Raw genomic sequence first — 72,089 nt, 5'->3', positions numbered from 1 at the left:
GTCAAAATTTTATTTTTATAGAAACTGTTGTCAAAATTTTATTTCTATAGAAAATTTTGTAAAGCCTTTACTTTTATATAAAATTTTTCAAAGATTTTAGTTCTATAGAAAATTTCGTCAAAATTTTATTTCTATAAAAGATTTTGTTCAAGCTTTTATTTCCATAGAAAATTTTGTCAAAATTTCATTTCTATAGAATATTTCGTAAAAATTTTGCTTCTATCGAAAAAATTGTCAAGTTTTTTTTTATAAAAATTTTTAGAGGAAATTTTTGAAAATTTTATTTCTATTGGAAATTTTGTCAAAATTTTATTTCTATAGAAAATTTTGCCAAAATTGGATTTCTATAGAAAATTTTGCTAAAATTTTATTTTATAGAAAACTTTGCCAATATTTTATTTCTGTAGGAAAATTTGTCAAAATTGTATTTCTATAGAAAATTTTCACAAAATTTTGTTTTTATAGAAAATTTTGTCAAAATTTTATTTCTATAGAAAATTTTGCCAAAATTTTATTTGTATAGAAAATCTTGCCAAAATTTTATTTCTATAGAAAATTTATCCAAAATTTTATTTCTATAAAAAATTTTGCTAAAATTTTATTTTTATAGAAAACTTTGCCAAAATTTTATTTCTGTAGGAAAATTTGTCAAAATTGTATTTCTATAGAAAATTCTCACAAAATTTTATTTTTGTAGAAAATATTGTTTCTGTAGAATTTTTTTTTTAATATTTGTTCATTAGAAATTTTAGTCCAAATTTTATTTCTATAGAAAATTTTGTCAAAACTTCATTTCTCTATAAAATTTTGTCAAAATTCGTTTTTTTAGGAAATTCTGTCAAAATTTTATTTTTATAGAAAATGTTGTCAAAATTTTATTTTTATAGAAAATTTTGTCAAAATTTTATTTCTATAGAAAATGTTGTCAAAATTTTATTTTATTTTCTATAGAAATAAAGTTTTGTACTGTAAATAAAAATTGAAATTCACCTGTGGACAGGAACTCACAAAAAAATGTAAGACCGGAAGAGCCAAAAAGTTAATTCGCTTCCACGAAAGAGGTCAGTTTCTGAATTTTGCTTTATCCAATGTGACACTATTCCAAATTGAGCAGTTTGTTAACACGCGGAATGAGCGGGTTTAATTGCCAAACACTTTCGGTTGAGCTACAGAACTCATGCTCCGTCAATGGTAATGGTGTGGGCCTTCGTAACGGCCGATGGCCATTTTCCGTTCTTATTCATCTACCAAGGAGCAAAATAAATGTCAAATATTATCCCTATTGTAGCCCTGGGCAGCAAAAAACATTTAGGCCTCAGACCATGGCCATTCGAAACGGACGACCTTGGTTGTGGTTCAACCGGGGTCGTAGTTCACTCCAAGACGAATTTCATGAAGTTGTTGTTTCGGAAACCATTGATATTTTGCGCTACCGTCAATTGACCTATCGTGAAATTGAGACAACGTTAGGTGTTAGGGTGACCGGAAAACCTTCAATATTGCATGAACATTTGACCGTTAAAAAAAAGTTGTACGCGTTTGATCTCACAAAATTTTTCAATCGCTCAAAAAAGAATAGTGTCGATTGGTCGAATGAATTGCTCCAAAAATACGATCGGGCGTCTATTAAATCGTGACAGGTGATGAATCATGGATTTACGCGTATGAACCAATCCAATATAAGTTGCTCGCGCTCGAAGTCTTTTCGGAAAAACTGAACATGTCGCAATCGTACCACTACAATAATCAGTTATGAGTGATACACAACCATTTATTGGTCAGTTGTCGTCAAAGAAATCAGGAAAACCAATCAGCCGAAGACGGATCACTATTCACCAAGACAATCCCACACCCAGAGAAGGAATATGACCACCTCAAACATGTTTTACGAGAAAAATGTTATTTTTGGGTGGTGACCATGTAACATGGTTTTCGCAACCATATTATTTTCTCGAAAATCATATATCTGATTTCGGCAAGCAGGTTATATTTGACGAGAAAATAATACTTTAGTGACAAACATGTTACATGGTCACAATACAAAAATAACATTTTGCTCTTGAAACATGTTTGAGGTGATCATATTCCTTCTCTGCGTGCAGCTGTCACACATCGACTCAGACAACTGCAGTTTTGAGCACTCAAAATATCGATGAAGTCAAATCTGGGGATGGCTATTTATGGGAGCTATTACTAAAAGAGTTCTGATATGGCTCATTGCCAATACCATTCGACCTACATCAATAACAAGAAAGTTTGAAGTCGATAGCTTGTTTCGCTCGAAAGTTAGCGTGGTTTCATCAGACGGACGGACATCGCTAGATCGTGTCTGAATTTCACCACGTGTGGCGTCAGAGACCAATATTTCAATGTGTTGTAAACGGAATAACAATTTTGTGTTAAAAAGAATGAACCATCCTGTTGTGAAATATTCTGCCCGAGTGTCTAGCGATTGAAAAACCACACTAAAGGGTATATACACTTCGTCGCAGCCCTACCTAATGTTGACTTTGTTAGTTTTTTTTCTAGACTTAGTTTCATTCACTATACTGCAGTCATTTATTTGTTTGACTAGATTGACAATAACATTTTTTTTATTCTTCATTCTCACTAATTGCATATTAAATAATTTAAATTTGTTTAAACGTTATAATGTGTTTGTATTAATTTCTGATGACATTGTTTAATTTAAAATTAATCATAAAACGATTCTAAACAACAATGGGCTTTGTCTCTCACAATAGGGTGGATGAGTTTAGGAATTGCAAAAAATGTACTCAACACCATAGGGTGGTGATGTGGATATAAAAAGTTTGACATTGCGTTTGTAACACATCGATATTTCGATTTGCGACTATATAAAGTATATGTATTTTTTATCAACGAAAAGTTATGTATATGGAATAATGATGTTCATCTGTTGGTCTGTTATAATGACGTTACAGCTTTCAAAAAAAGGTGATATTTTGGTACAGATTCCATTTTATCTGCAAGCAGATCAAATTTGAAGATGAACTATATCAGCAAATGTTGTGATTTAGCGACAATTTTAATTTTTATATGAAAACCTTATTTTGGCCATATCTCTAAATACGGGTCCTAGACACGGTTGCCACAGATGGTAGAATTTTACCCAAAATGGTATATTTTTTACTGTTTGGTAGATTGGTAGAATTTTTTATGCTTTGGTACATTTTGTCAAATATTCCTCTACAACTAAGAGCTACTTCGTGAATTTATTTTAGAAATAAAACTTTTGAAAAAATTTTCTGTAGAAATAAAATTTTGGCAAAATTTTCTATAGAAATAAAATTTTGACAAAATTGTCTATAGAAATAAAACTTTGAGCAACTTTTCTATAGAAATAAAATTTTGGAAAAATTTTCTATGGAAATAAAACTTTTGACAAAATTTTCTGTAGAAATACAATTTTGGAAAATTTTCGATAGAAATAAAATTTTGACAAAATTTTCAATAGAAATAAAATTTTGAGCAACTTTTCTATAGAAACAAAATTTTGACAAAATTTTTATGGAAATAAACCTTTTGACAAAAATTTCTATAGAAATAAAATTTTGACAAAATTTTTTATGGAAATAAAACTTTTGACAAAATTTCCTACAGAAATAAAATTTTGACAAAATTTTCAATAGAAATAAAATTTTGAGCAACTTTTCTATAGAAATAAAATTTTGGAAAATTTTTCTATAGAAACAAAATATTGACAAAATTCTCTGTTTAGCAAAATTTTCTATAGAATAATACTTTTGACAAAATTTTCTATAGAAATAAAATTTTGACAAAATTTTCTATAGAATTAAAATTTTGACAAAATTTTCTATAGAAATAAAATTTTGAGCAACTTTTCTATAGAAACAAAATTTTGACAAAATTTTTTATGGAAATAAAACTTTTGACAAAAATTTCTATAGAAATAAAATTTTGACAAAATTTTTTATGGAAATAAAACTTTTGACAAAATTTCCTACAGAAATAAAATTTTGACAAAATTTTCAATAGAAATAAAATTTTGACAAAATCTTCTATAGAAATAAAATTTTGAGCAACTTTTCTATAGAAATAAAATTTTGGAAAATTTTTCTATAGAAACAAAATTTTGACAAAATTCTCTGTTTAGCAAAATTTTCTATAGAATAATACTTTTGACAAAATTTTCTGTAGAAATAAAATTTTGGCAAAATTTTCGATAGAAATAAAATTTTGACAAAATTTTCAATAGAAATAAAATTTTGAGCAACTTTTCTATAGACACAAAATTTTCTATGGAAATAAAACTTTTGACAAAAATTGCTATAAAAATAAAATTTTGACAAAATTTTTTATAGAAATAAAACTTTTGACAAAACTTCCTACAGAAATAAAATTTTGACAAAATTTTCAATAGAAATAAAATTTTGACAAAATCTTATATAGAAATAAAATTTTGAGCAACTTTTCTATGGAAATAAAATTTTGGAAAATTTTTCTATAGAAACAAAATTTTAACAAAATTTTCTATTTAGCAAAATTTTCTATAGAATTCAATTTTTGACAAAATTTTCTATAGAATTAAAATTTTTGAGAAACATTTTTGTAGAAATAAAATTTTGAAAAAATTTTCTAAATTTGAATCCTAGAGCCAGCCAACATTTCCAAGAAAATCTTGAAAAAATCCAATTTTTAACACGAAAAACATATTTTGACCTATCTCTTTGAGAGCCTAGAGCCACAAGTACTTCAATTCGCGACCACCCCCAAAAATTAAAATTTCGACGAAAATTCTCATGTGGAAAATTCTTATGTGGAAAACTTATTTTGGCTCTAAAATTTCCATGAAAATCCTCAAAAAATCTAAAATTTTATATGAAAAACTTATTTTGACCCTATGTCCTCAAATATGCGTCCTAAATTCAAAAGAACGTTAATTCCTGACCCCCTCCCCCAAATATAAATAAATATTATTCGTGTTAGGTATAAAGCTTTGCAATCCGTCTCAAACTTATTAAGGTTTTACCTAGCTGTCAGACTTAAATATAAGTATATTTTTGTCTATTCTTAAAAGTCCATCACTCTAATTTGAACATCCTGCTTCACTCACTCTCTGCGGTCAATAATCATATTTGAATAAAGTTTTATATTGTTTGATATAATTATTGTTACATATTTCCTTCTTCCATTATCTCTCTCACACTCTCACTCTTCTCTATATTCCCTACCTTCGCTCTCTTTCTGAAAAAAATTCCATTGGTTTTAAATAACATTTAATTATGTTATTGTAATTTTTCCCATGATTGATTGCAGTGCATTTTGTAATTTCTATAATAATGCGAAATTTTCGCTTTTGTATATAAATTCTGATGTCGTTTGTTATTATTTCAATTTTTATCGTAGGTAATTAGCTTGTCATTGATCATTGTAGGTGATAAATATTACATTAAATTAAATTGATTTTTTTTTTTTTTGTATTTTTTTTTTTTTTATTCAATGCATTTGAAAAGATTTGTTCGCTGTGTTGCTATAGAGAAATTAAACCAAAACAAAAAATTTCTTGTAAAGATGGATACTGTTGATAATAGTAAAAATGATATATAATTTGATAAATACTGATTCATAGAAACGGTTTTGAACTCTAAAGGTTATTAAAAATTATAACGTACACTCAAAAAAAAAATTACTTGGATCTAAAGATTTCCACCTCCCCTTAAGGATTTTGGTATTGATTCCGAGCTACAGATGCGGCTTCTTTAAAATAAAGAACCTATCTGGATTTAAATCTAGGATCAATAAAATTAATATTAGGATAGAGATCTGATTTATCGAATTTTTATCTTGTTTGCGATATATTATTAAAGCTATTCACAATGAAACAAATGCCAGTTTAAAAATAAAATTTTCATCAAATTTTCTATAGAAATAAAATTTCACAACTTTTAAGACATATCAGTGAAAAAATTGACAAAATTGTCCATAGAAATGTTGTAACTCCCAAGACATATCAGACGAGTAGACAAAATTGACTAAATTCTCTATAGAAACAAAATCTTCAGAAAATTTTCTATAGAAATGAAATGTTGACAAAATTTTCCAAAGAAATGAAATTTTGACAAAAACATAGAAATCAAATGTTGAAAAATTTTCTATTGCAATAACATTTTGACAACATTGTCTATAGAAATAAACTATTGAGAAACATTTCTATAGAAATAAAACTTTCACAAAATTTTCTATAGAAATAAAATTTTCAAAAAATTTCCTATAGAAATAAAATTTTGACAAAATTTTCTATAGAAATAAAATTTTGACAAAATTTCCTACAGAAATAAAAGTGTGAGAAAATTTTCTATAGAAATAAAAATTAATTGTATCACATAATATGTGGGTATATCTGCTTTTATATAAAGGGACCAATTATGAAATCTTATATCTGATTAGATCCCCCTCTTTTTACACGGGAAAATAAAATGTTGACAAAATTTTCTATAGAAATAAAATTTTGACAATATTTTCTATGGAAATAAAATTTTGACAAAATGTTCAACAGAAATAAAATTTTGACAAAATTTTCTATAAAAATAAAATTTTGACAAAATTGTCAATATAAATAAAACTCTTTGCAAATTTTTCTATAGCAATACAATTTTTTACAAAATTTTCTATAGAAATAAAATTTTGACAAAATTGTCTATAGAAATAAAATTTTAACAAAATTTTCTATAGAAATAAAAATTTAACAAAAAATTATATAGAAATAAAATATTGACGAAATTTTCTATAGAAATAAAAATTTTAATAATAGTTCCCATAGAAATAAAATTTTGAAAAAATTTCCTAGAGAAATAAAAGCTTGAGAAAATAAAAAAAAAAAAACAAAATTTTCTATGGAAATAAAATTTTGACAAAGTTTTCTATAGAAATAAAATTTTGACAAAATTTTCTATAGAAATAAAAATTTTAATAATAGTTTCCATAGAAATAAAATTTGACAAAAAATTATATAGAAATAAAATATTCACAAAATTTTCTATAGAAATAAAAATTTTAATAATAGTTTCCATAGAAATAAAATGTTGACCAAATTTCCTAGAAAAATAAAAGCTTGAGAAAATAAAAAAAAAATGACAACATTTTCTATGGAAATGAAATTTTGACACAATTGTCAACAGAAATAAAATTTTGATAAAATTTTCTATAGAAATAAAATTTTGACAAAATTTTCTACAGAAATAAAATTTTGACAAAATTTTCTATAGAAATAAAATTTTGACAAAATTTTCTATAGGAATAAAATTTTGACAAAATTGTCAATAGAAATTAAATTTTTTACACAATTTTCTATAGAAATAAAATTTTGAGAAAATTGTCTATAGAAATAAAATTTGTACAAAATGTTCTATAGAAATAAAAATTTGACAAAAAATTATATAGAAATAAAATATTGACAAAATTTTCTATAGAAACAAAAATTTTAATAATAGTTTCCATAGAAATAACATTTTGACAAAATTTCCTAGAGAAATAAAAGCTTGAGAAAATAAAAAAAAAAATTGACAAAATTTTCTATGGAAAAAAAATTTGACAAAATTGTCAACAGAAATAAAATTTTGACAAGATTTTCTATAGAAATAAAATTTTGACCAAATTTTCTACAGAAATAAAATTTTGACAAAATTTTCTATAGAAATAAAATTTTGACAAAATTGTCAATAGAAATAAAATTTTGACAAAATTGTCAATAGAAATAAAACTTTGGCAAAATTTCCTATAGGAATACAATTTTTTACAAAATTTTCTATAGAAATAAAATTTTGACAAAATTTTCTATAGAAATAAATTTTTGACAAAAAAATTATTTAGAAATAAAATATTGACAAAATTTGCTATAGAAATAAAAACTTTAATAATAGTTTCCATTTTAATAATAGTTTCCATAGAAAAAAATTTTGAAAAAATAAAAGTTTGAGAAAATAAAAAAACTACAACATTTTCTATGGAAATAAAAGTTTGGCAAAACTTTTTATAGAAATAAAATTTTGACAAAATTTTCTATAGAAATAAAATTTTGACAAAATTGTCTATAGAAATAAAATTTTGACAAAATTTTCTATAGAAATAAAATTTGACACAATTTTCTATAGAAATAAAGATTTTAACAGTTTCCATAGAAATAAAATTTTGACAAAATTTCCTAGAGAAATAAAAGTTTGAAAAAAAAAAATAAAAATCTATGGACATAAAATTTTGACAAAATTTTCTACAGAGATAAAATTTTGGACAAAATTTTCTATAGAAACAATATTTTGACAAAATTTTCTATAGAAATAAAATTTGACACACTTTTCTAAAAATTTTTATAATAGTTTCCATAGAAATAAAATTTTGAAAAAATTTCCTACAGAAATAAAAGCTTGAGGAAATAAAAAAAATACAAAATTTTCTATGGAAATAAAATTTTGACAAAATTTTCTATAGAAATAAAATTTTGACAAAATTTTCTATAGAAATACAATTTTTTACAAAATTTTCTGTAAAAATAAAAATTTTAATAATAGCTTCCATAGAAATAACAATTTGACAAAATTTCTTGGAGAAATAAAAACTTGAGTAAAGAAAAAAAAAATTAACAAAATTTTCTATGGAAATAAAATTTTGACAAAATTGTCAAAAGAAATAAAATTTTGACAAGATTTTCTATAGAAATAAAATTTTGACCAAATTTTCTACATAAATAAAATTTTCTATAGAAATAAAATTTTGACAAAATTGTCAATAGAAATAAGAGTTTTAATAATAGTTTCCATAGAAATAAAATTTTGACAAAATTTCCTAGAGAAATAAAAGTTTGAGAAAAAAATACAAAGTTTTCTATGGAAATAAAATTTTGACAAAATTTTCTACAGAGATAACATTTTTACAAAATTTTCTATAGAATTAAAATTTTCTATGCAAATAAACTTGTGACAAAATTTTCTATAGAAATAAAATTTTCACAAAATTTTCTATAGAAATAAAATTTGACACAATTCTCTATAGAAATAAAAATTTTAATAATAGTTTCCATAGAAATAAAATTTTGACAAAATTTCCTAGAGAAACAAAAGTTTGAGAAAAAAAATACAAAGTTTTCTATGGAAAAAAAATTTTGACAAAATTTTCTATAGAATTAAATTTTTCTATACAAATAAAATTGTGACAAAATTTTCTATAGAAATAAAATTTTCACAAAATTTTCTATAGAAATAAAATTTGACACAATTCTCTATAGAAATAAAAATTTTAATAATAGTTTCCATAGAAATAAAATTTTGACAAAATTTCCTAGAGAAATAAAAGTCTGAAAAAATAAAAAAACAAAATTGACAGAACTTTCTATGCAAATAAAATTTTTACAAAATTTTCTACAGAGGTAAAATTTTGCCAAAGTTTTCTATGTTGACAAAATTTTCTACAGGAATAAAATTTTCTATAGAAATAAATTTTTTTACAAAATTTTCTATAGAAATAAAATTTGACACTATTTTCTATAGAAATAAAATTGTAACACAATTTTCTATAGAAATAAAATTTTGACAAAATTGTCCATAGAAATAAAATTTTGACACAATTTTCTATAGAAATAAAATTTTAACACAATTTTCTATAGAAATAAAATTTTGACAAAAATTTCACAATAAAAAATGAATCTGTACAAATTTTGATTAAGGTAGCGCCTTTGTTGAAGGCTGTAGCGTGATTGCAACTAGCAGACAGACAAACGAACATAGGTTTATCGTCTTCGATTAACTCCCTGATACAAAGGGAATGAACTCATTACATCATGATCATGCTCATAAAAACTAATAACTTCTGAAGAACTTTCATTTTTGGTGGTTTTCTAAACGAATATGATAGTCAAAACGACGTTAAAACTAAGCTAAGTCATCTCTTCAATAACCCTAAAATATCTTCTCTCCAACTTTCACTACTTTTTTTCATTTCGCTTTTAGCACAAGGAAAATGACAACAAAGGGTGGTCTTAAGTATATCAAAGGCAATAACCAGCTCTGAGTGTGTCCATATTGCACTGCATCATCAGCAGCAATAGCAGCAGTAATAACAGCTCCTATCCCCCAATTTAAGTAAGTAAACATTTCCTTTTGATATGCTAAAAAACAAACCAAATACAAGCTTTTATTTCTACCTCTCTCCTTAAATAGGTACATTGAATGATTTTTTTTTTCTTTATTTTTTTAAGAAGTTATTGTCTACCTCCTACGTGAATCAACAACAGACTTGGTGGAATGATTGCGTTTTCTGGTTCTTGTTTCCCCCGTCTTGCAAGGAATAATAACCAATCTATTGCTGGGACAGCAATTGCTGAGCGAACAAGAAAAATATTTAAAATTGCAATGGAATCCTGAAATGCTGTAATCGCAAGTATGTATGGGGGCAAATGCTAAAGCAGCCGCAGTAACAACTTTCATACCAGTCGAATCAGCATCCTTGATATTCTTGGTAAGTGGCTTGGAATATTATGTCAGGGTTGCGAAGTACAGGTGGCCTTATCTAAATAGAAAGTGGACGGAAATTGAAGGTTTTTTTTGCTTTCTAAACGAGTAGGATTTTGCAAAATTTGTTTAATTATTTATTTAATCAAAAAAATTATTAAATAAATAAAAAAATTTTCCAAAATCATGCTCCTTTAGAAAGCAACAAACCACATTATATTTAATCCAAAAATTTGTAATATATTTCTTTAAGTCAAAAAATGTAATTCTAGATATAGCGGAGCTACATACGCATCATATTTTGCAAAATTTTATTGCTATAGAGAATTTTGTCAAAATCTTATTTCTATAGCAAATTTTATTTCTATAGAAAATTTTGTCAAAATTTTATTACTATAGTAATTTTTAATCAAAATTTTATTTCTATAGAAAATTTTGTCCAAATTTTATTTCAATAAAAAATTTTGTAAAAATTTTATTTCTATAGAATATTTTGTCAACATTTTATTTCTATTGAAATTTTTTTAAAATTTTATTTCTATACAAAAATTTTGTAAAAATTTTATTTCTATAGAAAATTTTGTCAACATTTTATTTCTATTGAAATTTTTTTAAAATTTTATTTCTATACAAAATTTTATCAACATTTTATTTCTATAGAAAAATTTTATCAAAATTTTATTTCTAAAGAAAATTTTGTGAATTTTTTTTTCTATAGAAAATTTTGTCAAAATTTTATTTCTATATAAAATTTTCTCAAAATTTTATTTCTATGGCAAATTTTATTTCTATAGAAAATTTTGTCAAAATTTTATTTCTATAGAAAATTTTGTCAAAATTTTATTTTTATAGAAAATTTTGTCAAAATTTTATTTCTATAGAAAATTTTGTCAAAATTTTATTTCTGTAGGATATTTTGTCAAAATTTTATTTCTATTGAAAATTTTAATCAAAATTTTATTTCTATTGAAAATTTTGTCAAAATTTTATTTCTATAGAAAATATTGTCAACATTTCATTTCTATTGAAATTTTTTTAAATTTTATTTCTATAGAAAAATTTTATCAAAATTTTATTTCTATAGAAAATGTTGTCAAAAGTGTAATTCTATACGAAATTTTGTCAAAATTTAATTTCTATGGAAAATTTTAATCAAAATTTTATTTCTATAGAAAGATTTTGTCAAATTTCTATTTCTTTAGAAAATTGTGTCAACATTTTATTTCTGTAGAAAAATTTGTCAACATTTCATTTATATAAAAAATTTTGTAAAAATTTTTTTCTATAGAAAATTTTGCCAAAATGTTATTTCTATAAAAAATGAATGAAATTTCTTTAATTAAAAGAAATTTGTTCCTATAGAAAATTTTGTCAAAATTTTATTTCTATGGAAAATTTTGTCAAAATTTTATTTCATTAGATAATTTTGTCAAAATTTTATTTCTATGGAATTTTGTCAACATTTCATTTATATAAAAAATTTTGTAAAAATTTTTTCTATAGAAAATTTTGCCAAAATGTTATTTCTATAAAAAATGAATGAAATTTCTTTAATTAAAAGAAATTTGTTCCTATAGAAAATTTTGTCAAAATTTTATTTCTATAGAAAATTTTGTCAAAATTTTATTTCATTAGATAATTTTGTCAAAAATTTATTTCTATGGAAAATTTTAATCAAAATTTTATTTCTATCGAAAATTTTGTCAAAATTTTATTTCTATAGAAAATATTGTCAACATTTCATTTCTATTGAATTTTTTTTAAATTTTATTTCTATAGAAAAATGTTATCAAAATTTTATTTCTATAGAAAATGTTGTCAAAAGTGTAATTCTATACGAAATTTTGTCAAAATTTAATTTCTATGGAAAATTTTAATCAAAATTTTATTTCTATACAAAAATTTTGTCAAATTTCTATTTCTTTAGAAAATTGTGTCAACATTTTATTTCTGTAGAAAATTTTGTCAACATTTCATTTATATAAAAAATTTTGTAAAAATTTTTTTCTATAGAAAATTTTGCCAAAATGTTATTTCTATAAAAAATGAATGAAATTTCTTTAATTAAAAGAAATTTGTTCCTATAGAAAATTTTGTCAAAATTTTATTTCTATAGAAAATTTTGTCAAAATTTTATTTCATTAGATAATTTTGTCAAAATTTTATTTCTATGGAATTTTGTCAAAATTTAATTTCTATGGAAAATTTTAATCAAAATTTTTTTTCTATAGAAAATTTTGCCAAAATGTTATTTCTATAAAAAATGAATGAAATTTCTTTAATTAAAAGAAATTTGTTCCTATAGAAAATTTTGTCAAAATTTTATTACATTAGATAATTTTGTCAAAATTTTATTTCTATGGAAAATTTTGTGAAATTTTTTTTTCTATAGAAAATTTTGTCAAAATTTTATTTCTATATAAAATTTTCTCAAAATTTTATTTCTATGGCAAATTTTATTTCTATAGAAAATTTTGTCAAAATTTTATTTCTATAGAAAATTTTGTCAAAATTTTATTTCTATAGAAAATTTTGTCAAAATTTTATTTCTATAGAAAATTTTGTCAAAATTTTATTTCTAATGAAAATTTTAATCAAAATTTTATTTCTATAGAAAATTTTGTCAAAAATTTATTTCTATAGAAAATATTGTCAACATTTCATTTCTATTGAATTTTTTTTAAATTTTATTTCTATAGAAAAATTTTATCAAAATTTTATTTCTATAGAAAATGTTGTCAAAAGTGTAATTCTATACGAAATTTTGTCAAAATTTAATTTCTATGGAAAATTTTAATCAAAATTTTATTTCTATAGAAAAATTTTGTCAAATTTCTATTTCTTTAGAAAATTGTGTCAACATTTTATTTCTGTAGAAAATTTTGTCAACATTTCATTTATATAAAAAATTTTGTAAAAATTTTTTTCTATAGAAAATTTTGCCAAAATGTTATTTCTATAAAAAATGAATGAAATTTCTTTAATTAAAAGAAATTTGTTCCTATAGAAAATTTTGTCAAAATTTTATTTCTATAGAAAATTTTGTCAAAATTTTATTTCATTAGATAATTTTGTCAAAATTTTATTTCTATGGAATTTTGTCAAAATTTAATTTCTATGGAAAATTTTAATCAAAATTTTTTTTCTATAGAAAATTTTGCCAAAATGTTATTTCTATAAAAAATGAATGAAATTTCTTTAATTAAAAGAAATTTATTCCTATAGAAAATTTTGTCAAAATTTTATTTCTATAGAAAATTTTGTCAAAATTTTATTACATTAGATAATTTTGTCAAAATTTTATTTCTATGGAAAATTTTAATCAAAATTTTATTTCTATCGAAAATTTTGTCAAAATTTTATTTCTATAAAAAAAATTTTATCAAAATTTTATTTCTATAGAAAATTTTGTGATTTTTTTTTTTCTATAGAAAATTTTGTCAAAATTTTATTTCTATATAAAATTTTCTCAAAATTTTATTTCTATGGCAAAGTCTTATTTCCATAGAAAATTTTGTCAACATTTTATTTGTATTGAAATTTGTATTGAAATTTGTAAAAATTTTATTTCTATAGAAAAATTTTATCAAAATTTTAGTTCTATAGAAAATGTTGTCAGATTTTTATTTCTTTAGAAAATTGTGTCAAAATTGTATTTCTATAGAAAACTTTGTAAAATTTTTTTTCTATAGAAAATTTTTTTCTATAGAAAATTTTGTCAAAATTTTTATCTATAGAAAATTTTATCAAAATGTTATTTCTATAGAAAATGAATGAAATTTCTTTAATTTAAAGAAATTTGGTCCTAATATTGTGAAACTTACGTGTTCTAAATTGCTTAAATTATATCTTTTCTTCAGACTAATCTCCAATTTTATCCTAATCTTCGAGGGCAATCTTTATTTTTCTCTTTAGTTTTAACTCCACAACACTGACATATTTGGATATCTTTGACATCATTTCCATACTAACTCGCTCACACACACATACAAATAAAATTCTACAGATGTTTTCAAATATGTGTTTGTTTGAACATTCGTAAACTTAAGTATGTCTAAATGTTTAGTGTATGAAAACAAACTCTGTGGCAATTTAAATAATATTGTATTACTATTTTATGCAAACAACACCACTTAAGCAAACGACAAAATTCAACGGAATGGAGTATCCAACCAGGGATATTAAACACCCCCAACGTCCCCTTTCATCTCAAAACAACTCGTTTCACCTACAGCATAACATGACATCCCACAAGTATCTCAGTTGGCATTTTTACATTCTGGTATGGGGTTTGTAGTCATCCTCCTCCTCAAAATTTAGTATTTGGAGTATCTTCCACACAAAGACATTGCCAACTAAGAAATGCTCTACGTAACATTTTTGTTTAAGCAAATACACGTAGCTAACAAAAGGAAACGGAAATGGAGTAAGAGTACATTGAGAACTTCGAGTAAATTGTTGGACAATGTTAGTGTATGAAAAGAGCGAACGAGTGTATCTCCTATGGCATCTATGTCACAGTACGCAGCTCTAGCGAAAGCATTTTTTGCAAAAAATGTCGAAGAAGCATTTTGGCTTTTACTTCATTCAAATAACTGGCGGCTGAAAATTTTACAAGCATTTCATGGCGTCTACATTCTATGAGGTAATCAAGAGAAATTTTAATAAGATTTTGTTGAAGGTTCTTCGAAGTAAAGTTTGATTGTAAATAAGAGGAAATTTCTTTTTTCAAAATTTAAAATTTCATTTTTTTTTAATATTATATTTCTATATAAAATTTGTTTAAAATTTTATTTCTATATAAATTTTTTTTTAATTTTATTTCTACAGGAAATTTTGTCAAAATTTTATTTCTACAGAAAAATTTGCGAAAATATAATTTCTATAGAAAATTTTATCAAAATTTTATTTCTATAGATAATTTTGTCAATATTATATTTCTGTAGATAATTTTGTCAAAAATTTATTGCTATAAAAAATTTTGTAAAAATTTTATTTTTAAAGAAAATTTTGTAAAAATTTTATTTTTAAAGAAAATTTTGTCAAAATTTTAGTTCTATAGAAAATTTTCTCAAAATTTTATTTCTATAAAAAATTTTGTCAAAATTTTAGTTCTATAGAAAATTTTGTCAACATTTTAGTTCTATAGTAAATTTTCTCAAAATTTTATTTCTATGAACAAATTTTCTGAAAATTTTAATGCTATAGAAAATTCTGCCAAAACTATATTTCTATAGAAACCTTTGTCAAAATTTAATTTCAATAAAAAAATTTATCAAAATTTTAGTTCTATAGAAAATTTTGTCAAAAGTTTATTTCAATAGAATATTTTATGAAAATTCTATTTCTATAGAAAATTTTGTCAAAACTTTATTTCTATTGAAAATTTTATTTCTATAGAAAATTTTGTCAAAATTTTATTCCTAAAGAAAATTTTGTCAAAATTTTATTCCTAAAGACAATTTTGTTAAAATTTTATTCCTATCGAAAATTTTTAAAAAATCTTATTCCTATAAAAACTTTTGTTAAAATTTTATTTGTATAGAAAATTTTGTCAAAATTTTATTTCTATAAAAAATTTTTTAAAAATTTTATTCCTATAAAAAATTTTGTTAAAATTTTAATGCTATAGAAATTTTAATTCTACAGAAAAATTTGTCAAACTTTTATTTTATAGAAACTTTTATCAAACTTTTATTTCTATAGAAAATTTTGTCAAAATTTAAGTTTTAAAGAAAATTTTGTCAAAATGTTAGTTCTATAGCAAAATTTTCTCAAAATTTTATTTCTATATAAAAAATTTGTCAACATTTTATTTATATAGAAAATTTTGTCAAAATGTTAGTTCTATAGAAAGTTTTCTCAAAATTTTATTTCTATGGACAATTTTCTGAAAATTTTAGTGCTATAGAAAATTCTGCCAAAACTATATTTCTATAGAAAACTTTGTCAAAATTTAATTTCAATAAAAAAATTTATCAAAATTTTAGTTCTATAGAAAATTTTGTCAAAAGTTTATTTCAATAGAATATTTTATGAAAATTCTATTTCTATAGAAAATTTTGTCAAAACTTTATTTCTATTGAAAATTTTATTTCTATAGAAAATTTTGTCAAAATTTTATTCCTAAAGAAAATTTTGTCAAAATTTTATTCCTAAAGACAATTTTGTTAAAATTTTATTCCTATAGAAAATTTTTAAAAAATCTTATTCCTATAAAAACTTTTGTTAAAATTTTATTTGTATAGAAAATTTTGTCAAAATTTTATTTCTATAAAAAATTTTTTAAAAATTTTATTCCTATAAAAAATTTTGTTAAAATTTTAATGCTATAGAAATTTTAATTCTACAGAAAAATTTGTCAAACTTTTATTTTATAGAAACTTTTATCAAACTTTTATTTCTATAGAAAATTTTGTCAAAATTTAAGTTTTAAAGAAAATTTTGTCAAAATGTTAGTTCTATAGCAAAATTTTCTCAAAATTTTATTTCTATATAAAAAATTTGTCAACATTTTATTTATATAGAAAATTTTGTCAAAATGTTAGTTCTATAGAAAGTTTTCTCAAAATTTTATTTCTATGGACAATTTTCTGAAAATTTTAGTGCTATAGAAAATTCTGCCAAAACTATATTTCTATAGAAAACTTTGTCTAAATGTAATTTCTATAGAAAATTTTATCAAACTTTTATTTCTATAGAAACATTTGTCAAACTTTTATTTCTGTAGATAATTTTGTCAAAATTTTATTTTTATAGAAAATTTTCTCACCATTTTGTTTCTATTGAAAATTTTCTCACAATTTTGTTTTCTATCGAAAATTTTCTCAAAATTTTATTTCTAAAGAAAATTTTTTCAAAATTCTATTTCTATAAAAAATTTTGTCAAAATTTTATTTTTATAGAAAATTTTGTCAAAATTTTAGTTCTATAGAAAATTTTCTCAAAACTTATTTCTATGGATAATTTTCTGAAAATTTTAATGCTATAGAAAATCCTGCCAAAACTATATTTCTATAGAAAATTTTGTCAAAATTTAATTTCTATAAACAAGTTTGTCAACATTTGATTTGTATAAAAAATGTTGTCAACATTTTATTATTATTTATTTATTACAAGATTTACAATCATAATAAATTATGAAAATAAATATAAAAACAAATTAGGTGCTAGCAACAAAGGTTTCGACCTCAAAATTTTATTTCTATAGGTAATTTTCTCAAAATTGTATTTCTATAGAAAACTTTGTCAAAATTTTATTTCTATAGAAAATTTTGTGAAAATTGTATTTCTATCGAAAATTTTATATCTATACAAAATTTTATCAAAACTTTACTTCTGTAGAAAATTTTGTCAAAAATTTATTTCTATAGGTAATTTTATGAAAATTTTATTTATATAGAAAATTTTGTCAAAATTTTATTCCTATAGAACATTTTGTCAAAATTTTATTTCTATAGAAAACTCTGTCAAAGGTTTTTTTCAATAGACAATTTTATGAAAATTGTATTTCTATAGAAAATTTTGTCAAAATTTTATTTCTATAGATCATTTTCTGAAAATTTTGTTTCTATAGAAAATTTTGTCAACATTTTGTTTCTATAGAAAATTTTGTCAAAATTTTATTCTTACAGAAAATATTGTCAAAATTTGAATTTTATAGAAAACTTTGTTAAAGTTTATTTCAATAGATTATTTTTTCAAAATTTTAATTTTACAGATAATTTTGTCAAAATTTAATTTCTATTGAAAATTTTTTCAATATTTTATTTCTATAGAAAATTTTGTCAAAACTTTATTTCTATAGAAAATTTTGTGAAAATTTTATTTCTATAGATAATTTTCTGAAAATTTTATTTCTATAGAAAATTTTGTCAAAATTTTATTCCTATAGAAAATTTCCTCAAAATGTTATTTCTATCGAAAATCCGGTAAAAGTTTTTTGTCTAAAGATTCTTTTTTCAAAATTTTAATTTTACAGAAAATTTTGTCAAAATTTAATTTCTATTGATTTTTTTTTCAACGTTTTAGTTCTATAGAACAATTTTGTCTGAATTTTAATTTTATTGAAAATTTGATCAAAATTTTATTTCTATAGAAAATTCTTTCAAAATGTTCTTTCTATGGAAAAATTTGTCAAAATTTTATTTCCATAGAAAATTTTATGAAAATTTTATTTCTATAGAAAATTTTGTCAAAATTTAATTTCTATAAAAAAGTTTGTCAACATGTGATTTGTATAGAAAATTTAGTCAAAATTTTACTTCTATAGCAAATTGTGTCAAAATTTTATTTCTTTAGACTTTTTTTTTTCAAAATTTTATTTTAATATAATTTTATTTTGTCAAAATTGTATTTCTATAGAAAATTTTCTCAAAATTTTATTTCTATGGACAATTTTCTCAAAATTTTAATGCTATAGAAAATTCTTCCAAACCTATATTTCTATAGAAAACTTTGTCAAAATTTAATTTCTATAAAAAATTTTGTCAACATTTGATTTGTATAGAAAATTTAGTCAAAATTTTCTTTCTATAGAAAATTGTGTCAAAATTTTATTTTTATAGAAAATTTTGTCAAAATTTTATTTCTATAGAAAATTTTGTCAAAAGTTTATTTCAATAGAAAATTTTATTAAAATTGTATTTCTATAGAAAATTTTGTCAAAACTTTATTTCTATAGAAAATTTTGTCAAAATTTTATTTCTATAGATAATTTTCTGAAAATTTTATTTCTATAGAAAATTTTGTCAAAATTTTATTCCTATAGAAAATTTTCTCAAAATATTATTTCTATCGAAAATCTGGTAAAAATTTTTTGTCTAAAGATTCTTTTTTCAAAATTTTAATTTTACAGAAAATTTTGTCAAAATTTAATTTCTATTGAATTTTTTTTTTAGTTCTATAGAACAATTTTGTCCGAATTTTAATTTTATTGAAAATTTGGTCACAATTTTAGTTCTATAGAAAATTCTTTCAAAATTTTCTTTCTATGGAAAAATTTGTCAAAATTTTATTTCCATAGAAAATTTTATGAAAATTGTATTTCTATCGAAAATTTGACCAAAATTGTATTTCTATTGAAAATTTTATTTCTATAGCAAATTTTCTGAAAATTTTATTTCTATAGCAAATTTTCTGAAAATTTTATTTCTATAGCAAATTTTCTGAAAATTTTAGTTCTATAGAAAATTTTGTCAAAATTTTATTCCTAAAGAAAATTTTGTCAAAAATTTATTCCTATAGAAAATTTTGTTAAAATTTTATTTGTATAGAAAATTTTGTTAAAGTTTTATTTGTACAGAAAATTTTGTTAAAATTATATTTCTATAGAAAATTTTTTAAAAATTTTATTTCTATAAAAAATTTTGTTAAAATTTTATTTGTATCAAAAATTTTGTCAAAATTTTATTTCTATAAAATTTTTTGTTAAAAATTTTATTCCTATAAAAAATTTTTTTAAAATTTTATTTCTATAGAAAATATTGTAAATTTTTTTTCTAAAGAATTTTTTTTCAAAATTTTATTTCTATGCAAAAAAAAAAATAAAGTTTGCTTCCATCCAATTTGTATAGAAAGCCCCATCTACATACGAAAGCATGTTTGGCCACATTCAGCTGTAACTGTATTCGATTTTGTTTTTGCCAAAACAACCACATTTACGCCAACAATAACGTGGCATACATTAATATTGGTTTACGAGTTGGCAGTTGTCATAAGTGGAATTTTAAATACTTATGGTTGGTTCACTGTCTTGACTTCTATTCCAATGGTTTTTTTTCTGACAAGGGTCTTACTCTAACCTTAGTCTGCATATCCATGGTATGGCTGAGGCGAATATAATTCAGTTGTAGGAGTAAGACTGAGAGAAATACTCATCGTTATCATAAAAAGTAACGGAAATTATGCATGTGTTTTCTTGGTTGTGGTAGTGGTTGGAGTAGCATATGTTTGTTGTTTACTTCCTCTTAAAAGTTAGACCCACAAGGATGTGCTAAAACAAAAATAAGGCAAAAAAAAAATGAAAATATTCAAAACCGTAACGAATTGTCTCCTTTCTGTCTGTCGATAGTATGTGCTTGGGCAAAATCAATGTCGTTAGCGATGAGTATATATAAGGGAAGAAATTTCACAAATAATACATATTAAAAAATTGGATTAAAAAAGAGTTAACTCAAAACACTAGCCACGCATTGAGATGCCTTAAGTCCTAATAAAGGTACTAAACAATTTTGGATCCTAAGATTTTGATTGTCCTTCAGGAATTTTGGTATTGATTCAAAGTCATGTTGGGTTTTTACACCTGGAACATTTTGTGTAGTAAGACTGGCACTAAAAAAAATACCAAAGTGTCGATCAACTCAAGACGACACCACTGTGCTTCGATCCCATACAACGAATGGACATAAATAGAAGGAGGCATCGTAGAAAAGTAAAAGTTTGAAGGGACTTGTTGATGGTCTAAGACAAGTGCGAAGCTTGGTTCCGATCGGACCACCCCTTCACTTTCCTCCCATACAAAAGAATCAAAAATATATGATTGGCTAGGTATATTGGCAGGAGGACTTCCGTCCTACGACAAGCCCATGTTAAATTCATCGCTTCTGTGTCAATTTTGCACCACTTCCGGATCCAAAAAGAACATTTTCATTACTTTTTTGGCGACGCTTTTTTTGCTGGGATGTGCGTCCGTCCGTCTGTTAACATCACGATAACTTCCGAACGAAACAAGCTATCGACTTCAAACTTGGCACAAGTAGTTGTTATTGATGTAGGTCGGATGGTATTACAAATGGGCCATATCGGTCCACTTTTACGTATAGCCTCCATATAAACGGACCACCATGGCTTGTGGAGCCTCTTAGAACAGCAAATTTCATCCGATCCGGTTGAAATTTAGTACGTGGTATTCGTATATGATCCTTAACAATCATGCAAAAATTGGTTCTTATCGATCCATAATTATATATAGCCGATGCCCAGATTTGATCTCCGGAGCCTCTTGGAGGAGCAAAATTTATCCGATCCGGTTGAAATTTAGTACGTGGTGTTAGTATATGGTCTTAATAACCATGCAAATATTGAACCTTATCGGTCCATAATTATATAGAGCCCCCATACAAACCAATCCCCAGATTTGACCTCCGGAGCATTTAGGAGGAGCACAATTCATTCGATTCGGTTGAAATTTAGTTATGGTCTCTAACACCGATGGCAAAATTGGTGCATATCTGTTTATAGTTATATATATCCCCAATCACACAAAAATTGGTCTACATCGCCAAGAATAATCTACCAAGATTTTATTTTTATAGAAAATTTTATTTGTATAGAAAATTTTGTCAAAATTTTATTTCTATGGAAAATTTTGTCAAAATTTTATTTTTATAGAAATTTTGTCAAAATTTTATTTTTATAGAAAATTTTGTCAAAATTTTATTTCTATAGAAAATTTTGTCAAAATTTTATTTCTATAGAAAATTTTGTCAAAACTTTATTCCCATAGAAAATGTTGTCAAAATTTTAATTCTATAGAAATTTTTTTCAAAACTTTATTTCTATAGATAATTTCGTCAAAATTTTATCTCTATAGAAAATTTCGTCAAAATTTTATTTATATAGAAAATTTTGTCAAAATTTTATTTCCATAGAAGAATTTGGCAAAATTTTGTTTATATAGAAAATTTTGTTAAAATTTTATTTCTATAGAAAATTTTGTCAAAACTTTATTTCTATAAAAAATTTCGTCACAATTTTATTTCTATAGAACATTTTCTCAAAATTTTATTTTTTTTAGAAAATTTTGTCAAAATTTTACTTCTATAGAAAATTTTTGTCAAAATTTTATTTCTACAGAAAATTTTGTCAAAATTTTATTCCTATAGAAAATTTTGTCAAAATTTTATTTTTATAGAAAACTTTGTCAAAATTTTATTTCTATAGAAAATTTTGTCAAAACTTTATTTCTATAGAAAATTTTGTAAACATTTTATTTCTATAGAAAATTTTGTCAAAATTTTATTTCTATAGAAAATTTCGTCAAAATTCTATTTATATAGAACATTTTGTCAAAATTTTAATTCTATAGAAAATTTTGTCAAAATTTTATTTCTATAGGAAATTTTGTCAAAATTTTATATCTATAGAAAATTTTGTCAAAATTTTATTTCTATACAAAATTTTGTCAAATCTTTACTTCTATAGAAAATTTTGTCAAAATTTTATTTCTATCGAAAATTTTGTCAAATTTTTTTTTCTATAGAAAATTTTGTCAATTTTTTTTTCTATAGAAAATTTTGTCAAAATTTTATTTTTATAGAAAATTTTGTCAAAATATTATTTCTATAGGAAATTTTGTCAAAATTTTAATTCTGTCAAAATTAAAATTCTGTCAAAATTTTAATTCTATAGAAAATTTTGTCAAAATTTTATTTCTATAGAAAATTTTGTCAAAATTTTATTTCTATAGAAAATTTTGTAAAAATTTTAATTCTATAGAAAATTTTGTAAAAATTTTATTTCTATATAAAATTTTGACAAAACTTTATTTTTATACAAAATTTTGTCAAAACTTTATTTCTATAGAAAATTTTGCCAAATTGAATTATATACGTATTTAATCGACCTTTTTGTTTAATATATACCCCGTATGGACTGAATTATAATTTAGAAGACGGTGTTAAGAAGTTTTAAGATAACTTCCCATCGGCAAGTGTTAACGCAACCCAAGTAATTCGATTGTGGATGACAGTCTTTAGTAGAAGTTTCTATGCAATCCATGTCGGTCCCCAATCACACAAAAATTGGTCCATATCGCAAAAAATAATCTACCAGAATTTTGTTTCTGTAGAAAATTTTGTCAAAATTTTATTTTTATAGAAAACTTTGTCAAAATTTTATTTCTATAGAAAATTTTGTCAAAATTTTATTTCTATAGAAAATTTCGTCAAAATTTTATTTCTATAGAAAATTTTGTCAAAATGTTAATTCTATAGAAAATTTTGTCAAAATTTTAATTCTATAGAAAATTTTGTCAAAATTTTATTTCTATAGAAAATTTCGTCAAAATTTTATTTCTATAGAAAATTTTGTAAAAATTTTATTTCTATAGAAAATTTTGTTAAAACTTTATTTCTAGAGAAAACTTCATCAAAATTTTATTTCTATAGAAAATTTTGTCAAAATTTTTTTTCTATAGAAAATTTTGTAAATTTTTTTTCTATAGAAAATTTTGTAAATTTTTTTTTCTATAGAAAATTTTGTCAAAATTTTATTTCTATAGAAAATGTTGTCAAAATTTTATTTCTATGGGAAATTTCGTCAAAATTTAAATTCTGTCAAAATTAAAATTCTGTCAAAATTTTAATTCTATAGAAAATTTTGTCAAAATTTTATTTCTGTAGAAAATTTTGTCAAAATTTTATTTCTATAGAAAATTTTGTCAAAATTTTATTTCTATAGAAAATTTTGTCAAAATTTTAATTCTATAGAAAATTTTGTAAAAATTTTATTTCTATATAAAATTTTGACAAAACTTTATTGCTATACAAAATTTTGACAAAACTTTATTTCTATACAAAATTTTGTCAAAACTTTATTTCTATAGATAATTTCGTCAAAATTTTATTTCTATAGAAAATTTCGTCAAAATTTTATTTATATAGAAAATTTTGTCAAAATTTTATTTCCATAGAAGATTTTGTCAAAATTTTGTTTATATAGAATTTTTTTGTATAGAAAATTTTGTCAAAACTTTATTACTATAGAAAATTTTGTCAAAACTTTATTTCTATAGAAAATTTTGTCAAAGTTTTATTTCTATAGAAAATTTTGTCAAAATTTTATTTCTATAGAAAATTTTGTCAAAATTTTATTTCTATAGAAAATTTTGTCAAAATTTTATTTCTATAGAAAATTTTGTCAAAATTTTATTTCTAGAGAAAATTTTGTCAAAACTTTATTTCTATAGAAAATTTCGTCAAAAATTTATTTTAATACAAAATTTTGTCAAAATTGTATTTCTAGAGAAAATTTTGTCAAAATTTTATTTCTATAGAAAGTTTTGTCCAAATTTTATTTCTATAGAAAATTTTGTCCAAATTTAATTTCTATAAAAAATTTTGTCCAAATTTTATTTCTATAGGTTGACAATTCGAACAAATCTAAACTGTTCTTAAAATCGGATATTTCCAAAAATTTTTTGTTGTGAACAATAAAATTTACAAAAAATAATTCATTTTTTTTGGAAACCCTGAATTTATTATTCCAACAAAAAAATCGACCAAAAATCAAATAAAAGACTAATAAGTTAAAAAATATATATATGTAAATATAGTGTTTTACAGTGATGCATTACATATCAGCCACCATGTATATATTTGTCTGTACGGGTGTTTGTATGTAGACTTCAAATAAAATAATACAAAAAAAAATGAAATTCTACCCATTAAGTGAATTGTCATGCATTCGCTTCCCCCCCCAACATTGGCTTTTTATACCCACCACCATAGAATGGTGACGGGGGTATAATAAGTTTGTCATTCCGTTTGTAACGCATCGAAATATCGATTTCCGACTATATAAAGTATATATATTCTTGATCAGGGAGAAATTCTAAGACGATATAACGATGTCCGTCTGTCCGTCTGTCTGTCTGTCTGTCTGTCTGTCTGTCTGTCTGTTGTAATCACGCTACAGACTTCAATAATGAAGCAATCGTGCTGAAATTTTGCACAAGCTCGTCTTTTGTCTGCAGGCAGGTCAAGTTCGAAGATGGGCTATATCGGTCCAGGTTTTGATATAGTCCCCATATAAACCGACCTCCCGATTTAGGGTCTTGGGCTTATAGAAATCGTAGTTTTTATCCAATTTGCCTGAAATTTGAAATCTGGAGTTATTTTATGACCATAAAGAGATGTGCCAAAAATGGTGAGTATCGGTCCACGTTTTGGTATAGCCCCCATATAGACCGATCTCCCGATTTTACTTCTTGGGCTTATAGAAACCGCAGTTTTTATTCAATTTACCTGAAATTTGAAATCTAGAGGTATTGTAGGACCACAAATACGTGTGCCAAAAATTGTGAGTATCGGTCCATATTTTGGTATAGCCCCCATATAGACCGATCTCCCGATTTTACTTCTTGGGCTTATAGAAAACGCAGTTTTTATTCAATTTATCTGAAATTGGAAATCTAGAGGTATTGTAGGACCACAAATATGTGTGCCAAAAATTGTGAGTATCGGTCCATATTTTGGTATAGCCCCCATATAGACCGATCTCCCGATTTTACTTCTTGGGCTTATAGAAACCGCAGTTTTTATTCAATTTACCTGAAATTGGAAATCTAGAGGTATTGTAGGACCACAAATACGTGTGCCAAAAATTGTGAGTATCGGTCCATATTTTGGGATAGCCCCCATATAGACCAATCTCCCGATTTGGGGTCTTGGGAAACCGTAGTTTTTATCCAATTTGTCTGAAATTGGAAATCTAGAGGTATTTTAGGACCATTAAGAGTTGTGCCGAAAATGGTGAGTATCGATCCATATTTTGGTATAGCCCCCATATAGACCGATTTCCCAATTTTACTTCTTGGGCTTCTAGAATCCGAAGTTTTTATCCTATTTGCCTGAAATTGGAAATCTAGAGGTATTTTCGGGTCACAAAGAGGTGTGCCGAAAATGGTGCGTATCGGTCCATATTTTAGTATAGCCCCCATAAGAACGATCTCCCGATTTAACTCCTTGGGTTTCTAGAAACCGTAGTTTTTATCTGATATGCCTGAAATTGTAAATATTCTGGTATTTTAGGCTCACAAAAACGTGTATCGGATTAAGTTTTTATCGGTCCATTTGGTAATGCCTCCATATAGACCGACTTCACTTCTTGAGGGTGTAGAAGGCGCACTGATCATGAAAATTGCTTGAAACTCAATGTAAAATTTCCAGATTTTATTTTTCGGGTGAAAATCAACAGATTTAAAATTTCAAATCAACACGTTATTTTATAATTTTCTTGCACACTCACAAGAGATGTTAATGATTCCTCTAAACCTCAAACAAAAATGGTTCTTATAAATCCAGAATCTGATATAGTCCTCATAGGTGAAATCTTTAAATTTATCTTCGGGTTGTGTCCTCAAGTCCTCAAGCCCTCCTGAAATTTCAAAGGAAACCCTAATATTTGGTTCATGGTGGTGGGTATTTAAGATTCGGCCCGGCCGAACTTACTGCTGTATATACTTGTTCTTTATTTGTCTTCCTTCTCGTTCCCATATAGTTTCCTACAATGGATTTTAAATATCTTAGGTAAACTTAAGTTTATTACATTACAAATTCATCACCATCAATTATGAAACTTTCAAATGGAATAATAAAATCAATTCTATAGTTTTATGCAATCTCCCCTGTTTTTTGCATGAATTTCATTGAATATTCCATTTTTTTAAGTGTTCTTATGAATTGCATTGCAGAATACATTAAAGTCACTTAAAAGTAATTTCCACAAGAGCTGTTTATCCCCCACTCAAGGCACAAATTCAAATTAATTAGTTTCTCCTTAATTTACTTATCATTAATTTACTACTTTTCAACATCTTTGTTTTTTTGTTCTCTCAGATTGAAGAGAAATGATGATATACAAGAAGGAAAACTAACTACTAAAAACGTCATTCCCCTCTCACCACTTGGGAAAGGGACATAAGATTTGTTTGAGTCCTCTCCTCTTTTTCACAATCTCTTTTAAAGTTTTTCCCCCAAACTTATTCGCCCATATCGTGTTTCGGCCACACCCTATAATCCATAATGATTTTGCTACCTGATGCATTACCTAGTCCTTGCACAATTTAGTATTCCAGCGAGAGAGGAGAAGTTTTGCTTTTTATATTTTCGTTAGCTAATATTAATTTTCATAATCTCTTTAAATATTCATTGACATTCAAATAAGCTACAAAGGAAGACATAAGAAACCCCCCTCAGAACAATGCGTTTGCTGCAACAAGAAAAGCGTAAAGATCTGGGGGAGTAAAAATACATTAATTGCTGGGAATGGCATCAAAAAAAAAAAGAATCCTGAAAAATAAAAACAAATAAAACAGAAATCTTCCTTTAGCTATAAGGGCACTTGTTAATAGTAATAAAAAGGGGAATGGGGGAGAACCAATTTGTTTGTCTCCTTTTGTCATCATTGTCGACCTTAATCAAAATCCTTTTTGGCATAAACTTATCTCTTGTTGAATGCAATGTTTTTTACTCTCTCTCTCTTTCTGTCTTTCTCTGCTCTCTGTGTGCTACTTTGATTCTTTACTCATAGCTACTTGATTATGGCCCAAGTACCTTAAAGTGCAAAGCATTGTTTGCCCTTAAGATGATAATATCATGGCATTGATAATTTTTTCCATCATGTAAAAAAACCAAAAAGAGAAAAAGAAAGAAAACTCATTGGCTAACCTTCTTAACTGCATTGGAGTAAGTAACAGCTCTTGCACAAGCCATTCAAAGTAATTAGCTTTACAATGTTGGACGGAAATCCATAAGAATATTTGCATACATTTGCCCTTACACACACACACACACTCAAACACACGCAATATATTCAGTCCCTGCAAACATTTTCTATCGAAAGTGTATCGAAGTAGATTCACCCTGGAAGATAAAACTTTCATAGGCGATATCATTTTCTTATCGAGTAAGTGTCCCCGTTCGGGAACAAATGTCCCACTACGCGATAGTGTTCTCGGGGAATCAAACCAGTGACCAAAAGAAGTCAAAAAAGCGATAGTTATTTTTTAAAAAATAAAAATGATGATCGGCCGCACCGAGCTTTGAACTCGGAACCTCTCGTTTTCAAGTCAGAGGCTCTCCCTCTGTGCCACCCACGCTCGTTGGTTGATAGTGGCTTTTTACACACATGTACTCTCAGAGAGGTGCTATTGAAAAATTAGCTATGTCGATGTATGGAGTCTATATTTAGATTTTTGATCGCTGTTAGAGTCGAATTTGTTTCGAAACGTAAACACCCCACGCGATAGCTGTTTTTATTGTTGCTGTGCTTGCGATTTTACTACCAGAAAACTTCCTAGCGATCCGAAATAGTGACATCTTAGCGAAAGAAGATAAAACTATCACCCAAATGTTGGCAGGGGTGCCTGGAAGAGATGGCAAACCTTTATTGGGTATGGCAAAACTTATATCTGTAGAGCTTCAACAAAGGGAACCAATGATTCAGAGAGAAGAGAGAGGGAGTGATAAGTGAGAGAGTACAGAAATACTTAAGAGAGGTAAGAATAAGAGAAGCTTCATTATGATCAGGTTCCCTTGAAATTCGATTTTATTTTGAAGTTGGCTGATATGTGCCTTTAATGCAATTTCTAATTACAAGGTGGATGACACGAAGTGTTCTCAATTTAAAATACCACATTTTTAGAGAATATATTTTCAACAGTTAAAATAATTAATATCATAGACAATAGATCCTATATAGATGGTTCAACGGTGTAAAACGCTGTTCGTCAATTCCGAAGATTAAAAATAAACGAAGAGGTTGCTTTCGTTTTTCTTATTACAGTTTTTTCAATTTAATAAATAAATAAAAATATTTAAAGGTTCATATTTATGCAAAAAATTGTGACCTAAACCGCGAAAATAGGATATTTAATTTTGAACAGCTTTGTCCTATATGAAAAGCACAAAAGCAAATGCCGAATAATTAATATCTGAAACTAACTTTTTCCGAAAAAATCAAAACGAAATATCAAAAAATAAAACTTTGGAACTGACAAATGTTTTCGCGGAGAGAAATAAATCATCTAAAAAAGTAAACAATGCGGAATTAGAAATTTACTATAAACCACTCAGTTTTTTTATATTTTTTTATTATTCTTGTATATTTTAATTTTTGATTTCGTTCATTCCACTATTGAGTGTTAAAAAAAGAGTTAAAATTTCTAACTTAACTTCAGTGCATCGAAGAGGTGGCATACGTTCAAAATTTATATCTGTAGTATTTTCACAAAGAGAACAAGAGAAGAGAGAGATAGCGAGCGGGAGAGAATGGAGAGAATCACGAGAACTGAGATAAAGAAAAGCAGCATTTTGGTGAGATTTTTTTTTTTTAAATTTGGTTATATTGTAAATTTGATTGATTGAAAATTTTTTAAATTTGCTTTAATACACGGTAACTGACATAAAATGTTACCAATTCAATAGACCACATTTTTAGTGAAAATATTTTTAGTAGTTCAAATCACCCAAATGTGTGGAAGTTGTTTACATTTTAGAATTCCATTGGAATCTAAACTTTATCACTATATGGAACAGGGTATTATAAGTTAGTGCATATGTTAGGAGCTACAGTGGTGTAATGAATAACATACAAAGGGCCATGAGAGATCATACCATATCAGTTTTGCTGATGACATTCTGAATGCTCCAAAGTTTTCCTAAGTGGTTTCATTTAGTCAAAATTTTAATACTATAGAACATTTTTTTTATAAATTGTATCTCTATAGAAAATATTGTCAAAAGTTTTCTATAGAAATTTTGTCCAAATTTTTTTCCTATAGAAAATTTGGTCAAAATTTTATTTCTATAGAAAATTTAGTCAAAATTTTATTTCTACAGACAATTTTATCAACATTTTAATCCTATGGAAAATTCAGTCAAAATTCTATTTCTATAGAAAATTTTGTAAAAATTTTATTTGTATAGAACATTTTGTCAAAATTTTGTTCCTATAGAAATTTTTGTCAAAATTTTATTTCTATAGAAAATTTAGTCAAAATTTTATTCCTATAGAAATATTGTCAAATTTTTATTTCTATAGAAAATTTTTTCAGTAATTTTATTTCCATAAAAAATTTTGTCAAAAATTTCATTTCTATTAAAAATTTTAACAAATTTTTTTATAAATAATTTTGTCAAAATTTCAATTCTATCGACAATCTTGTCAAAATTTAATTTCTGTAGAAAATCTGGTACCAATGTTCTTTCTATAGCAAATGTTGTCAAAATTTTATTTCCATAGAAAAAGTTGTCAACAGTTTATTTCTATAGAAAATTTTGTCAAAATTTTATTTCTGTAGAAAATTGTGTCAAAATTTTATTTCTATTGAAAATTTTGTCAAAATTTTATTTCTATAGAAAATTTTGTCAAAATTTTATTTCCATAGAAAATTTTGTCAAAATTTTATTTCTATAGAAAATTTTGTCAAAATTTTATTTCTATAGAAAATTTTTTCAAAATTTTATTTCTATAGAAAATTTCGTCAACATTTTATTTCTATAGGAAATGTTGTCAAAATTGTATCTCAATGAAAATTTTCTCAAAATTTTATTTATATAAAAAAGTTTGTCCAAATTTTATTTCTATAGAAAAATTGGTAAAAATTTTCTTTATATAGACAATTTTTACAAAATTTTATTTCTATAGAAAACTATGTCAAGAAAATGTTGTCAACATTTAATTTCTTTAGAAAATCTTGTCAAAATTTTACTTCTATAGAAAATTTTGTTACAATTTTATTTCCATAGAAAATTTTGTCAAAATTTTATCTCTATGGAAAATTTTCTCAAAATTTTATTTCTATAGAAAAAATTGTCCAATTTTTATTTCTATAGAGAAATTGGTAAAATTTTTCTTTCTATAGAAAATTGTGTCAAGAAAATGTTGTCAACACTCAATTTCTATAGAAAATCTTGTCAAAATTAAATTTCTATAGAAAATTTTGTCAACATTTTATTTCAATACAAAATTTTGTCAAAATTTTATTTATATAGAAAACATTGTCAAAATTATATTTCTATAGCAAATTTTGTCCAACTTTTGTTCCTATAGAAAATTTTGTCAAAATTGTATTTCAATAGAAAATTTAGTCAACATTTTATTTCTATAGAAAATTTGGTCAACATTTTATTCCTATCAAAATATTGTCAAATTTTTATTTCTATAAACAATTTTGTCAAAATTTTATTTCTATAGAAAATTTTGTCAACATTTTATTTCTACAGAAAAATTTGTCAAAATTTTATTTCTATAGAAAATTTTGTCAACATTTTATTTTTATAGAAAATTTTGTCAAGATTTTATTTCTATAGTAAATTTTGTCAACATTTGATTTTTTTAGAAAATTTTGTCAAAATTTTATTTCTTTAGAAAATGTTGTCAAAATTTGATTTTTTTAGAAAATTTTGTCAAAATTTTATTTCTATAGACAATTTTATCAACATGTTAATCCTATGGAAAATCTGTCAAAATCCTATTTCTATACAAAAATTTTGAAACATTTTATGTTTATAGAAAATTTTGTCAAAATTTTGTTCCTATACAAAATTTGGTCAAAATTTAGAAAATGTTGTCAAAATTTGATTTTTTTAGAAAATTTTGTCAAAATTTTATTTCTATAGACAATTTTATCAACATGTTAATCCTATGGAAAAGTCAAAATCCTATTTCTATAGAAAAATTTTGAAACATTTTATGTTTATAGAAAATTTTGTCAAAATTTTGTTCCTATAGAAAATTTGGTCAAAATTTTATTTCTATAGAAAATATAGTCTAAATGGTATGTATTTAGGAAATTTTGTCAAAATTTTATTTCTATAGAAAATTTTTTTCTATAGAAAATTTTGTCAAAATTTTATTTCTATAGACAATTTTATCAACATTTTAATCCTATGGAAAATCCAGTCAAAATCCTATTTCTATAGAAAAATTTTTAAAAATTTTATTTTTAAAGAAAATTTTTTCAAAATTTTGTTCCTGTAGAAAATTTTGTCAAAATTTTATTTCTATAGAAAATTTTGTCAAAATTTTATTTCTACAGAAAATTTTGCAAAATTTTATTTCTATAGAAAATTTTGTCAAAATTTTATTTCTATAGAAAATTTTGTCAAAATTTTATTTCTATAGGAAATTTTGTCAAAATTTTGTCAACATTTTATTTCTATAGGAAATGTTGTCAAAATTGTGCCTTAATGAAAATTTTCTCAAAATTTTATTTATATTAAAAAGTTTGTCCAAATTTTATTTCTATAGCAAAATTGGTAAACATTTTCTTTCTATAGAAACTTTTTTCAAAATTTTTTTTCTATAGAAACTTTTTTCAAAATTTTATTTCTATAGAAAACTATGTCAAGAAAATGTTGTCAACATTTAATTTCGTTAGCAAATCTTGTCAAAATTTTACTTCTATAGAAAATTTTGTTACAATTTTATTTCCATAGAAAATTTTGTCAAAATTTTATCTCTATGGAAAATTTTCTCAAAATTTTATTTCTAAAGAAAAAATTGTCCAATTTTTATTTCTATAGAAAAATTGATACAATTTTTCTTACTATTGAAAATTGTGTCAAGAAAATATTGTCAACATTTAATTTCTATAGAAAATTTTGTCAAAATTTTATTTCTATAAAAAATTTTGTCAACATTTTATTTCTATAGAAAATTTTGTCAAAATTTTATTTCTATAGAAAACATTGTCAAAATTATATTTCTATAGCAAATTTTTTCCAAATTTTGTTCCTATAGAAAATTTTGTCAAAATTGTATTTCTATAGAAAATTTAGTCAAAATTTTATTTCTATAGAAAATTTGGTCAAAATTTGATTCCTATAAAAATATTGTCAAATTTTTATTTCTATAAACAATTTTGTCAAAATTTTATTTCTATAGAAAATTTTGTCAAAAGTTTATTTCTACAGAAAAATTTGTCAAAATTTTATTTCTATAGAAAATTTTGTCAACATTTTATTTCTATAGAAAATTTTGTCAAGATTTAATTTCTATAGAAAATTTTGTCAAAATTTTATTTCTATAGAACATTTTGTCAACATTTGATTTCTTTAGAAAATTTTGTCAAAATTTTATTTCTTTAGAAAATGTTGTCAAAATTTTATTTTTTTAGAAAATTTTGTCAAAATTTTATTTCTATAGAAAATGTTATCAAAATTTTATTTCTATAGGAAATGTTGTCAAAATTGTATCTCAATGAAGATTTTCTCAAAATTTTATTTATATAGAAAAGTTTGTGGAAATTTTATTTCTATAGAAAAATTGGTAAAAAATTCTTTCTCTAGAAAATTTTTTCAAAATTTTATTTCTATAAAGAAATTGTGTCAAGAAAATGTTGTCAACATTTAATTTCTATTGAAAATCTTGTCAAAATTAAATTTCAAAAGAAAATTTTGTCAAAATTTTATTTCTACAGAAAATTTTCTCAAAATTTAATTTCCATAGAAAATTTTGTCAAAAATTTATTTCTATAGAAAATTGTGTCAAAATTTTATATTTATAGAAAATTAAACAAAAAAAATTAAAAAGTCTTCTGGTTGCGCTTTTTTATGTTTCCACCCTAGTGAGTTTTTTGGTAATTTGTACAACCCAGCTGGTGGCAAAATTTGTTTTTTATACCCTCCACCATAGGATGGGGGTATATTAACTTTGTCATTCCGTTTGTAACACATCGAAATATTGCTCTAAGACCCCATAAAGTATATATATTCTGGGTCGTGGTGAAATTCTGAGCGATCTTAGCATGTCCGTCCGTCCGTCCGTCTGTCCGTCTGTCCGTCCGTCCGTCTGTCCGTCTGTCCGGCTGTCCGTCCGTCTGTGGAAATCACGCTAACTTCCGAACGAAACAAGCTATCGACTTGAAACTTGGCACAAGTAGTTGTTATTGATGTAGGTCGGATGGTATTGAAAATGGGCCATATCGGAAAACGTTTACGTATAGCCCCCATATAAACCGATCCCCAAATTTGGCTTGGGGAGCCTCCCGGAGCAGCAAAATTCATCCGATCCGGTTGAAATTTGGTACGTGGTCTTAGTATACGGTCTCTAACAACCATGCAAAAATTGGTCCATATCGGTCCATAAATATATATAGCCCCATATAAACCGATCCCCAGATTTGACCTCCGGAGACTCTTGGAGGGGCAAAATTCATCCGATCCGGTTGAAATTTGGTACCTGATGTTAGTATAAGGCCTCTAACAACCATGCAAAAATTGGTCCATATCGGTCCATAATTATATATAGCTCCCATATAAACCGATCCCCAGATTTGACCACCGGAGCCTCTTGGAGGAGCAAAATTCATCCGATCCGGTTGAAATTTAGTACGTGGTCTTAGTATACGGGTTTTAACAACCATGCAAAAATTGGTCCATATCGGTCCATAATTATATATAGCCCCCATATAAACCTATCCCCAGATTTGACCTCCGGAGCCTCTTGGAGGGGCAAAATTCATCCGATCCGGTTGAAATTTAGTACGTGGTCTTAGTATACGGTTTTTAACAACCATGCAAAAATTGGTCCATATCGGTCCATAATTATATATAGCCCCCATATAAACCGATCCCCAGATTTGACCTCCGGAGCCTCTTGGAAGAGCAAAATTCATCCGATCCAGTTGAAATTTGGTACATGGTGTTAGTATATGGTCTCTAACAACCATGCAAAAATTGGTCCATATCGGTCCATAATTATATATAGTTCCCATATAAACCGTCCCCAGATTTGACGTCCGGAACCTCTTGGAGGAGCAAAAGTCATCCGATACGGTTGAAATTTGGTACATTTTGTCAATATATGGCCTCTAACAGCCATGTAAAAATTGGTCCATATCGGTCTTTAGTTATATATAGCCGATGACTTATTACACAAAAATTGGTCCATATCGCCAAAAACAATCTACCAAAACTTTATTTCCATAGAAAATTTTGTCAAATTTTATTACTATAGAAAGTTTTGTCAAAATTTCATTTCTATAGAAAGTTTTGTCAAAAGTTTATTTCTATACAAATGTTTGTCAAAATTTTATTTCCATAGAAAATTTTGTCAAATTTTATTTCTATAGAAATGTTTGTCAAAATTTTATTTCTATAGAAAATTTTGTAAAAAATTTATTTCTGTAGAAAATTTTGTCAACATTTTATTTCTATAGAAATTTTGTCAAAATTTCATTTCTATACAAAATTTTGTCAACATTTTATTTCTATAGAAATTTTTGTCAAAATTGTATTGCTATAGAAAATTTTGTCAACATTTTACTTCCATAGAAAATTTTGTCAACATTTTATTTCTATAGAAAATTTAGTCAAAATTTTATTTCTATAGAAAATTTTGTCAAAATTTTATTTCTATAGAAAATTTTGTCAAAATTTTATTTCTATAGAAAATTTTGTCAAGGTTTCATTTCTATAGAAAATTTTGTCAAAATTTTAGTTCTATAGAAAATTTTGTCAAACTATATTATATACGTATTTAATCGGCCTTTTTTTGTTTAATATATACCCCGTATGGGCTAACTTACAATTTAGAAGACAGTGTTAAAAAGTTTTACGATACCTTGCCATCGGCAAGTGTTATCGCAACCCAAGTAATTCGATTGTGGATGACAGCCTTTAGTAGAAGTTCCTACGCAATCCATGGTGGAGGGTACATAAGATTCGGCCTGGCCGAACTTACGGCCGTATATACTTGTTTTTAGTTCAGGTCACCAAATTTCCACGTTCTTCGATTTGTCGTGAAAAGTTTCAATGGAATTGAAGTGAGTATCCGAACATTTGGTGTTAGTGTTCATCACAACTTCAGTGTGTGACTAGTTAGTAGATTTCATAAGCATCAGTGAATGTAATACGGCATTTGGAGCATTTACTTTGCCGAACTTTTTGTAATAATTTCCCTTTTTCTTAATTTATAGAGCTCCTTAGCCATTTCGTTTTGAGATTTGTAAATAGTACCGGAAATTCATTACGACATTTAGAGCATTTACTTTGTCAAAATTCTTAGTGTTCTTTTTTACTTCATTTCTAAGGCTCCTTAGGCAGCCAAACCCTGTAAAACCAGATAATGATTTCCTTGGCCAATGGGAAAAAAGAAAGAAAAAATTAGCATGAAACTGATTTTTAATTAAACGTTTCTTTGCCGGGTATGGAGTTATAAAGAAGTCTTTTGTTTTTTTTTCATAGATTTCGCTTTTCTGTTGCAACATGGAATGGGCCAAAGCAAACTCTAGAAAATTGTTGTTTTGAATATTGAATCGGTATGGATTAGTCTCAATCTACTTTGCCCACGTTGACTCTCAAATATTTGCTTCAATCAGTCCACTGCAATACATTCATTCATCCGTATTCAATCATTGATTATTACTTCTTCTTCAATGTGCAATGAAGAAAAACAAGAGAGAGAGGGCGACAGAGAAAGGGAGAGGGAGAGAAAATTTTCATCATTTGTTTTTTTATTTTGGATTTTAATTATTTTTAATGTGAATGCAATTCTTCTTCGTGGATTTCCTCTATGATTTCGAGCCATAGCGAGTCTATATTATCCTTTGGCCCCTTTTGGCCCTTCATTTGAAGAGGGAATTGTGGGGTGGGGCAGAGGAGTTTTTTTATTAGTTAATTATCGATAAAGTGTCTGAGCCATTAAAATGAAAGATCCGCGAAAGAAATCACTGAGTTTTCGAGATAATTAGTAATTGTAGGCAATCAGAATCAGATCCACTGACTTTTGTATTAAAATCTTGGATGAATTGATTATCGGATGATGGGTGGAAGGTGGCTGAGCATATGGAAATTTACAAATACAAAAATGAGAAATAAACGTTTATTTTATTCAAAGTAACAGGAAAGGCAAATGTGTGATACGTACAGCTCCATATGCTTCAATACTCCGAATAATTGATGGAACAATAATGTTGGCTAATGACCGAGGTTAAGTCATGAGGATGGGAAAATATCGAGGCAATTGTTTTGCATATATTGAAAGGAAGTGATTAAAGGATTGATGTGAATTAATATCCATTCAGGGAAAATGTTTTTTTTTTTCATTTTGCATGAAAATAAGGATTCGAATCCATAATAATTGGATGAATGATGCTAACAATTAAATCCGAAAAGGAGAATAGATTTAAGCTTTTTTGGATTCCTTTCATCAGGGAATTGAATTGAACAAAATTAATGCTAATAATGTAAATAATGTTAATATGCAGACGTTAAAGAGAAACCCCATATCACTATAATTTTGAGGTAGTCAGCAAGCTAATTTTAGAAAATGGCGTTTCTAGTCACTTTTCGAAATTTAAGCAGATGTGACAGACAATGAGCCAATAGGTTATTCAAAATGGCAAATCAAGGGATTGTTATATATGTTAAATTTATAATGAGCCATCAACCAATTATCAGAATAAATTCAGACAGTTCATTGAACCCAACAATGAGCCACACTTGAACGTTCCGAAAAAAAATTTTGACAAAATTTTCGATAGAAATAAAATTTTGACAAAATTTTCAATAGAAATAAAATTTTGACAAAATTTCCGATAGAAATAAAATTTTCACAAAATTTTGTATAGAAATAAAATTTTCACAAAATTTTCGATAGAAATAAAATTTTGACAAAATTTTGTATAGAAATAAAATTTTCACAAAATTTTCTATAGAAATAAAATTTTGACAAAATTTTCTAAAAAAATAAAATTTTGACAAAATGTTCTATAGAAATAAAATTTTGACAAAATTTTCTATAGAAATAAAATTTTCACAAAATTTTCCATAGAAATAAAATTTTGACAAAATTTTCTATAGAAATAAAATTTTGACAAAATTTTCTATAAAAATAAAATTTTTACAAAATTTTCGATAGAAATAAAATTTTGACAAAATTTTCGATAGAAATAAAATTTTCACAAAATTTTCGATAAAAATAAAATTTTTACAAAATTTTCTATCGAAATAAAATTTTCTCACAATTTTCGATAGAAATAAAATTTTGACAAAATTTTCGATAGAAATAAAATTTTGATAAAATTTTCGATAGAAATAAAATTTTCACAAAATTTTCGATAGAAATAAAATTTTGACAAAATTTTCGATAGAAATAAAATTTTGACAAAAGTTTCTATAGAAATAAAAGTTTTACAACATTTTTCTATAGATTTAAAATTTTGACAAAATTTTCGATAGAAATAACATTTTCACAAAATTTTCGATAGAAATAAAATTTTGACAAAATTTTTGATAGAAATAAAATTTTGACAAAATTTTCGATGGAAATAAAATTTTGACAAAATTTTCGATAGAAATAAAATTTTCACAAAATTTTCTATAGAAATAAAATTTTCACAAAATTTTCGATAGAAATAAAATTTTGACAAAATTTTCTATAGAAATAAAATGTTCACAAAATTTTCGATAGAAATAAAATGTTGACAAAGTATACTATAGAATTAAAATTTTCTATAGAAATACAATTTAAAAAAAAAATTCTATAGAAATAAAATATTGGTAGATTATTTTTGGTTCAAGTGACAACAAAATTTTCGATAGAAATAAAATTTTGACAAAATTTTGTATAGAAATAAAATTTTCACAAAATTTTCTATAGAAATAAAATTTTGACAAAATTTTCTAAAAAAATAAAATTTTGACAAAATGTTATATAGAAATAAAATTTTGACAAAATTTTCTATAGAAATAAAATTTTCACAAAATTTTCCATAGAAATAAAATTTTGACAAAATTTTCTATAGAAATAAAATTTTGACAAAATTTTCTATAGAAATAAAATTTTGACAAAATTTTCTATAAAAATAAAATTTTGACAAAATTTTCGATAGAAATAAAATTTTGACAAAATTTTCGATAGAAATAAAATTTTCACAAAATTTTCGATAAAAATAAAATTTTTACAAAATTTTCTATCGAAATAAAATTTTCACACAATTTTCGATAGAAATAAAATTTTGACAAAATTTTCGATAGAAATAAAATTTTGATAAAATTTTCGATAGAAATAAAATTTTCACAAAATTTTCGATAGAAATAAAATTTTCACAAAATTTTCGATAGAAATAAAATTTTGACAAAATTTTCGATATAAATAAAATTTTGACAAAATTTTCGATAGAAATAAAATTTTGACAAAAGTTTCTATAGAAATAAAATTTTGAAAAAATTTTCTATAGAAATAAAAGTTTTACAAAATTTTCTATAGATTTAAAATTTTGACAAAATTTTCGATAGAAATAAAATTTTCACAAAATTTTCTATAGAAACAAAATTTTCACAAAATTTTCGATAGAAATAAAATTTTGGCAAAATTTTCTATAGAAATAAAATGTTCACAAAATTTTCTATAGAAATAAAATGTTCACAAAAATTTCGATAGAAATAAAATTTTGACAAAATATTCTATAGAATTAAAATTTTCTATAGAAATACAATTTAAAAAAAAAATTTCTATAGAAATAAAATATTGGTAGATTATTTTTGGTTCGAGTGACAACCATGATTATGAACCGATATGGAAAAATATTTGTTTTCACAAAATTTTCTATAAAATTAAAATTTTCACAAAATTTTCGATAGCAATAAAATTTTGACAAAATTTTCTATAGAAATAAAATTTTGACAAAATTTTCTATAGAAATAAAATTTTCACAAAATTTTCTATAGAAATAAAATTTCACAAAATTTTCTATAGAAATAAAATTTTGACAAAATTTCCCATAGAAATAAAATTTTGACAAAATTTTCTATAGAAATAAAATTTTCACAAAATTTTCGATAGAAATAAAATTTTGACACAATTTTCTATAAAAATAAAATTTTTACAAAATTTTCGATAGAAATAAAATTTTGATAAAATTTTCTATAGAAATAAAATTTTGACAAAATTTTCGATAGAAATAAAATTTTCACAAAATTTTCTGTAGAAATAAAATTTTGACAAAATATTCTATAGAATTAAAATTTTCTATAGAAATAAAATTTTGAAAAAATTTTCTATAGAAAAAAAATATTGGTAGATTATTTTTGGTTCGAGTGGCAACCATGATTATGAACAGATATGGAAAAATGTTTGTGTCATTGGGCATCGGCTATATATAACTATAGACCGATATGGACCAAGTTTGTCGTGGTTGCTACTAGAGCAATGTACCAAATTTCAACCGAATAGGCTCCGGAGTCAAATGTGGGGATCGGTTTATATGGGGGCAATATATAATTATGGACCGATATGGACCAATTTTTTCATGGATGTTAGAAGCCATATACTAACACCACGTACCAAATTTCAACCGCATCGGATGAAATTTGCTTCTCTAAGAGGCTCTCCAAGCCAAACCTGAGCGTCGATTTATATGGGTGCTATACATAAAAGCGGTCGAATATGACCCATTTGCAATACAATCTGACCCACATCAACGAAAACTACTTATCCCAAGTTTCAAGTCGATAGCTTGTTTCGTTCGGAAGTTAGCGTGATTTCAACAGATGGACGGACTGACGGACATCGCTAGATGGACTCAGAATTTCACCACGACCCAGAATATATATACTTTATGGGGTCTTAGAATAATATTTCGATGTGTTACAAACGGAATGACAAGGTTAATATACTCCCATCCTATCGTGGAGTGTATAAAAAATTTTTGCCAAATTTTTATTTTTACAGAAAAGCTTTTTAAAATTTTACTTCTATAGAAAATTTTGTCAAAATTTTATTTCTATAAAAAATTTTATTAAACTTTTATTTTTATAGAAAATTGTGTCAAAATTTTAATTCTATAGAAAATTTTGTCAAAATTTTATTTCAATAGAAAATTATGTCAAAATTTTTTTCTATAGAAAATTGTGTCAACTTTTTTTTCGACAAAAAATTTTGCCAAATTTTATTTCTATGGAAAATTTTGTCAACATTTTACTTCTATGGAAAATTTTTTCAACATTTTATTTCTATAAAAAATTTTATTTATTTCATTTTAAATTTATTAAGATAGAAAATTTTGTCAAAATTGTATTTCTATACAAAATTTTATCAAAAATTTTATTTCTACAGAAAATCTCTTCAAAATTTTATATCTATGGAAAATTTTGTCAAAATTTTACTTCTATGGAAATTTTTTCAACAATATATTTCTATAAAAAATTTTATCAAAAATTTTATTTCTAAAGAAAATTTTTTCAAAATTTTATTTCTATAGAAAATTTTGTCAAAATTTTATTTTTTATAGAAAATGTCCAAATTTTATTTCTATAGGAAATTTACAAATTTACAAAACTGCTGAAAATTCAGCAAGTTTTTTGCTGGACTTTTTCGTTTCTTTTAGTTTTTATCTTTTCTGTTTTTACAAAATGTTGATTTAATGTTGAAGCATAAAAGGCATTGAAATTTGCAATACTTTAATAGTAAGTTTAAAGACTGAGATGTTCCTACGATCCTTAGGAGGGGGATGAACGAATGATGAATGAATGCTCTTCCCCTTCCTAATACAGTTGGTTATTAAGGCAAACTTTATAATAGTTCTAAATAAAACCATTTAGATATTAGCTTTCATTTTTAAGTAACTAAATCCCTTTTACAAAGTTACTCATATTGTTTGCCATTAATATTGAATTTTTTCAAAGTGCAGATAATCCTAAAATGTTTAATGGTAGGTCATCTTTAATTTTAATACGATCAAAGTAGTTTGTTTCCAAAAGGTTTGAAATAATAAAACGTTTACCGCCCCCCTTGAAGTGCATCCTTGTGAAGTGGGCACATAAACATAAATTTAGGAATATTCACTTTCTATATTAATTACAAGCAATTTGTGGCTTGGTATAGACATAAGCCGAAATTTCAATGATTTTGGTAGTGGTATGAAATTGTGGGGTATGTTCTACTAATAGGGATAGTTATCAGAACCTTTGAATTTTTTGAAACAAAAAAATTAAGAAGATAATGTTAAGAAATAAAAATATATCCTACCATCATCAATCATAGATAATTGTGATCATTTTAACCGATATTATTTTTTATTTAACCTTAAAATTTTTTTCTCATCCAATGGTCGAAGAAAATAGTAATGCATTGCAAAAAATTTTTTCAAAATTTTATTTCTATAGAAAATTTTGTCAAAACTTTATTTCTAAAAAAAAAATTGTCAAAATTTTATTTCTAACAAAAATTTTCAAAATTTAATTTCTAATGAAAATTTTGTCAAAATTTTATTTCTATAGAAAATCAGACTATATGATGGTAATGCCACAAAGTAAGTCTCTATATTTTTTGCAATTTTTATTTTTGTAAAACAGTCTAATTTTCTATTGCAATAAAATTTTGTCAAAATTATATTTGTTGTTGTTTTTTATCGCAGCTTAAAACCATACATTGACTAAACTACAAGAGTAGCTTAACCAACAGAGGAAAAGAATGTTTGTCTAATTTATTTGGACAAAGCCCTATAGACTGCAAGATGGTTGGATGGACGCACGTTTCGGAATTACCACATCCCTCATCAGCATCCTCTACTTGCAGCAAAACTATCAACCAATTATCAGAATAAATTCAGGCAGTTCATTAAACCCAACAATTAACCACACTTGAACCCTCCGAAAAAAGGCTTTACATTGATAGCCGGCTTATGCCGAAATAAATTCCAAACAAACATATCTCTTTTCCTATTATTGTTGGGTTTAATGAACTGCCTGAATTTATTCTGATAATTGGTTGATAGTTTTGCTGCAAGTAGAGGATGCTGATGAGGAATGTGGTAATTCCGAAACGTGCATCCATTCAACCATCTTGCAGTCTATAGGGCTTTGCCCAAATAAATTTTACAAACATTCTTTTCCTCTGTTGGTTAAGCTACACTTGTAGTGTAGTCAATGTATGTTTTTAAGATTAAAAAAAACAACAACAGTGCTTAAAGAACAAAAACAACAATAACAAAACAAAAAGAATGGAAAATTATATTTCTATAAAAAATTTTGTCAAAATTTTATTGCAATAGAAAATTTTTTCAAAATTTTATTGCAATAGAAAATTTTTTCAAAATTTAATTTTGATAGGAAATTTTGTCAAAATTTTATTTCTATAGAAAATTTTGCCAAAATTTTAGTTCTATAGAAAATTTTGTCAAAATTTTATTTCTATAGAAAATTTTGTCAAAATTTATTTCTATAGAAAAATTTTTCAAAATTTTATTTCTATAGAAAATGTTGTCAACATTTAATTTCTTTCGAAAATTGTTTAAAAATTTTGTCAAAATTTTATTGCAATAGAAAAATTTGTTAAAAATTTTATTGCAATAGAAAATTTTGTCAAAATTTTATTTCTATAACAAAAATTGTCAAAATTTTATTTCTAATGAAAATTTTTTCAAAATTTTATTGCAATAGAAAATTCTGTCAAAATCTTATTTCTATAAAAAAATTGTCAAAATTTTATTTCTAATAAATTTTTTTCAAAATTATATTGCAATAGAAAATTTTGTCAAAATTTAGTTTTGATAGGAATTTTTGTCAAAATTTTATTTCTATAGAAAATTTTGTCAAAAGTTTATTTCTATAGAAAATTCTATTTCTTTAGAAAATTTTGTCAAAATTTTATTTCTGTAGAAAATCTTGTCAAAATTCTATTTCTATAGAAAATTTTGTCAAAATTTTAGTTCAATAGAAAATGTTGTCAAAATTTTATTTCTTTAGAAAACTTTGTCAAAATTTTATTTCTTTAGAAAACTTTGTCAAAATTTTATTTCTCTAGAAAATTCTATTTCTTTAGAAATTTTTGTCAATCTTTTTTTTCTGTAGAAAATTTTGTCAAAATTTTATTTCTTTAGAAAATTCTATTTCTTTACAAAATTTTGTCAAAATTTTATTTCTATAGAAAATTTTGTCAAAATTTAATTTCTATAGGAAATTTTGTCAAAATTTAATTTTTATAGAAAATTTTGTCAAAATTTTATTTCTATAGAAAATTTTGTCAAAATTTTATTTCTTTAGAAAATTCTATTTCGTTAGAAAATTTTGTCAAAATTTTATTTCTATAGAAAAATTTGTCAAAATTTTATTTCTATAGAAAATGTTGTCAAAATTTTATTTCTTTAGAAAATTTTGTCAAAATTTTATTTCTATAGAAAAGTATGTCAAAATTTTATTTCTTTAGAAAATTTTGTCAAAATTTTATTTCTATAGAAAATTTTGACAACATTTTATTTCTATAGAAAACTTTGTCAAAATTTTATTTCTCTAGAAAATTTTGTCAAAATTTTATTTCTTTAGAAAATTTTGTCAAAATTTTATTTCTATAGAAAATTTTGTCAAAATTTAATTTCTATAGAAAATTTTGTCAAAATTCTATTTCTTTAAAAAATTTTGTCAAAATTTTATTTCTTTAGAAAGTTTTGTCAAAATTTAATTTCTATAGAAAATTTTGTCAAAATTTTATTTCTATAGAAAATTTTGTCAAAATTTTATTTCTATAGAAAATTTTGTCAAAATTTTATTTCTTTAGAAAATTTTGTCAAAATTTTATTTCTATACAAAAATTTGTTAAAATTTTATTTCTATAGAAAATTTTGTCTAAATTTTATTTCTTTAGAAAATTGTCTCAAAATTTTATTTCTATAACAAATTTTGTCCAAATTTTATTTCTAACGAAAATTTTGTAAAAAGTTGATTTCTATAGAAAATTTTATCAAGATTTTATTTCTTAAGAAAATTTGTGAAGTAGCCTCTAGTTAAAGAGGAATAATCCATAAAATCTACCAGAATGTCAAGAAGTCTACCAATCCACCAAATAGTAAAATTACTAAAATTTTTGGTAGAATTCTACCAACTTTGGCAACCGTGTATGGGAGTCTCACTTAGACGGTTCAGTAAATTGTGATTACACAGATAAAAAACTTGTCTACGATCGTTTTAACTAATTTCATTTTTTATTTATCCTTAAAAAACAATTTCTCATCCAATGGTCGAAGAAAATAACCATGTGTTGCAGGTTGCGAAGCTTGAATATCTTTGTTTGTAGTTAATATTTTAGCTTCGGGCAATGGTAGAAATTTAAATAAACGTTTCCTTAATTTTGGCACATAATTTGGTAGCATATGTTTGGGAGTCTCCATTAGCTTGTTAACAATTTCCTCTGGTTTCTTACACATTATTGGTTGATTATGAACTTTCCTATCCTCTGGTAGTTTTGCTAAAATTTCCTTCATTTGCTGGGACGTCAGGACCGCTGAACGTTCTTCATCTTTCCAACGTTCAGCACTGGAACCAAATGCCAATTTTTTATTGACACGTAATTGTTTTCGAGATATAATTTTAATTATACAATTAAAGGTAATCTTTTTTGGCAATTCAGGCATAGATTCTCTACGATATGTACCTGGATCATATGCGTTATTCAAAATCATATTCAAATATTTGGCATCATGAAAAAGTTTCACTAAATTTGATTTTCCTTTGATTGCTTTTGGGTTGATTGATCTCATTGTCATTTGGGATCGTACAGATCCTTGAAATAAACGACGGAAACCCTTGCCTCTGACATGCTGCCAATCCGGTGAACAATATTGGTTTTTCTTGATTTTCATATAGGGTTTTCCACGAAATTTCATACGTTTTTCTCGATCTACAAGTAAATCCAATTCTGGCTGGTATTGCTTTTTACCTGGGCAAGGGCATAGGCGGCAATAGCGAGTCTCATATCGCCCTGGGCCAGGAAGAAAACTTATATGAGGTGGGTGAATACTATTTGGTTTTACTGGAACCACAGATTTTGGGTAATAAACGTGCGGATGTAAAGGTCTTTGTGGTTTTATTCTGAAAAATTATTAAACAATAATTGTATGAAATATTTAACGTATCATATGAATATTGCAGGTATAAGTATAGTCTGTGGTCAGTAGAAATAAAATTTTGACAACATATCCTATAGAAACAAAATTTTCACCAAATATTCTATAGAAATAACATTTTGGACAATTTTTCTATAAAAATAAAATGTTCACCAAATATTCTATAGGAATAAAATTGTTGACAAAATTTCTATAAAAATAAAATGTTTACAAAATTTCTATAGAAAGAAAATTGTGACAAAATTATCTATAGAAATAAACTTTTGACAAAATTTCTATAGAGATAACATTTTTGCAAAATTTTTATAGAACTAAAATTTTGACAAAATTTTCTAATGAAATAAAATTTTTAAAAATTTTCTAATGAAATAAAATTTCTGCAAAATTTTCTATAGAAATAAAATTCTGGCATAACTTTCTAATGAAATAAAATCTTGACAAAAATGTCTATCAAAGTAAAAATTTTGACACAATTTTCAATAAAAATAAAATTTTGACTAAAATTTCTATCAAAAAAAAATTTTTTGACAAAATTTGCAATAAAAATAAAATTTTGACTAAAATTTCTATCAGAATAAAAATGTTGACAAAATTTTCAAAAAAAAATTTGCAAAAAATTTCTATAGAAATAAAATTTTGGCAGAATTTTCTATAGAAATAAAATTTTGGCAAAATTTTCTATAGAAATAAAATTTTATTTTATATACGTTTGTTGGTTTTGTTTTTTTTTACAAAATTTTCAGTAAAAATAAAATTTTGAATCAATTCAATAAAAATAAAATTTTGACTAAAATTTCTATCAAAAAATTTTTTTGACAAAATTTGCAATAAAAATAAAATTTTGACTAAAATTTCTATCAAAATAAAAATGTTGATAAAATTTTCAAAAAAAATTTGCAAAAAATTTCTATAGAAATAAAATGTTGGCAGAATTTTCTATAGAAATAAAATTTTGGCAGAATTTTCTATAGAAATAAAATTTTGGCAAAATTTTCTATAGATATAAAATTTTATTTTATATACGTTTGTTGGTTTTGTTTTTTTTTACAAAATTTTCAGTAAAAATAAAATTTTGAATCAATTCAATAAAAATAAAATTTTGACTAAAATTTCTATCAAAAAATTTTTTTGACAAAATTTGCAATAAAAATAAAATTTTGACTAAAATTTCTATCAAAATAAAAATGTTGATAAAATTTTCAAAAAAAATTTGCAAAAAATTTCTATAGAAATAAAATGTTGGCAGAATTTTCTATAGAAATAAAATTTTGGCAAAATCTTCTATAGAAATAAAATTTTATATACGTTTGTTGTTTTTGTTTTTTTTTACCTTTTGTTTATTACCTTCTGTTTTCTTTTTGTAAATTCAAGCTCGAGGTTGAAAACAGAAGGAAATAAAATTTTGACAAAATTTTCTATAGAAATAAAGTTTTGCCAACACTTTCTATAGAAATAAAATTTTGGCAAAATTGTGTATAGAAATAAAATTTGACAAAATTTTCTATAGAAATAAAATTTTGACAAAATTTTCTACATAAATAAAATTTGACACAATTTGGCAGAATTTTCTATAGAAATTAAATTGTGACAAAAATTTCTCAAGAAAGTAAATTTTGGCAAAATTTCCTATAGAAATAAAACATTGGCAAAATTTTCTGTATAAATCAAATGTTTGCTAAATTTACTATAGCAATAAAATTTTAACAAAATCTTCTATGAAAATAAAATTTGAACAACATTTTTTAAAAATTTTCTATAAAAACAAAATTGTCGCAAAATTTTCTATAAAAATAAAATTTTGACAAAAATTTTCTATATAAATAAAATTTGACAATTTTCTACAGATATAAAATTTTGACAAAATTTTCAATAAAATTTTGCCAAAATTTTCTATAGAAATAAAATTTTTACAAAATTTTCTATAGAAATAAAATTGTGACAAAAATTTCTCAAGAAAGTAAATTTTGGCAAAATTTCCTATAGAAATAAAACTTTGCCAAATTTTTCTATACAAATAAAATTTTGGCAAAATTTTCTATAGCAATAAAATTTTAACAAAATTGTATTTAAAAATAAAATTTTGACAACATTTTATACAAAAATAAAATGTTGACAAAATTTTATGCAGAAATAAAATTTTGACACAATTTTCAATAAAAATAAAATTTTACCAAAATTTTCTAATGAAATAAAATTTTGACACAAATGTCTATAAAAGTAAAAATTTTGACAAAATTTAAAAAAAATAAAATTTTGACTAAAATTTCTATCAAAATAAAAATTTTGACAAAATATTCAATAAAATTTTTGACAAAATATAAAATAAAATTTTGGCAAGAAATAAATTTGTGACAAAATTTTCTATAGAAATAAAATGTTAACAAAATTTTCTATAGAAATAAAATGTTCACAAAATCTTCTTTAGAAATAAAATTTTGACAAAATTTTCTATAGAAATAAAATTTTGACAAAATTTTCTACATAAATAAAATTTGACACAATTTGGCAGAATTTTCTATAGAAATAAAATTGTGACAAAAATTTCTCAAGAAAGTAAATTTGGCAAAATTTCCTATAGAAACAAAACATTGGCAAAATTTTCTCTTGAAATAAAAATTTTGCAAAGTTTACTATAGCAATAAAATTTTAACAAAATCTTCTGTGAAAATAAATTTTTAACAAAATTTTCTATAGAAATAAAATTTTTAAAAAATTTTCAATAGAAATAAAATATAAATAATAAAATATTTTCTGTAGAAATAAAATTTTTAAAAAAATTTCTATAGAAATAACATTTTTAAAAAATGTCTATAGGAATTTTCTATAGAAAAAATTTTGACAAACTTTTCGTTAGAAATAAAATCTTTGCAAAATTAGATTTTGACAACATTTTCTATAAATAAAAATTTAACCAAAATTTTTATAGAAAATTTTCTCAAAATTTTATTCCTATAAAAAATTTTGTCAAAATTTTATTTCTATAGAAAATTTTCTCAAAATTTGTTCCTATAGAAAATTTTGTCAAGATTTTATTTCAATAGAAAATTTTGTCAAAATTTTATTTCTATAGAAAATTTTGTCAAAATTTTATTTCTATAGAAAAGTTTTTCAAACTTTTATTTCTATAGAAAATTTTGTCAAAATTTTTTTTCTATAGAACATTTTGTCAAAATTTTATTCTCATAAAAAATTTTTTCAAAATTGTATTTCTATAGAAAATTTTGTCAAAATTTTATTTTCATAAAAAAAAAATTCAAAATTGTATTTCTATAGAAAATCTTATCAAATTTTATTTCTGTAGAAAATTTTGTAATTTTTTTTCTATACAATTTTTTTTGTCAAAATGTTATTTCTATAGAATTCTAATAACTGTGGAAACATCATAAATATGTTTCACATTTATCCACTTACATTTCATAAGTTTTGCCAACTGCCTTTGGTGTATAAGTATTAGGAGCTGGCTCAGTAGGATCCTTATAGGCTGTCAAAGGATTACATATCATACCCCGGGTTGTGGCTCTTCTTTCTCGAGGATCTTGGAAAAAATTTGAACCCATAAAATTTCTCCTTAATATAGTTTCGCACTACTCACTCGACGGAAAAGTTCCTTTATGCAAATGACAAGGGCCTTTCATTTTTTCCATTTCCTTGGGTAATTCATAGAATCGAAATACAATGTTTCTGCCAATTCTTTTTCGTGATTTTGTCTTTATGCTCTTACGCCAATAGGCTCCTTTTAAGCCTGCTAAACGTGCAAATGGCCGATTTTCTAACCCATAACGATTTGGTGCCAATTGCCATGATTTCTCTTTTACTGTAGACGTATTGCGATTCTCTTTATGATGATCTATACAGGATTTTGAAAATTTTCCTGAATTGCCATCATTTAGTAGATAGTGATATTTTCTTAATTGAAACTTTTTTAGGTCAGGACAATCTTCTTGGCAAGCATTTTTTATATAAAAAGGTTTCCTCTTAATAATATAGCTCTGCAGCTTTTGGTGATTTGATGATGATTTTAAAGGATTTCCTATATAAACGGTTTTGGGGATTTTAAAATCATATTTGGTATTGAAAGTATGATCTGTCATACTTACTTGAAACCATATAAAGGGGTATATCAAGAGGACTTTTTACCAATTTCATGGCATTTTTATCCATTTCTACATAAAATTTTGGATTTGTTTTTTTTTCTTGAATTAAATTTTTATATGAAGTAAAAATTTATAGACATTTAAAGCATAGGTCTGGGTATGTCAACCTAATTTGAGGAAAGAGACACATATACAACAGTTCTATGCCCAAATTTATAACAACTTTGTTTGTATATGGGGGTTAAAATTTAAAATTCTGAAGCTATCGATCTTAGGTGAGGTCCAGCGTTGCCACAAGGAATTTTTTTTTTGTAGCAAAATTTTTCAGAAATTCGACCAAAATTCGTACCACCGGACCATTTTCCAAAATAAATTAATATAATTTAAAAGCTAAAATTTTTCCACAATTTTACTTTGATAGAGAATTTTGTAAAATTTTTATTTCTATTGTAAATTTTTATTTCTGTAGAAAATGTTGTCAAAACTTTATTTCTATAGAAATTTTTGTCAAAATGAGCAAGAAAATTTTGTAAAAATTTTATTTCTATAAATATTTTGGCAAACTTTTTCTTTAGATGTTTTTTTTTATTTCTATAGAAAATATTGTCACAATTTTATTTCTATAGAAAATATTGTCACAATTTTGATTTTTATAGAAAATTTTGACAAAATATTGTTTGTATAGAAAATCGTGTAAAAATTTTATTTCTATAAAAAATTGCATCAAAATTTTAGTTCTATAGAAAATTTTGTCAAAATTTTATTTCTATAGAAAATTTTGTCAAAAATTTATTCTATAGAAAATTTTGTCACAAATTTATTTCTATCGAAAATTTTGTCACAAATTTATTTCAATAGAAAATTTTGTCCAAATTTTATTTCTATAGAAAATGTTGTCAAAACTTTATTTCTATAGAAATTTTTGTCAAAATGAGCAAGAAAATTTTGTAAAAATTTTATATCTATAATTATTTTGGCAAACTTTTTCTTTAGATGTTTTTTTATTTCTATAGAAAATATTGTCACAATTTTATTTCTATAGAAAATATTGTCACAATTTTGATTTTTATAGAAAATTTTGACAAAATATTGTTTGTATAGAAAATCGTGTAAAAATTTTATTTCTATAAAAAATTGCGTCAAAATTTTAGTTCTATAGAAAATTTTGTCAAAATGTTATTTCTATAGAAAATTTTCTCCCAATTTTATTTCTATAGAAAATTTTGTCAAAATTATATTTCTATAGAAAATTTCGTCAAAATTTTATTTCAATGGAAAATTTTGTCAAACTTTTATTTCCATAGAAAATTTTGTTAAAATTTTATTTTTATAGAAAATTTTGCCAAAACTTTTATTTTTATAGAAAATTTTGTCAAAAGTTTATATCTATAGAAAATTTTACCAAAATTTTATTTTCATAGAAAATTTTGTCAAAATTGTTGTCTTATAGAAAATTTTGTCAAAATTTTATTTCTATAGAAAATTTTGTCAAAATTTCAATTCTATCGAAAAATTTTGTCAAAATTTAATTTTTTTTCTGTGCAGCAAAGTGAATTTCGATTATTTATATTTTTGGTTTTGTCCCCTTATCCCGAAATATAAAAGTCAATCCTCGTACCCTTTCATTTGGTATTGACTCTATTTTGTTATAAAGAGAAGTCTTTCTAAGAATTTTGTTTAACTTTCCCCGAGGAAATCTCAAATGTCAATGGTGAATTAATTTGTATTAATTCTATGACAGAGGTCAGGAGACTTACTTATATTTGAATATGCTAATTAAAACGCGTTAAACAGTGAACTTGAAAAATGCCAACAATATAATTTGCAAAAAGTCAATGAACTTTGAAAAAGACATCTTGGGGTCATTTAATTGCTGGTCGAATAATCGAAATGAAAATGTCTCGTTTGCTTAAGATCCCCATCATTCAGTCCAAAAGTGGGGAGAAATTAACAAAAAAACAAACGATGTAGTTGTGGGAATTAACAAAATTAAATTTCATGAATAATGCAATAAAATAAAATTATAAACTTTTAATAGTTATCATAGCTATATAAATACCATAAAAAAACTCAGACAGAAAATAGTCAATTTATTATTTTTTTGTTTAGATAAAGGCATCCGCCACATCACACTCACATAATAATGATCAACTCATGTGTATACACCTCTCAATGCAATCTCAGTGACTATTTCTGTTTGCTTTAATAATCCTAAAGGGTGATTCTTTTGAGGTTAGGATTTTCATGCATTAGTATTTGACAGATCACGTGGGATTTCAGACATGGTGTCAAAGAGAAAGATGCTCAGTATGCTTTGACATTTCATCATGAATAGACTTACGATCTGCCACAACGTCGAATTTTCAGTGAATGGGCCCTAGAAAAGTTGGCAGAAAATCCGCTTTTTTATCGATAAATTTTGTTCAGCGATGAGGCTCATTTCTGGTTGAATGGCTACGTAAATAAGCAAAATTGCCGCATTTGGAGTGAAGAGCAACCAGAAGCCGTTCAAGAACTGCCCATGCATCCCGAAAAATGCACTGTTTGGTGTGGTTTGTACGCTGGTGGAATCATTGGACCGTATTTTTTCAAAGATGCTGTTGGACGCAACGTTACGGTGAATGGCGATCGCTATCGTTCGATGCTAACAAACTTTTTGTTGCCAAAAATGGAAGAACTGAACTTGGTTGACATGTGGTTTCAACAAGATGGCGCTACATGCCACACAGCTCGCGATTCTATGGCCATTTTGAGGGAAAACTTCGGAGAACAATTCATCTCAAGAAATGGACCGGTAAGTTGGCCACCAAGATCATGCGATTTGACGCCTTTAGACTATTTTTTGTGGGGCTACGTCAAGTCTAAAGTCTACAGAAATAAGCCAGCAACTATTCCAGCTTTGGAAGACAACATTTCCGAAGAAATTCGGGCTATTCCGGCCGAAATGCTCGAAAAAGTTGCCCAAAATTGGACTTTCCGAATGGACCACCTAAGACGCAGCCGCGGTCAACATTTAAATGAAATTATCTTCAAAAAGTAAATGTCATGGACCAATCTAACGTTTCAAATAAAGAACCGATGAGATTTTGCAAATTTTATGCGTTTTTTTTTTTTTAAATTTATCAAGCTCCTAACAAATCACCCTTTATAACACAATAAATATGAGTGTTTGTGTGTGTGTTTAAATGTTTACTCTTCTACGTATGATATGCAGAGATAACCAATTCAATAAAGTTGTATTTTTGGCCATCACATCTTGTCATTGTTGCTGAGTTTTTTTTTTTGCATTACTCTCTCCCACCCTTAAAATGCGTGAGAGTTGGTTGTTATTGCAGCTTATTTTCTCACTCTCTCTCACCCTTTTTCTATCCATGAGAATATTCTTTCGTGACAAATAAACAAAATCATGTAACGAATGAAATTCCAAAAAAATAGATTGTCAGTATTGAACGAAGGATTAAGTAACTGACACACTATCGACTTTATTTTCTCAATTTTGTTTTTCTTTGCTTGTAGTAGAGGGGGGTTGGAGGAGGGGGCTAGCAGTGAGACATTTACATAAAACGTATTAACTATAGCCGCAGATGTGATAAACAGACAATAAAATCGGATGACGATGGAACAAAAACAAGACTCACAAATATAGCATAAGCACGCACACAGACACTTTTTAATACGAGTATGCACCCATGAATGGATTAAAGTCCATGACAAACAATCAATAGACTATAGACATAAATTTAAGTACAAATTGGCTTTAATAAATAAAATGCCACACGACTGGACTGGGATCCACAATTGGTAGAAGACTACAAAAAATGGTAGATTTTTTACTGTTTGGTAGATTGGTAGAATTCTTTATGTTTTGGTAGATTTTGAAAAAAGGAGAAATAAAATTTTGACAACATTTTCTATAGAAATAAAATTTTAGTAAAATTTTCTATAAAAATAAAAGTTTGACAAAATTTTCTATAAAAATAAAATTTTGACAAAATTTTCTATGGAAATAAAATATTGACAAAATTTTCTATAGAAATAAAATGTTGACAAAATTTTCTAAAGAAATAAAATTTTGACAAAATTTTCTACATAGAATAAAATTTTGACAACATTTTCTATAGAAATAAAATTTTGACAAAATTTTCTATAGAAATAAAATATTGACAAAATTTTCTATAGAAACAAAATTTTGACAAAATGTTCTAAAGAAACAAAATTTTGACAAAATTTTCCATAGAAATAAAATTTTGACGAAATTTTCTATAGAAATAAAATTTTGAAAAAACGTTCTATAACAATAAAATTTTGACAAAATTTTCTATAGAAATAAAATTTTGACAAAATTTTCTAAAGAAATAAAATGTTGACAAAATTTTCTATAGAAATAAAATATTGACAAAATTTTCTAAAGAAATAAAATTTTGACAAAATTTTCTACATAGAATAAAATTTTGACAACATTTTCTATAGAAATAAAATTTTGACAAAATTTTCTATAGAAATAAAATATTGACAAAATTTTCTATAGAAACAAAATTTTTACAAAATTTTCGAAAGAAATAAAATTTTGACAAAATTTTCTCTAGAAATATAATTTTGACAAAATTTGCAAATAAATTTTTGACAAAATTTTCTATAGAAATAAATATTGACAAAATTTTCTACAGAAATAAATATTGACAAAATTTTCTACAGAAATCAAATTTTGACAAAATTTTCTATGGAAATAAAATTTTGACAACATTTTCTAAAGAAATAAAATTTTGACAAAATTTTCTATAGAAATAAAATTTTGACTAAAGTTAGTCAAAAATTTCTGTAGAAATAAAATTTTGACAAAATTTTCTATAGAAATAAAATGTTGACAAAATTTTCTATAGAAATAAAATTATGACAAAATTTTCTATAGAAAAAAAATTATGACAAACTTTTCTAAAGAAATAAAATTTTGACAAAATTTTCTATAGAAATAAAATTATGACTAAAGTTAGTCAAAAATTTCTGTAGAAATAAAATTTTGACAAAATTTTCTATAGAAATAAAATTTTGGCAAAATGTTCTACAGAAATAAAAATTTGACAAAATTTTCTATAGAAATAAAATTATGACAAAATTTTCTAAAGAAATAAAATTTTGACAAAATTTTGTATAGAAATAAAATTTTGACAAAATTTTCTATAGAAATAAAATTATGACTAAAGTTAGTCAAAAATTTCTGTAGAAATAAAATTTTGACAAAATTTTCTATAGAAATAAAATGTTGACAAAATTTTCTATAGAAATAAAATATTGACAAAAATTTTCTATATAAAAAAAATTTTTGACAAAATGTTCTATATAAAATAAAATTATGACAAAATTTTCTATAGAAGTAAAATTTTGGCAAAATGTTCTATAGAAATAAAATTTTGACTAAATTTTCTATAGAAATAAAATTATGACAAAATTTTCTATAGAAATAAAATGTTGACAAAATTTTCTATAGAAATAAAATATTGACAAAAATTTTCTATATAAAAAAAAATTTGACAAAATGTTCTATATAAAATAAAATTATGACAAAATTTTCTATAGAAATAAAACTTTGACAACATTTTCTATACAAAATAAAATTATGAAAAAAATTTCTATAGAAATATAATTTTGACAAAATTTTCTACAGAAATAAAATTTTGACAAAATTTTCTATAGAAATAAAATTTTGACAACATTTTCTATACAAATACAATTTTGACAAAATTTTCTATACAAATAAAATGTTGACAAAATTTTCTATAGAAATAAAATTTTGACAAAATGTTCTATAGGAATAAAATTATGACGAAATTTTCTATAATAATAAAATTATGACAAAATTTTCTATAGAAATAAAATTATGCCAACATTATTTATATAAATAAATTTATGACAAAATTTTTTATAGTAATAAAATGTTGGCAAAATTTTCTATGGAAATAAAATTTTGACAAAAGTTTTCATAGAAATAAAATTTTGTCAAAATTTTCTATATAAGTAAAATTTTGACAAAATTTTTTATAGAAATAAAATGTTGCCAAATAAAATTTTTTGTTTGGTAGTTGTTTTTACCCTCCACCATAGGATATACCCCCCATTCTATGGTGGAGGGTCTAAAAAAACTTTTAACTTTGTCATTCCGTTTGTAACACATCGAAATATTGCTCTAAGATCCCATAACGTATATGTATTCTGGGTCGTGGTGAAATTCTGAGTCGATCTGGGCATGTCCGTCCGTCCCTCCGTCCATCCGTTCGTCCATCCGTCCGTCCGTCTGTTGAAATTACGCTAACTTCTGAACGAAACAAGCTATCGACTTGAAACTTGGCACAAGTAGTTGTTATTGATGTAGGTCGGATGGTATTGCAAATGGGCGATATCAGTCCATAATTATATATAGCCCCCATATAAACGCCCAGATGTGACCTCCGGTGCCTTTTGGAGAAGCAAAAATCATCCGATCTGGTTGAAATTTGGTACGTGGTGGTAGTATATGATATTTAACAACCATGGCAAAAGTGGTCCATATCAGTCCATAATCATATATAGCCCCCCATATAAACCGATCCCGAGATTTGGTTTTTGAGCCTCTTGGAGGAGCAAATTTTATCCGAGTCAGTTGAAATTTTGTATATTGTGGGCCGTTAACAACCATGCCTAACTAGGTCCATATCGGTCTATAGTTATATATAGCCCACAGATAAATCGATCCCCAATCATACAAAAATTGGTCCATATCAAGTTCATAATTTTATATAGCCCCCATATAAGCGACCCCCATATTTCAATTCTGGTTCTCTAAGTACCGTGCAAAAGTCCATATCGATTCGTAATTATTTGTAGACTTACATACCTTTTTTGTCTAACATATACCACGTATGGACTAACTCACAATTTAGAAAACGATGTTAAGAAGTTTTAAGATACCACAACCCAAGTAATTCGATTGTGGATGACAGCGTTTCGTAAAAGTTTCTACGTAATCCATGGTGGAGGGTACATAAGATTCGGCCTGGCCGAACTTACGGCCGTATATACTTTGTTTTTTTTTTTTTTTTGCTAAAATGTTCCCCCAATTTTGGTAGATTATTTTTGGCTCGAGTGGCAACCGTGCTGAAACCACACCTGGACTTTGAGAACCCAAACACCAATGCACTATTCACTATGCAATTATTCATACAGGAATACAGGGGATAAGTTAATGTGTGAAATGTTCCAGCACTAACTATAAAATCTCAAGCAGATAGAAAAAAAAACTAAACAACTGGACTCTTAAGAATTCAAATTTGGCGATCGGTCTATATGGAGGCTATATTTTGTTAGGGGCCATTTTTGGTAGGTAAATACTGACATCATGTACCAAATTTTTAGCGGATTGGCTGACAAATAAAGGAAAATGATTTCCAATAAAACTCCAAGATGTTCAAGGAGTCAAACCTGTGGATCATATACCCCATTTTCTTTCCCAGCCCGGAGTCTACAGTTGCTAAAATTCTACCAAAACTGGTAGATTTTTTACTGTTTGGTAGATTGGTAGAATTCTTGAAGTTTTGGTAGATTTTACAAAATATTCCTCTCTAACTAAGATGTACTTCAATTTTTTTTCTATAGAAATAAAATTGTAAGAAATATTTCTATAGAAATGAAATTTTGGGAACATTTTCTATAGCAATAAAATTTTGAGATAATTTTCTGTAGATGTTACACTTTTCTAATAAAATCTAAATTTTCGATAGAAGTAAAAATTTGGCATTTTATATAGAAATAAAATTTTGATAAAATTTTCTTTAGAAATAAAATTTTGACAAAATTTTCTTTAGAAGTTAAATTTTGTCACAATTTTCTATAAATTTAATATATTGAGATGATTCACACTTTGTTATTTTTTTATAATGATGGAAAAAATTTAGTTACACTTTATTAAATGATTTTTTCCACTAGCAGTTAAAATAAGTAAAAATTAATTTTTTTCATTTTTTCCTTATTTTATTCTGATAATTGGTTGATAGTTTTGCTGCAAGTAGAGGATGCTGATGAGGAATGTGGTAATTCCGAAACGTGCGTCCATCCAACCATCTTGCAGTCTATAGGGCTTTGCCCAAATAAATTTGACAAACATTCTTTTCCTCTGTTGGTTAAGCTACTCTTGTAGTTTAGTCAATGTATGGTTTTAAGCTGAAATAAAAAAACGACAACAATGCTTAAAGAACAAAACCAACAATAACAAAACAAAACAAATGGAAAAAGAAGAGGAGGCACGCTCAAAATAAACCCAGCCATGTGAATTCAAATCGATGATTTGACAGTGGCATAGGAAAAGAGATATGTTTGTTTCGAATTCATTTGGCATAAGCCGGCTATCAATGTAAAACCTTTTTTCGGAGGGTTCAAGTGTGGTTTTTGTTGGGTTTAATAAACTGCCTGAATTTATTCTGATAATTGGTTGATAGTTTTGCTGCAAGTAGAGGATGCTGATGAGGAATGTGGTAATTCCGAAACGTGCGTCCATCCAACCATCTTGCAGTCTATAGGGCTTTGCCCAAATAAATTTGACAAACATTCTTTTCCTCTGTTGGTTAAGCTACTCTTGTAGTTTAGTCAATGTATGGTTTTAAGCTGAAATAAAAAAACGACAACAATGCTAAATTGTAGATTGTTAAAATATTAATCAAATTACAAAAACTCATTCAGTTATAATTGAGAGATTTCCCTTGCCCCCTATATAATTGTGAAATTGTTACTTGTTACCATATTTCTTTCTACTTTAATAGCTTTATTTGCATGTTTATTCCTTTACGTTTTAATTTGAATTTGCAAAATCCTTTCCTTGGCAGGCAAGCGACAAGTTAAAAACAATTCCCAACTTTTATTTCAGCTTTGCACAAATAATCCTTTATACTCCGGCTGCTTTATTTTACGCTTGATTTTCACTCAAAGCCGAAAATTCACTGCGTATTTCATCATTTATTTATTTTCGAGAAATCACTTGCCATATTTTTTTTAATATACCCTCCACCATAGGGTGGACGATAAAGTAACTTGTCTCATGGCGTTTGTAACGCATCGAAATATTGGTCTAAGACCCGAAAAGACATATTCAGTATTTCTGGAAGTAGTGAAATTGTGAGTCGATCTTAAGATATCTATCCGTCTGTCCGTATGTTTTTTTCGACAATGGAGCTTTCATTCTTAAATTTGGCACAGATTCTCTTTTTGCAAGCAGGTCAAAATTAAAGATGGTCTAGCCTCCATATAAACGAACGTTTAAAACGGACCAAAGTGTAGATCATCTGAAGACAGTGCTTCACCGGGAATGGGATTAAATACCACAGCTCTAGTTTCGTACAGTGTATGATGGCTATGTAGGCCGCTATCAAGTAATCCTAAACGTTATGATTTTTTCAAAGGAAATTATTATATTTGATTCATGGTAAAGAGTACATAAAATTCGTTCTGACCGTATACACTTGTTGTATTATTTTGCCTTGGCTGACACTTTTCTTCACCAGAAGATCTCTTGGGATTTTCGTTTTGTGTTGATAAATTTCTTAACTTGAAAATGCCTTATGCTCAAACTGTTGTCTATTCATTGTAATAGTCTTAGTAAATAGTTTTTTTCTTACTTTCTTCTTAAAAAAAAAGTTCTTTCCGTTTTTGTTAGGCATTTCTACTCCTGGTAGCACTAGTCCGACTAGCTAGGAAAAACGGATTCGTTAAAAACAAAAAAAAACTAAAATGACAAAGTCCTGCAACCACTGTTGCCACTCCTGCCAAAAACAATCTACCAAAATTTGACGAAAAATTTACCAAAAATCTACCGAACAAAATTTTATTTCTATGGAAAAGTTTGATAAAATTTTAATTCTATGGCAAATTTTGTCAATATTTTATTTCTATACAAAACTTTTGTCAATATTTTATCTCTATACAAAAATTTTGTCAAAATTTTTTTCTACAGACAATTTTGTCAAAATAATATAATATATATAATTTTGTCAAAATTTTATTTCTATAAAAAATTTTGTCGAAATTTTATTTCTATAGAAGATTTTGTTAAAATTTTATTTCGATAGAAAATTTTGTCAAAATTTTATTTCTTTAGAAAATTTTGTCAAAATTTTATTTCTATAGAAAATTTTGTCAAAATTTTATTTCTATAGAAAATTTTGTCAAAATTTTATTTCTATAGAAAATTTTGTCAAAATTTTATTTTCATAGAAAATGTTGTCAAAATTTTATTTCTATAGAAAAATGTTGTCAAAATTTTATTTATAAAGAAAATTTTATTTCTATTGAAAATTTTGTCAAAATTTTATTTCTATACAAAATTTTGTCAAAATTTTATTTACGTAGAAAATTTTGTCAAAATCTTATTTCTATAGAAAAAATTTGTCAAAATTTTATTTCTATAGTAAATTTTGTCAACATTTTATTTGTATAGAAAATTTTGTCAAAATTTTATTTCTATAGAAAATTTTCTCAAAATTTTATTTGTATAGAAAATTTTGTCAAAATTTTATTTCTAAAGAAAATTTTGTCAAAATTTTATTTCTATTGAAATTTTGTCATAATTTTATTTTCATAGAAAATTTTGTCACAATTTTATTTCTATAGAAAATTTTGTCATTTCTATAGAAATTTTTATCAAGATTTTAATTTTATAGAAAATTTTATCAACATTTTATTTCTATAGTAAATTTTGTCAACGTTTTATTTCTATAGAAAATTTCGTCAAAATTTTATTTCTATGGAAAATTTTGTGAAAATTTTATTTTTATAGAAAATTTTGTTAAAATGTTAATATAGAGAATTTTGTCAAAATTTTGTCTCTATAGATTTTTTTTAATGTTACTTCTAAAGAAAATTTTGTCAAAATTTTTTTTCTATAGAAAATTTTGTCAAAATTTTATTTCTATAGAAAATCTTGTTAAAATTTTATTCCTATAGAAAATTTTGTCAAAAATTTATTTTCATAGAAAATATTGTCAAAATTTTATTTCGACAGAAAATGTTGTCAAAATTTTATTTCTATAAAAAATTTTGTCAAAATTTTATTTCTATAAAAAATTTTGTCAAAATTTTATTTCTATAGAAAATTTTGTCAAAATTTTATTTCTATAGAAAATTTTGTCATAATTTTATTTTATATAGAAAATTTTGTCAAAATTTTATTTTATATAGGAAATGTTGTAAAAGTTTTATTTTTATAGACAATTTTGTCAAATTTTTGGTAATGGAAAATTTTGTCATAATTTTATTTAATATAGAAAATTTAGTCAATATTTTATTTCGATAGAAAAATTTTATTACCATAGAAAATTTTGTCAAAATTTTATTTTCATAGAAAATTTTGTCAAAATTGTATTTCTATAGAAAATGTTGTCAAAATTTTATTTCTATAGAAAGTTATGTCAAAATTTTATTTCTATAGAAAATTTTGTCAAAATTTTATTTCTATAGAAAATTTTGTCAACATTTTATTTCTATAGGAAATTTTGTCCGAATATTATTTCTATAGAAAATTTTGTCAAAATTTTATTTTTATGGAAAATTTTGTCAAAATTTTATTTCTATGGAAAATTTTGTCAAAATTTTATTTCTATAGAAAATTTTGTCAAAATTTTATTCCTATAGAAAATTTTGTCAAAATTTTATTTCTATAGAAAATTTTGTCATAATTTTATTTTATATAGAAAATTTTGTCAAAATTTTATTTTATATAGGAAATGTTGTCAAAATTTTATTTCTATAGAAAATTTTGTCAACATTTTATTTCTATAGGAAATTTTGTCCAAATATTATTTCTATAGAAAAATTTGTCAAAATTTTATTTCTATAGAAAGTTTTGTCAAAATTTTATTTCTATAGAAAATTTTGTCAAAATTTTATTTCTATAGAAAATTTTGTCATTATTTTATTTTATATAGAAAATTTTGTCAAAATTTTATTTTATATAGGAAATGTTGTAAAAGTTTAATTTTTATAGACAATTTTGTCAAAATTTTGGTAATGGAAAATTTTGTCATAATTTTATTTTATATAGAAAATTTTACCAAAATTTTATTTGCATAGAAAATTTTGTCAAAATTTTATATCTATAGAAAATTTTGTCAAAATTTTATTTCAATAGAAAATTTCGTCAAAATTTTATTTTCATAGAAAATTTAGTCAATATTTTATTTCGATAGAAAAATTTTATTACCATAGAAAATATTGTCAAAATTTTATATCTATAGCAAATTTTGCCAAAATTTTATTTATATAGAAAAATTTGTCAAAATTTTATTTCGACAGAAAATGTTGTCAAAATTTTAATTCTAAAAAAATTTTGTCAAAATTTTATATCTATAGAAAATTTTGCCAAAATTTTATTTATATAGAAAATTTTGTCAAAATTTTATTTCGACAGAAAATGTTGTCAAAATTTTAATTCTAAAAAAATTTTGTCAAAATTTTATTTCTATAGAAAATTCTGTCAAAATTTGTCAATATTTTATTTCTATACAAAAATTTTGTCAAAAATTTTTTTCTATAGAAAATTTTGTCAGAATATTATTTATATAGAAAATTTTGTCACCATTTTAATTCTAAAGAAAATTTTGTCACATTTTATTTCTAAAGAAAATTTTGTCAAAATTTTATTTCTTTTGAAAATTTTGTCAAAATTTTATTTTCATAGAAAATTTTGTCAAAATTGTATTTCTATAGAAAATGTTGTCAAAATTTTATTTCTATAGAAAATCTTGTCAAAATTTTATTTCTATAGAAAATTTTGTCAACATTTTATTTCTATAGGAAAATTTGTCAAAATATTATTTCTATAGAAAATTTTGTCAAAATTTTATTTCTATAGAAAATTTTGTCAACATTTTATTTCTATGGAAAATTTTGTCAAAATTTTATTTCTATAGAAAATTTTGTCAAAATTTTATTCCTATAGAAAATTTTGTCAAAATTTTATTTCTATGGAAAATGTTGTCAAAATTTTATTTCTATAGAATGTTTTGTCAAAATTTTATTTCTATAGAAAATTTTGTCATAATTTTTTTTTTATATAGGAAATGTTGTAAAAATTTTATTTTTATAGACAATTTTGTCGAAATTTTGTTTATGGAAAATTTTGTCAAAATTTAATTTCTGTAGAAAATTTTATCAAAATTTTATTACTATAGAAAATTTTGTCAACATTTTATATGTATAGAAAATTTTGCCAAAATTTAATTTCTGTATAAAATTTTGTCAACATTTGATTTCTATCGAAAATTTTGTCAAAATTTTATTTCTATAGAAAATTTTGTCAACATTTTATTTCTAAAGGAAATTTTGCCAAAATTTTATTTTATTTAGAAATTTTTGTCAAAATTTTATTTCTATAGAGAATGTTGTCAATATTTTATTTCTGTAGAAAATTATGTCAAAATTTTATTCCTATAGAAAATTTTGTCACTTCTACTATTTTTTGTAGAATTCTACCAACTGTGGCAACCGTACCTGCAACACGGAAGGCATCAGATGAAGTTTCTTCTCTCTTTTTGTTAATAATTTATAAGGTGTCGCCTTAAAGCGAAGCAAATGTTTATAAGCTTTTAGAATTGTTTTTGACAGGCAAAGAAAAAACAGAAAAAAACGGCCAAATGGTAAACAGATAAACTTAAGTCATACCTTAGACTATGACAAAAAAAGTATATAAGCGAATAAAGAAACATGAGAATTTACTTAAATTTACTGTACATTTGTCAAAGATGTCCATTATGGCTAGAGGAAATCTTTGCAGTAGATGTCGAAAATCTAATTGAATTACTTTGGGGTATACGACGTTTAGCATTATCGGAATGGATTGTATGGTTGCCTAAAAACTAAAAAAAGAAAACGGACATTACATTAAAAATTGATGCAAGATGTAATGCTGCTACATGCATGAACACAAAGCAGGGCCATTTTTATATAGTTATTCTTTAAGGTTTAATTTATAGATAATTTTATGATACATCATGCAATGTCCTGCAAGTTAAATATTCATCACAATTTCAATCAAAGTTCATTGTTCGGGGAAAATATGTTAGCACAATTCAAAAAATCACAAGGGAGTCACCGTGGTGCAATGGTTAGCATGCCCGCCTTGCATACACAAGGTCGTGGGTTCGATTCCTGCTTCGACCGAATACGAAAAAGCAGTGGATTAACCTTAGTAATGCTGATGACATATCTGAGGGTTTCAAAGTTTCTCTAAATGGTTTCACTGCAATGTAGAACGCCGTTCGGACTCGGCTATAAAAAGGAGGTCCCTTGTCATGAAATGGGGCAGCACTCAGTGATAATAGAGAAGTTCACCACTGTGGTATTACAATGGACTGAATAGTCTAAGTGAGCCTGATACATTGGCCTGCCACCTAATTGGGTATTGAAGCCAATAATGATGAAAACAGAGTTTATTGAGCAAAATGTGAATAAAGGTGTTTTATGGGGAAAGAAAAGAGAAACTGAAAGAGAAGAGTATTAGCCGATTGAGATTTCATAAACTCGGGAGGTTGTTCATCAAATATTCTTCTTCAACTAAGAGGTACTTAAATTTTTTACTACTGAAATAAAACTTTGAGAACATTTTCTATAGAAACAAAATTATGAGAAATTTTTCTATAGAAATAAAATTTTGGGAAAATTTACTATTGAAAGACAATTTTGAGAAAATTTTTATAGAACTCAAATTTTGAGAAAATTTTCGAAAGAAATAAAATTTTGAGAAAATTTTCTATTGATATGACATTTTGACAAAATTTTTTTACTACTGAAATAAAATTTTGAGAACAATTTCTATAAAAACAAAATTATGAGAAATTTTTCTACAGAAATTAAATTTTTTTGAAAATTTACTATTGAAAAACAATTTTGAAAAAGTTTTATAGAACTAAAATTTTGAGAAAATTTTCGATCGAAATAAAATTTTGAGGAAATTTTCTATTAATATGATATTTTGACAAAATTTTCTATTGAAGTAAATTTTTGAGAAAATCTTCAATAGAATTAAAATTTTGAAAGAATCTTCTATATAAACCACATTTTGACAAATTTTCCATACAACTAAAATTTTGACAACATTTTCTATAGAAATAAAATTTTGACAAAACTTTCTACGGAAATAAAAATTTGATAAAATTTTCTATAGAAATAAAATATTGAGAAAATTTTTTATGGAAATTTCAATAGAAACACAATTTTGACAAAATTTTCTATAAAAATAAAATTTTGATAAAAATTAATATATAAACCACAGTTTGACTAATTTTCCATAGAACTAAAATTTTGACAACATTTTCTATAGAAATTAAATTTTGACACAATTTTTCATAAAAATAAAATTTTCACAAAATTTTCTATAAAAAAAAATTTGACAAAATTTTCTTTAAAAATACAATTTTGACAAATTTTTCTACAGAAATAAAATTTTGACAAAATGTTCTATAAAAATAAAATTTTGACAAAATCTTCTATAGAAAGCAAATTTTGACAAAATTTACTATAGAAATAAAATTTCGACAAATATTCTATACAAACCAAATTTTGACAAAAATTTCTATAGAAATACAATTTTGACAAAATTTTCTTCAGAAATAAAATTTTGACAACATTTTCTATAGAAATAAATTTTGACAAAATTTACTATAGAAGTAAAAGTTTGACAAAATCTGCTATAGAATCCAAATTTTGAAAAAATTTACTATAGAAATAAAATTTTGACAAAATTTTCTATAGAAATACAATTTTGACAAAATTTTCTACGGAAATAAAATTTTGACAAAAGTTTCTATAAAAATAAAATTTTTATAAAATTTTCTATAGAAATAAAATTTTGAGAACATTTTTATAGAACTAAAATTTTGAGAAAATTTTCGATAAAAATAAAATTTTGAGAAAATTTTCTATTGATATGATATTTTGACAAAATTTTCTATTGAAGTAAATTTTTGAGAAAATCTTCAATAGAATTAAAATTTTGAAAGAATCTTCTATATAAACCACATTTTGACAAATTTTCCATAGAACTAAAATTTTGACAACATTTTCGATAGAAATAAAATTTTGACAAAACTTTCTACGGAAATAAAAATTTGATAAAATTTTCTATAGAAATAAAATGTTGAGAAAATTTTCTATAGAAATTTCAATAGAAACACAATTTTAAAAAAATTTCCTCTAAAAATAAAATTTTGACAAAAAATAATATATAAACCACAGTTTGACTAATTTTCCATAGAACTAAAATTTTGACAACATTTTCTATAGAAATAAAATTTTGACACAATTTTTCAAATTTTCTTTAAAAATACAATTTTGACAAATTTTTCTACAGAAATAAAATTTTCTATAAAAATAAAATTTTGACAAAATTGTCTATAGAAAGCAAATTTTCACAAAATTTACTATAGAAATAAAATTTCGACAAATATTCTATACAAACCAAATTTTGACAAAAATTTCTATAGAAATACAATTTTGACAAAATTTTCTTCAGAAATAAAATTTTGACAAAATTTTCTATAGAAATAAATTTTGGCAAAATTTACTATAGAAGTAAAAGTTTGACAAAATCTGCTATAGAAAATTTTCTATAGAAATAAAATTTTGACAAAATTTTCTACGGAACTAAAATTTTGACAAAAGTTTCTATAAAAATAAAATTTTTATAAAATTTTCTATAGTAATAAAATTTTCAAAAAAATTTCTATGGAAATGAAAAAAATTTCTGTGGAAACACAATTTTGACAAAATTTTCTATAAAAATAAAATGTTGGCAAAATTTTCTATAAAAATAAATTTTTGACAAAATTTTCTATAGAAATCAAATTTGAAAAAAAATTAAATTTTGGGAAAATTTTCTATCGAAATAAAATTGTGATCATGGTTTCTATATAAATATATAATTGATAAGATTTTCTATGGAAATCAAATTTCGACAAAATTTTCTATAAAAATAACATTTTGGGAGAATTTTTTACAGAAATAAAATTTTGACAAAATATATCTTGTTACAATATCTATTCGAGCTTTTTGGACAGGAAGATTAAAGGAATTGATACTATTAAGTTACTGAAAAGAAAATGCCAGATACCAATCTCGCAAGCCTGACTATACATATGTTTCAGTTTTGGCTAATACACATTTCCATAGTCTTTAGTGAGATCTGACCGGGTGAGATGACTCAATTTGGATATTTTATGTCAATGCCTTATGAAAATTACATACGAGAATTATTCTTCCCAGTTGGGACTACATTTTGATTCTTTATCAATCATCTTTGACCAAATTTCAATGCAATTGTCTTATCTGTACGATTAGAAACCACCAATACCACCAACAACAGAAGAGCGGTAGTACGAACGAATAAAATTTTGACAAAATTATCTTTAGAAATAAAATTTTGACAAAATTTTCTATTGAAATAAATTTTCGACAAAATTTTTTATAGAAATAAAATTTGGCAAAATTTTCTATAGAAATAACATTTTGACAAAATTTTCTATAGAAATAAAATTTTGACAAAACTTTCTATGAAAATAAAATTTTTATAAAATTTTCTATAGAAATAAAATTTTGAGAAATTTTTCTATGGAAATGAAAAAAATTTCTGTGGAAACACAATTTTGACAAAATTTTCTATAAAAATAAAATTTTGGCAATATTTTCTATAAAAATAAATTTTTGACAAAATTTTCTATAGAAATCAAATTTGAAAAAAAAAATAAATTTTGGAAAAATTTTCTATCGAAATAAAATTGTGATCATGGTTTCTATATAAATATATAATTGACAAAATTTTCTATAGAAATCAAATTTTGACAAAAGTTTCTATAAAATTAACATTTTGGGAGAATTTTCTACAGAAATAAAATTTCGACAAAATACATTTTGTTACAATATTTATTCGAGCTTTTTGGACAGAAAGATTAAGGGAATTGATTACTGAAAAGAAAATTTCCATAGTCTTTAGTGAAATCTGATCGGGTGAGATTTTTCAATTGGGATCTTTTATGTTAATTCTTTATGAAAATTACAAACGAGAATTATTCTTCACAGTTGGGACTACATTTTTATTCTTTATCAATCATTGTTGACCAAATTACAATGCAATTATCTTATCTGTACAATTAGAAACGTTCCGCCATTGATTTCAGTTTCATGTCTTAGTTTTTATTCTCGAATTTCATATTCTAAGTTTCTTACTAATCTTCCTTACCTGTGGTCCCAAGCAAATCCCCCCTTTACTTCAAAGAAAAATTTCGTATTACTCACATATCCACATTTCCACATGGCATGACATAGTTCATGCTTTACCAAATTCAAGTCCATCTAAAGGTAATTTACTTCACAGACACTTCAACACTTCCTTACTACAGTCCACCACAGTCTACATCAGCTTTGTTAATATTGAAGTTTTCCTCTATGGCTTTCAATGAAATCCATTCACACCCTTGGGTACTTAGGAAATATGGTCTGGATTCATCTTTGAATGAATGCTAGGGTTAGCTAGTTCTGTGTTGACATTATCATTGTCATTGCCTTTGACTTCTAATGCTTTTAATGTGTATGCACAGTACTGGCATTTTAGTAATGCTCTATAGATTTTGCCTCCTCTTATGGGCGCCACATACATAGCCTTCTGAAGTCCCTTATGGCAGCTACATATATCATCTTCACATGTGTTAATTTTCTTTATTTCGAGCTTTCAGGATTATTTAAGCCAAAATAACTGCTAACACTAATGCGACAACAACTGTGACAATACCACCAACAACAGAAGAGCGGTAGTACGAACGACCATCTCGTCGCATCAGGATCGGTAACCACAATGCATGTCAGCAGACTCACTGCCACATTTTGTAGAAATGCCATTACTGATGCAACAACCACACTATACTGGCATTACTTACCACCAGGATATTTTTCTTACTTTTATGTTACGTATGCGGCCTTCACCATTCTTAGGTTTTGAGACGATGTAGTCCCTTCATATGCATTGCATTTATTTGAAGGTAGAAAAAAGTGGTAATGTTCATTGTAATGTAGGCATGTGGTTGTAAAGATTAAGGTTGACGTGAATCGAGGGAGGTAAATCTCTGAAGTTATGAAAATCTCAGTGGAGGAAATGTAGACTCGAAGATGTTTAGCGTGTGAGCTGAAGAACTGAAGAAGTTGTAGTCACAATGGTCTGAATAGTCTAAGTGAGCCAGAAACTTATTCGGGATGCCACTTTAACCTAGTCCCGAAGATTTTAGTGGGGAAAGTGTAATCCCGAAGATCTCGGTTTACTGTGAACTCAAAGATCTCAGCACTAAGAATTCAGTAGTAGAACCGTAGACCTAAAGATATCATGGGAGGAAATATGAACTTGAAAATCTCATTGTGGGTCACAATGGTCTGAATAGTCTAAATGAGCCTGAAACTTAATCGGGAAGCCACTTTAACCTAGTCCCGAAGATTTTAGTGGGGAAAGTGTAATCCCGAAGATCTCGGTTTACTGTGAACTCAAAGATCTCAGCACTAAGAATTCAGTAGTAGAACCGTAGACCCAAAGATATCATGGGAGGAAATATGAACTTGAAAATCTCATTGTGGGAAATGCAAACTCGAAGATTTGATTTTGGGAACTTTTGACCTGCAGTTCTCAGAGGGGAATTATAGACCTGAAGATTTCAATGGTTAATTACAATCCTAAAGATCTGAATGAGGAAGTTGTAGTCTCAAAACTGTTAAATGGGAAACTGTAGATATAATAGTTTCTTTGTGGGAACTATGGAATCGGATTGTGAAGGGACAGTTGATCCGAAGATATCAGTAGGGGAAATGTAGTCTTTAAGATCTCAGTGAGGGAATTATAGTCCAGAAGATCACTTAGCGAAAGCTGTATTCCCAAATATGTCTTTGAAGAACTGTAATTCCGAATATTTCATTGTGAAAACTGTAGACTCAGTGCTGAGTCTGTACATTCCAAAACTTCGGTAGGAAAACTGTCGTCTCGACTATCTCGAAGGGAGAGTTTTTAACTCGAAGATCTTAATGGGGGAATTATTGATCCCAAGATGTCAGTAGTGGAAGTGTATTCCCTTAAATCTCACAGTGGAACTGTAGACTTAAAAAATGCATTGTGTGAACTCTAGTTTCGAAGATCTCTCTGTAGGAATCAACTGGCCCGAAAATCTCAATGGTTTAACTGTTGATCCTAGAAGATCTATGTGGGAGAATTTAAGTCCTGAAGTCCTTTCAGCATGAACTTTAGTCTAGAAAATCTCAGAGTGAATTGTAATCCTGAACTGTCAGCACTGAGTACTCACTTGATGGTATCAGTGGATAGATTGTAGTCCCGAAGATCTCTTAGCGGGAGCTCTAATACCGAAGATCTCAGTAGTTGACCTCTCATACCAAATATCTCATAGGGAGAACTGTAACAACGAAAATCTCAGTGGGGAAACTTTGGAAGAATTGAAGTCCTGAAAATCTTTTAACGGGAGCTGTAGTCCCGAAAATATCAGCGGGAATTGTTGATCTGAAAATCTCAATCGGGTAATGGAATTCTCGCTGATCTCTTAGCAGAATCTGTAGTCCCGAAGATCTCAGTGGAAAACTGTACTCCCAACGATCTGTGTAGACTTGAACTCTCATACCAAATATCTCATAGGGAGAACTGTAACAACGAAGATCTCAGTGGGGTATCTTTGGAAGAATTGAAGTTCTGAAGATCTTTTAACGGGAGCTGTAGTCCCGAAAATATCAGCGGGAATTGTTGATCTGAAAATCTCAGTCGGGGAATGGTATTCTCGCTGATATCTTAGCAGAATCTGTAGTCCCGAGGATTTCAGTGGAAAACTGTACTCCCAACGATCTGTGGAGACTTGACCTCTCATTCCAAATATCTCATAGGGAGAACTGTAAACACGAAAATTTCAGTGGGGAAACTTTGGAAGAATTAAAGTCCTGAAGATCTTCTAACGGGAGCTTTAGTCCCGAAAATCGCAGCGGGAATTGTTGATCTGAAAATCTCAGTCGGGGAATTGTATTCTAGAGGATCTCTTAGCTGAAACTGTTGTCCCGAAGATCTCAGTGGAAAACTGTAATCCCAAAGATCTGTGGAGACTTGTCCCGAAGACCTCAGCGGGGAATTGTAATCCTGAAAATCCCTTAGCGGGAACTATAGTCCCGCAAATCTCAGTGGTACTGTAGTCCTGAAGGTCTCTCTTTGGAAATGTAACCTGTAAGATCTCAGTTGTGGAACTTCGCCCCGAATATCTCAAAGAAGGAACTTTTTACACGAAGATGTTACTCGAGAACAATTGATCCAAAGATATGAGTGGAAGAATTTAAGACCCAAAGATCTTTTAACTGGAGCTGTACTCCCGAAAATCTCTGGGGGAACTGCTGATCTAAAAATCGGGGAATTTTACTCTTGCTGATCTCTTAGCGGGAAACGTAGTCCCAAAAATCTCAGTGGAAAACTATAATCAAAAACATCTTAATGTGGAGACCTTTTGTTGCGAAGATCTCAGAGGAGAATTGTAATCCCGGAGGTCTCTTAGCGGGAATTGTAGTCCCGAAATATTCAGTGGGACTGTAGTCTCGAAGATCTCTCTATGGAATTGTAATCTCGAAGATCTAATCGATGGATCTGTAGATTTTAAGATCTCAGTCGTCACGAACTGGGAGAACTGTTGATCCGTAGATCTCAGAAGCATAATTGTAGTCCGGATCTCTTAGTAGGAACTGTAGGCCCAAAGGTCTCTCTATGGAACTGTAATCTCAAATATCTTAGTATGGAGACTACAGACTCGAAGATCTCAGTGATGGAACTCTAGTTTTTCAGATCTCAGTAGTGGAACT

At 25.0% G+C, this 72,089-nt stretch overlaps 1 protein-coding gene across 1 annotated transcript; it reads right to left on the bottom strand.

The window, feature by feature from the left end:
- Window positions 1–45,170: 45,170 nt before the first annotated feature.
- Window positions 45,171–50,366, bottom strand: LOC142241237 (uncharacterized). Its single transcript, XM_075312977.1, has 4 exons — window positions 50,211–50,366; window positions 49,706–50,143; window positions 49,525–49,648; window positions 45,171–46,078 (listed from the first exon to the last, which is right to left on the bottom strand). The coding sequence occupies exons 1-4, from the start codon at window positions 50,272–50,274 to the stop codon at window positions 45,193–45,195; spliced, it is 1,512 nt and encodes a 503-aa protein (XP_075169092.1). The 5' UTR covers window positions 50,275–50,366; the 3' UTR covers window positions 45,171–45,192.
- Window positions 50,367–72,089: the final 21,723 nt, after the last annotated feature.

This window comes from Haematobia irritans, chromosome 5 (assembly GCF_050003625.1).
Source record: "Haematobia irritans isolate KBUSLIRL chromosome 5, ASM5000362v1, whole genome shotgun sequence".
Lineage (NCBI taxonomy): Eukaryota > Metazoa > Arthropoda > Insecta > Diptera > Muscidae > Haematobia > Haematobia irritans.
Note: the sequence above shows the minus strand (reverse complement) of the source record. Positions and strands in the feature narration are given on the sequence as shown.

Coding starts and splice junctions, on each gene's coding strand:
- LOC142241237 (XM_075312977.1), bottom strand. CDS start 50,274: ATGGATAAAAATGCCATGAAATTGGTAAAAAGTCCTCTTGATATACCC. Junction 49,649..49,705: donor TAAAGGAACTTTTCCGTCGA/GTGAGTAGTGCG, acceptor ATTTTTTCCAAG/ATCCTCGAGAAAGAAGAGCC. Junction 46,079..49,524: donor GTTGGCAAAACTTATGAAAT/GTAAGTGGATAA, acceptor ATAATTTTTCAG/AATAAAACCACAAAGACCTT.